General features: G+C 47.0%; 1 protein-coding gene across 1 annotated transcript; it reads left to right on the top strand.

Moving 5' to 3' along the window:
- The first annotated feature begins 35,245 nt into the window (after nucleotides 1-35,245).
- Nucleotides 35,246-59,082, top strand: VIM (vimentin). The gene is made up of 9 exons (XM_069648350.1): nucleotides 35,246-36,012; nucleotides 42,270-42,330; nucleotides 49,610-49,705; nucleotides 51,191-51,352; nucleotides 51,769-51,894; nucleotides 53,346-53,566; nucleotides 53,811-53,854; nucleotides 56,448-56,530; nucleotides 58,752-59,082. The coding sequence occupies exons 1-9, from the start codon at nucleotides 35,447-35,449 to the stop codon at nucleotides 58,797-58,799; spliced, it is 1,407 nt and encodes a 468-aa protein (XP_069504451.1). The 5' UTR covers nucleotides 35,246-35,446; the 3' UTR covers nucleotides 58,800-59,082.
- The last annotated feature ends 13,007 nt before the right edge of the window (nucleotides 59,083-72,089 follow it).

The raw sequence follows: 72,089 nt of genomic DNA, 5'->3' as shown, positions 1-72,089 counted from the left end.
TCCGTCAACAAGTATGGGCCTAGATGGTGTCCCAATCCGTGTGCCGGGTTGATTTGGTTTCAGGAGGGACACATGGAATACCGGGTGGATGTGTAGATTAGGTGGTAAATCTAGTTTCACGGCTGCTGGGTTGATAATTGCCTTAATGGTATAGTGTCCTAAGAATATGGGATGAAAGGTCAGTGTTCCCTTGATGGGTACGAATTTAGCGGCTAACCAAACTTTGTCTCCTACTTGATAATCAGGGGCCTTTTTCCGGTGTTGGTCGGCGAATCTCTTTTGTTTTTCTTTGGCATGAATAAGGTGATCCTTTGCCCTTTTGAAAGCCTGAGTAATGGTTGTGTGTAGAGTTTTTACCGCTGGCATTTCCAAGCTGGCTGGAAGGTCTAGTTCAGAGGTACGTGGATGTCTACCATAAAGGCTATAGAAGGGCGTTTGTCCCGTGCTTGAATGCAAATAATTGTTATATGCATATTTGGCTATCCATAGTAGGTCTTTCCAATTCCTTTGTTCGTGGTGCAGCATGCACCGTAAATATTGCTCGAGTGTCTGATTGGTTCTCTCGGTTTGGCCGTCCGTTTGGGGATGGTGACTTATAGATAGCCGAATGTTGATCTGCGCCACTGCACAACATTTTTTCCAGAAGTTTGAAACAAACTGGCTGCCTCGATCAGAGACCAGAACCGAAGGGAAGCCATGTAGCTTAACCTCGCTCTCCGGGAACACTTTTGCTGAAGTGGCTGCGTCTGGGAGGCATTTGAGAGGAATAAAATGGGCCATCTTCGAGAATAAGTCCACAACTACAAGGATGGTGTTGAACCCTTGGCTTGGAGGTAGATCAGTGATGAAGTCAAGGGAAAGAGTGCGCAGACACATCAGGACTGAATATACCGAATGATGTCCTTACGCCAGGTAGGCCACCAAAAGTTCTCTTTCACCTTAGCTAGGGTTTTGGCAATCCCAGGATGCCCTTCGATCAGTGAATCGTCATAGTTTGAAATAATATGCTGTTGTAATCGCTTCTTGGGTACATATAGGCGATCCCTAAAAAAGGGTAGATGGTCCTTGATGGTATATTGTTCTCCTTGAGTTTGCCATGCGAGGTAGGCATCAGGATTCATTGTCCGTTGGATTTCTTTTCGTAGTTCTGCTTGTGTTAAGGCTGTCGTTATACCCAAGAGTTTGTCTTCAGGTATAATAGGTGCTGGGTCTTGAGTTGTATATACTATTTCATCTATGCCCATGCGGGATAAGGCATCCGCCTTTCCGTTTCTGACTTCTGGTCGAAATGTGATTACATAATCATATTCGGCAAAGAAAAGGGCCCACCGTAATTGGCGCGAGGACTGGGCCTTGGCTGTTTTGAGATATTGCAGGTTTCGGTGGTATGTGATGACTGTAATGGTGTGTCTGGCCCCCAGAAGGTAGTGCCTCCAGGCTGTAAAGGCGGATTTGATAGCCAAGAGTTCCTTGTCCGTGATGGCATAATTAATCTCTGGAGGTGAGAACTTTTTCGACCAGAAGGCCACAGGATGTAGCTGGCCGGTTTCCAGGTCTCTCTGTGAAAGGACAGCCCCCATTGCGAGACTGGACGCATCAGTTTCAACGACATAAGGGAGGTCTGGATGAGGATGTAACAGAATTGTTGCAGAGGTAAACCTTTGTTTAAGTTCCTGAAAGGCTTCTTCTGCTTCTTCGGTCCAAGCAAACTTTTTATTGTTTTTTTATAATAGTACTGTGATTGAGTGCACAACCTGAGAGAAGTCTGGGATGAAACGGCGGTAGAGGTTCACAAAGCCCAGCATGCTTTGTACCCCTTTCAGAGACGTCGGTGAAGGCCATTTCAGAATGGCATCTATCTTGTGCACGTTCATTCTAATGCCTCCTGGAGTAAGGATAAAACCAAGAAATTCTACTTCGGTGACGTGAAAAAAGCATTTTTCAAGCTTTGCAAACAGCGATGTTGACGGAGCTTGGTGAGGACTGAACGAACGTGCCTGACATGATCTTATTCCGAGGCTGAGTATACTAAGATGTCGTTTATGTACACTAAGGCGCACACATCAATTAACTCCCTTAAAACGGCATTCATGAAATATTGGAATGCCGCAGGAGCGTTGCATAACCCGAAGGGCATGACTTGATATTCAAACAAGCTGTACTTAGTACGGAAGGCGGTTTTCCATTCATCTCCTTTTCTGACTCGGACCAGGTGGTACGCTCCTGGAAGGTCCAATTTGGTATACATCTGGGCATCTTTAACTTGGTCTAGCATCTCAGGTATAAGTGGCAAGGGGTAGCAGTTCTTCACGGTGATCTGGTTCAATGCACGGTAGTCAATACAGGTTCTCAAGTCTCCTTCCTTTTTCGGTACGAAGAACAAAGGACTGGCTGCGTGGCACTATGAAGGACGGATAAATCCGTTTGCAAGGTACTGGTATAAATACGATTTCAAATGAAGGTTTTCTGGTTCTGTGAGAGCGTAGATCCTGCCGCAAGGGATTTGTGCACCAGGAACAAGGTCGATCTGACAGTCATAGGGCCTGTGTGGCGGCAATGTATTGGCTTGGTCCTTTCGGAAAACATCCTGGAAATCATGGTATTCACTTGGCAAGGTATTAGTTGCTCCAAGGGTTCATACTATCACTCCGGGAGACATGGGGATATAGACGTCGGGTTTCTCCTCTTGGTAATAGCAGGCAGGGGAGCAGTCACCGGGGAAGGTTCATTTTCGTGCCCGCCAGTCTATCAAAGGGTTGTGAGCAACCAACCATGGCATCCCTTGTATTAGCCTGAACTGAGGTGCCTTGATGAGATTGAATGAAATAGACTCCCGATGCCCATCCTGGCACAGCAAGGTTACCCTGGCTGTGCACTTGGTTACTGGTCCGGAAGCGATTTCTGTCCCATCCATGGTGGTTACCTTTGTCCATAGTGGCTTAGAACACAAAGGAAGCCCCATCTCTGCTGCCAGTTCTTGATCAATATAATTTCCAACTGCTCCGCTATCGATGTATGCTTCAATGGCATGCATTTTTGACAACTGTTGGTGGTTAATTAAGATCACTGGTATTGCAAAGTGCGAGGTCAGCAACTCTTTCTTCTCACTCGACAAACTGACCTCTACGTTTGTCGAGCTTGGTAGTTTTTCGATTTCATAGCTTCATCCTTCTCTGTGGCCCCGACTGTTCTTCTTGGGGGTTTTACTGGACAGTCCTTCAGGAAATGTCCTGGTTTCCCACAATACAAACAAATCTGTTGTTGTCTTCTTTTGTCCCGCTCTTGTTTTGTTAATGGAGGCCGTATCCCTCCAATCTGCATGGGTTCTACAGCATTTCCAGGTACATGGGGTGTGTTTTCCCTTGGTCGAACATACACGGTCCGAGGGTCTGTCTTAGACCGGTCTGCCTTTCGGTCCTGCAACCGGTGGTCTAGCTGCACGACCAGATTTATGAATTCTGCACAGTCTCTGGGTGGATCAACCACCTGGGCTAAGACGTCCTTTAATTCGCCTCGTAAGCCTCGATGGAATAACGTGGTTCTTTTGTTTTCTGGCCACCTAGCTTCGGCAACCAGTCTGTTGAAGGTAGCAATGTACGTTAACAAGTCCTGATTCCCCTGTCGGAGGGACAAGAGTTCATTGTCTACTGCTTGTTCCTGGGTATGGCGAGCAAAATGTTTTTCCATTTCTCTCTGTAACCCCCCAAAGTCATGTAATAGAGGATCGTCATGGGTTACCAACGTCACTGACCAATCTGCTGCACTACCACTCAGGTATGATAAGACAAAAGCTACCCGAGCTTGGTCGTTTGGAAATGCTCCAGGCCTACAAAGAAAATGAAGGCGGCACTGATTGATGAATGCTGCATACTTCCGTGGGTCGCCTGAGAACCCTTCTGGTGGTGCCAGGGGCACTGTTCCAGGTAACGTGATCTGTACCGGAGTGGGTGGTATGGCGGGGTTTTGCATCGTTGGATTGCTTCCAGGTAGAGGCGTCTGTCCTGCCTGTGATTGCAAGTATTGCCTGCTAATCTCTTCAGTGCGTTCTTTGGTCACTATTAGGTATCTCCGGAGGGCATTAGTCTCTTGTTGGGCAGAATGAACCTCAGCACGAAACTCTCCTAGTAATTGGGCCAATTGGTCCATTTCTGATGTCTCCATGGCGCCCAGGTGGATTTGTTATGGTAGGCTTCGTGTTCTGTTACGCTCACCTGATACCCACAGTGACGCCACCCAGCCGGGTTACTCGCTGGTATGCTTCTCAGATTTGCCCTGATGTGGTCTGCGGGGAAGGTTCTGCCTTGTGGTAGAATTAGGCATGCTCTCCGTCCTGCCTTCTTTGCAGGGGCGTGTTGTCTTTCATGGGCAAGTGCGGTCCAGTTATTTCACTGACGCCGGCCCGTTTGATATTGTTCAGGTAGGTCTTATTGCTGTTCTTTAGTTTTGTTGCTATCCTGCATTCCTTTCTTTGTTTAAAATGTCTCTTTTTTCTCCCTTATGTATGCGGAGCTTCAGCGCAGCGAACTGGCTTGGTTGAGCCCCGCTGGTAAATGATGGCGCATTAAGAGCGTTATGATGCGGTAAGTAAGCACTATGCGCAGCGCTGCAAAGTCTTGCCTTTGCTAACCTGTGTTTTCCTTCCTTGTAGGTCGCAGTGTTCTTCAGCGCGAGTGGAATGTCCGGAGTGGTGCCAGCCGAGAAGCGACCAGCCAGGTAAGCCTTTTGAGCAGTTCGTAATTTGTAAATGTCTCTACTGCTTTCTTTAATGTTGCCTCTATCTTCCTCTTTCAGGTTATTCTGTCCCGGAGGCGGGCAGATTCGAGGAAGCTGTTCTCAGTAGCTGCGAGTTTTTAAAGATGAAGACTGCAGGTAAGATGCTGCTGCTAATGATGTTCTTTTTGTCTCCTTGCAGGTTCTGCTTCTCCGAGGTTCGAGGGAATAGCTGGACACGGTGAGCCTCATGTTGCAAGCTGCAAAGTAACGTGATGCGTGTTGTCTTGCTTGGGTGTGGTTTAAATAGCCCCAACAAAATAGTCCAGGTAAAGTAGTCCCTAGTCTACCACACCTAAAAGACTAGACCGCATAGCTTGGTTCTTCGGAACCAAGCTATGTGGATGCCTCCATGTTGGCTGACAATACAATAAAGTAATTCCCAAGCACATTGTTTTTCATGGTGTATGAGCCTGGCGCCATAGGTGCCAGGACTGGCACCTTGAGGGCTTTTGAAGAGGATGCCAGGCTCTAGAGGCCCGAGTCCTGACTCCATTTGGCCAATGGGTTTGCCAGAGGGGGTTTTGGGCGAGGGTCGTGACAGTGAGATTTTGTCCACAATTTCAAAAGGACCCCGCCAGCTGGGCAAAAATGTGCGCTCCTTCGCTTGGTTTCTTTGGAAATTGTACAAGTAGACCCTGTCTCCTACTTGATATTCCTTTTTGGTTGTCTTAAGGTCATAATGGCTCTTCATGCTGTCTGCAGATCTTTCTAGATTCCACTGAGCATACGCAAGAGCATGTTGAAGGTATTTTCTCAGATTCTCAACATACTCATGAGTTGTGGAGACATTTATCAATGTCGGCTCTTGGATTCTATAGAGCAGATGCTGGGGTAGCACCATCCTTCATCCAGTCATCAGCTCAAATGGGGACATTTTAGTTGCAGAAGAAGGGGTACATCTGATGGCCATCAGGACAAGGGGTAATTGAATATCCCAACTTGGCCCAGAGTCTGCCACAAACTTTTTTAATATGCTCACAATGGTTTTATTGTACCTCCCAACTCCACCACTAGAGGGGCGGTATGCAATGTGTAGTTTCCTTTTTAACCCAAGTATCTCCCACATCTTTGTCATCACCTCGCTGGTGAAGTGACTACCGTGGTCTGACTCAATCCTTTGGGGTAGTCCAAAACGCGAGAAGATGTGGTTGATCATCAGGGCAGCTGCTATTTCTGCCTTGCAATTTGGGGCCGGGAGACATTCCATCCATTTAGTAAACAAGCATGTTACGGTTAACATGTCCTTGTTCCCCCTAGAGGAGCGAATCACAGACCTGATGAAATCTACTTGTAAATCTGACCAAGGCAGTGTCATCCCCCTCTTTTGGAGGGGAGCACGGTGTGTGAGTGATGTCAGCTGAAATTGTGCACACACAAGACACCCCTTCAGGTATTGGTCGAGGATTTGCCCCAGATGCGGCCAGTATGCAACCTCTCGCAAGATTTCTAATGTAGTATGAAACCCCCGATGACCGGGTATGGCCGCATCATGGCTGTGACTTAGCATCAGGCTTCGGAATGAGGTAGAGACCACCCACTGGTCAAAGCCAGATATGGATCTCCTCAACAACAAACCATCTTGGATTTGGAACATTTTTGGCCATTTCACCAACACTCTGATGTCCTCTTTCTCAATGCAATTGGTATCCATCAGGGGAAAGTTCTCAGGTTCCTCAATGTGTTGATAAAACTTACCAATGATTGGATCCCCTTTTTGAGCCGTGATTAAATCAGCATCTGGGATCTCTTTACTTCACTGGGCAGTTGAGAGTTCATTGTGAGCATTTGTCTGGGACCTAGTGATAGCAGTGACCTGGATTTCTCCCAACAGGGACTCCATCTCAAGGAGATCCCCTTGGATGGCTCTGGTTTTGACCAGCTGATCAGCTATGTAATTTCCAGTTTTGTGTGGTCCCTCTACTTTGGAATGACCCTTGATCTTTTTCCAGTAGATGCTCATCCCACTAGAGGTGACCAGATCAATATTTTGTATTCATTTTTCATGGTTTAGTGGTTTGTTGTTAGCACATAGCATGCCTCTGGTTTTTCAATTAACCAGGTGCTCCACGAACCCGTTTCGGACATAATCTGAATCAGTGATTATGACCAGTTCGTGGAGTTGGTGTTGGACAGCAGTGAGGACGGCTTGATGATCTGCCATCAGCTCTGCCATCTGACTACTACGGGGACCGATTTTGTAACCAGGGAGGGTTCTGGGGCATCATTCACCCAGGCATTCTCCACACCGGCCACTAGTTCCTTTTCCCCATTGTTGTCAACATGGTAGGAGCACCCATCCACATAGACAGTGGGCATTCCCTCACACTTTTCTTCATAGACTTTGTGCGGGGAATTCAGGTATGTCTCCATGTTGTTGTGGATTTTAAGACTTTCGTCCTCGAGACAGTTTTCTCTGGAACAATCATGCAAGTCAGCCAGACCTTGCGCAAGAGGACTCTTCTTGTTTTGGCCATTTCAGACCTCCACATTAAAGCCTTGCATTGACAGAATCCAGGAAGTAATTCTGGAATTACTCACATTTCCGGCCCGGATTCTGTCACTTTGAAGATATTGCAGAGACTGGTGTGGAGTCTCCACTATGATATGTTTCCCCTGGATGAAGGGCGGCAATTCTTCAATGCCCACACCGTTTGCAGGAGTGCCTTCTCACAATTGTTGAATTTTTCCTCCACAGAGGATAAAGTCTTGCTTGCACAGGAGATTACTTAATTGATCTTGTCATGCTTTTGGTATAATTCTGCGGTCAAGCATGTATTTGAGAACCCTGTCTCCAAGAAGAGTTCCTTATTTTTGACAGGGTAAGCTAGACAAGGCGCTTGTGAGAGGCTTCTTTTGAGTTGCTTTACTGCCTCGGCTTGTTCTGGACCCCACTCCCACTTGACCCCCAGCCCCCCTCAACAGATGGATCAGGGGTCTTGTGATCTCTGCGTAATTTTCAATTAACTTTCTGCTATAATTAGTCAGTCAAGGAGGCTGTTTAGCTCACGCAGAGTTGTGGGGTCTTTTAGTTTCAGGCATGCTTCCACTTTCTTTTCCTGGGGACGGAGACCCTCAGGAGTTATCTCATGCCCCAAGATATTGACACGGGTCCTGCTATGTGTTCCTCCACAGTTGAGCTTTTGATCAGAACATCATCTACATAGGCCATGTTACCCCTTTCACCCAAGTTGGGCATGGCCTTTTGTAGGAAGATATTAAATTCATTGCTGGAGTTGATGTATCTGAAGCGAGTCCGGGCCCATGTGTACTGCTGCCCCCCAAAGGTAAAGGCCGGCTTGTATTGGTCCTCCCTACTGACAGGTACGGTCCAGTACCCATTGGCCAGGTCAATGGCAGTGTATACCTTTGACCCCTGGATCTGGGCCAGCCCTTGGTCAATGTAGGGAAGAGGCCATCGGGACATGTGGACCCATTTGTTTAGCTCTCTTAGGTCAGCACGGAGTCTCCACTGGCCGTTTGGTTTTAAAATCCCCAGCAGCAGATTATTAATGGTGCTATGGACTGGACCAATTGTCCCACGGGACTCAATGTTTTTATTATTTCTGTGAGGGACTCCATGGATGCGAGTGGCAAGCGATATTGCTTCACAAACATTGGAGTCATGCCACGGTCCGTGGGAATTGTTGTTGTATGGATTTCGGTGCGACCACAGTCATATGAGTCCACCGCAAAGAGATCCTGAAAATCTAAGAAAACTTGTTTCAACTTTTGCTTTTGCTCCAGAGGCTCACAGGCAACAGTTAGGTTGACTCTCTCTTCAACCATTTGCCTGAAGCCCGGAAAGACTTCTGGTTTGGCTATCTAAGCGGCCTCCTCCAGATGGGTGGAGAGGTCCCTGGTTAAAGTATTGACCTGGACTGAGGGTTTCAGGCACGGAAGGCAGTCCTTGTGGACTTGGAAGATCACCTCATCCCTCCTCAAGTCACAGGTCACCTCTTTTTATCATCAGGGCAGGAAGAGTACACGAGGAAATTCTCCCCATGCCAGGTGAAGATCCTGTCTGGTGTTGTGCCATTCTTGCTATCACTGTCGAAACAGTCATTGGAGATGGGTCTTATCAGTTCATTACCTAAATCTATGGAAAAATGTTGGTCATCAACCGCCATTCCAATAATGGTGCCTGCGCCCAGAGTGATGCTCCTAAGGTCGCTGTTATCCACCAATATTGGAATGGTGTTGTGTTCTATACTGACTAATGGTATTGGGTTTAACCCCAGCCCTTGCTGTTGGAGATGGGCGTTGAGGTGAACATATGCGTCAGGATTTTGCAGTCTCTGTCCTCTTTTCATTTTTACTTGAAGTGGGGCTAGTCGTGTCCGTCCTGGGATGGTGACTTCCTCCCCAATTTGAACTTCAACTGCATACAGCGCAATTTAGCTGACCAAAATGCTTTTTCTAAATCATCAAAATCCATGGGATTACCCCCTAATCGGGACCATGCTTTGTAGTTTATCAGGTCCAAACTAATGGCAAAGCGATTGAGAATGTCACTGACTAAATAGAATGCAGCACGGACATCTCACACGACCCAACAGTTATCTACACCTGCTAGGCAGGAGATGTTTGGAATTGGGAGTTTCCAGGTCCATTTACCATTTGTCTATCAATTTAAATGTGGGAATGGCTGGATCTTTTGGGAGTTTTTCGAAACATGGATTCGCTGATGAAGCTCTTACCGTTGTTCACGCACACTCATGCGAGAACAGGTTCCTTCCCCTCATTTAACTGAATAGGGATGTATAACTTTTCTCTAATCTTCTGAATGTTGTTCTCTAATTGGTTCTACTAGCTATAGGACCCTAGATTATTTAGTCCATTGTGACTGGGTGGGTTACACCCCTAGGCATAAATCTCCACTTTAATTAGCAGCATTCAGAATGGACACCCAGATGCGGAGTGCCCCACGATTCACTCTGCCTCCCTTCCATCAATCAGTACCTTTAGGGAAATCTGTCAATTAGTTGGCTGAGGATGACCTCGAAACTGTAGCTTTCATCAGGAAAAGTTGCCTTTTCGGCTGGTCACGTGTCTGCTCACCGTGAATCTGCTTCATTTTCCCTCTTATTTGTGTATTTGATTCTTCCATAGCCTCGCCACCTGCCTGGGGCCTCCTTATCACGACCTTCACTGGCTGGCTGGTATGCTCTGAAGTTTCGTTTCTCCAGCGTTGCCGCTCTCCTCCCTTCCTGGAGTTGACCTTGAATTCCCAGGCATTGAGCTGCTTCTTACTGAGTTTCGATTCTGCTCTTTCCTTCGGGTTTGGCTGGAATATGAATCTTGGCCTTGTCAGTACCTTGTGGCCTGGGCTTAATTCTGCCTTTACAAAATGGAGTCGCACTTGTATAGCATTCTTCATTGAGGTTGATATATATTTGGGGCATGCCGCTCTATTCTTCTACTAAGCATTGCAAGCAGTACCGTTTTTCTTAGCTTCTTGCTTTCCAAGCCTATTTACACACGTTAACTGGTTAGCTCCTTCCATCTTGCCTCATAGCAATGTTTCCAATGTTTCCTTGTCTCTTCTCCTGTATCCATTACATTTATCTTCATAGCTGCTCGCACTGGCGTGCTATCCTTGGTAGCCATTTTCATTCATCTGCGAGTCTGTTCAGGCCCTTGTGTCATTTCCACTGGCCTTCCATTAAGGCTTTTTGGGTCTCTTCGTGGACCGTCTGTAGGTACTCTTCATTTCGTCTCAGCTGCTGTTATGGTTGTCTAAAAGAGTATTGTGCAGCCCATGGCTGTCTGGTTATGGGCGCTTCAACAGGTATGGCTCTTCTGATGTACACTGGGCAGAGTCCCAGCGCAGCTCTCTGTTGGTTCATTTGCTCCACATACGTCACATACCTTGGCGAGTATGCTTCTGGCATTTCGACATGGGTGGCTGGAGTGCAGGCCATTTTTAGGACCTCCTCTACACCCCTCTGTTCAGCCAGGTCGTCCCTTTGTTTTTTCAATGCACTAGATTTCTGGCGCTCCTCATGAAATTCCTCCTGAGAGTGTAGGTCTCTAATAATAATTTATTATTTTCCTCTTTCAGGGTCTCTATGTGGTTTTGTAGGGTAACTACCTGCTCTGCGCAGGCTCTATTAAAATGTAATTGTTGCGCCAGCTTCTGCTGACTCTGTTGTAAAGAGTAAACCCTTTCCTGAAACTCCTCTTTCATTGCCTGTAATTGGGTGTCTTGCTCCGCATTCTCTTGCTATAGGAGAGCCATATCTTCTTTTGATTTTGTCAGATACTGCCTAGATTCTGTCTCTAATTCTTGGCTCTTCAGTCTCTGCAGAGTCTAGATCAGTCTGGATTTTCTCTAGTGTTTCCACTTGATTCTTTGCCAGAACTATGTTCTCAGCATGCTTTTCCTGCATTACTCCTATATGGAGGTATAGGTAAGCCGCTATATTATAAATTTTACTCTGCTCCTCTTTCGCTTTTGGGGCCATGTACAGTTCACTAAGAGCTTGGTGTAATGGGCCCTTGTCCTGCCATATATCCAGGTCCATGGCAGTGACCTGTTCATTGATTTCCTGCAGCCAGACCTGTTCATTCTATTCTGGCCACTCACCCCTGGCAAACAGTTTGTGCAGTAGGTGTTCCCTAGCCATATTGATTTCTACTGGGATCACCATTTTGGAAATATCAATTTCTTTATGAATTATTTTAGGGTTGATTTACTTTTTACTTTTACAAACAGGCCTGATTTTGGAGTATTTATTTTGAGAGGGCTTGTACAGTGTAGCACAGTACACCAACCACACAAGGTGTCTGTACTCTGCCGGTTAGTCTGCTGTGCTAGACTGTCACGGTTGGTAACTTAAACTCAGAATCACGGCACGAGCCCCTGTTAAGGATTTCAATCAGGCAATCTACCCGGGTCTCAGCCTAGCATGCAATGCACAATGAAATACTTATGTATTGTGTCTATAGGTTCAATATTCTGAGTGATATACCACTCATATCACACCCCTTCTCAAAATAAGCCCAGGTCAGAATGGACCAGGAATCAGGCTGGTTGGTAAAGGTAATATTTATTTATTTATTTATTTAAAATTCAAATCAAACATATGTTTTAATATATGGGGCAGCAATCAGCAATGTAGTGACAATACATAGAAGAAAGGTAGTAAGGCAGTTGAATTCACTTATAGCAACACAGAATATAATACACAGTTCAAAGAACAGTTTTGGCTTGTTGAAAAGATAGTACTTAAGTTAATATTTCCCCTTGCAAATTTCTCCACTCACAAATAAGCAATTGTACACAGATGTAAGTAAGCATCAGGTATTCAGCATCAAGATTTGAATACAATCTTCCCTCCCCAAACAAGAGAGAAAAACGTTTTGGAAATGTTACACTTTTAAAAAGACATTTGAAAATGGCTGAGCAAAACAATGAAAAGTGTGCAAAAATCCTTAAATTGAAATAAATCTCTATGGGAGCAACATGAAAAAGAGCCTAACAAACACAAGCTATAATATGAGCAACAGTACACACTTTGGATCATAATGGAAGTTTGGAAATACTTTGAATTGGAAATCACATGTGTAAAACCTTTGCAAAAATGTGATTTCCCGCCTAATTTTCCCGATGCAATGTTTAAGAAAAACAGGTCAAAGACACTGTTTTGGGATGCGGATGTAGCTAAGGGTCTTAGGTTTCAGTCAGAGTTGAAATTAAGTCTCTTGCAATAAAATTGAGGAAGTTATGCAAGTTTGAATGAGAGGTGTGTTGAGAAAAAATAGAACAGAGAAAAGCAGAAATTTGATTTTACAATGACAGGTTGACTTTACTTAAACTAGATTAATGGCTGAGAAAAAGAAGAATGCCACCCGTGAATCTCCACAGTTACTTTGCCACAGTAACCCTTCACGATGTGGATATCCTGATTTCTTTGTGGGAATTACTTTATTTATCCCAAATCACTAATGGCTTATGGTCTAATAAAACAAAAGGAAGATAATCAGGGCTAACACTAAGAATTACGGATAGAGTTGCAAGAATGGTTCTGACAATATTATAGGTTCTTAAATTGAAGATGGGATGGTTGAGAAATGGGGATAGGACAAGGTAAGGCAAATATACTATGGTTTACTATGATTCCTATTGATTCTTACAGTCCACTGTAAATTTAAGATTGGACCGTCAAGGGTTCTACTCATCTGGATTGGGTCTACAGACAGCAGGGCACTTCTGGTGGGATAGGTCAGCTGGACGGTTCTGGTCAACGACTGGCACCTCAAACTGGACTGCATATGATTGGCCCTTCTGGCTCTTCTGGTTGATGGACACTGTAGATCAGTGGGATGGGGAGTTTCAACCGGCAAGCATTAGTAGTAGCAAGCCAGACTGGATCAGAATTATTTCCCTCAAGTTTTGGGATGGTTTCAGGATTTGGGCCTAGCTGAAAAAGAGTTCAGCAAATGCTGAGGCCTTGGCTTGCTAAAGAAATCAGGAATCAGTAGCAAGATGAAGAATTCAGGAACAGAGCGCCACGCGGAAATCAGGATGGAGTCAGGAATCAGTGTGTGTCTGTGTTGTGAGGTTCCCTTATTTATCCTGCCAAATGACAATACTAAGTTTATGGTAGGGGCAGACTTACAACCCACACCCACAAGACTATGATTGGTCAAAGGCACAGTTTCCTCCTTGCTTTTTGCTGGTTGGATGGCAGAAAGGGTTGTCATATTTTATGATGTGACTTGGGAACCTCCCATAGTTATTAGGACCAACATTTTACTTTCCCACAAATACATATTTATATAATTATGCCGTCTAATAAAATCGGACATGTACATTACATATTTTGTGGGTTACATTTACATCCAACTCCCCAGTTGTTGGGACTTGGCTTTGTCTTTCTGTGGAATTTTGTCAATTTTAATCATAAAGGTTTGGCCTAACAATTCCTAATTCGGTACATATATGTGCAATCACCCCTACGACATGGGTACACAATATCAGATTTGTAGCATTAACAGTTTCTGCACAATTAGTCTTTTTGCATAACTTTTGTTCCTTATGCAGTAAGAACTCCTACCAAGTCTTCACATGTCGATCATAAATTCAGATTTCAATGTATGTACTTTTCATTCCTTTGCTTATTTTTGCTGCCAAGTTAATTGTCATGAGGTTCTGTGGCAAAATAAGCAATTGAAACCCAAAATCACAGGTCAGTATTTTTTCTTACTTGCCAAGTGTGAGCAAATGGCCAGTCCTTTGAAGTTCAATGAGAAGCCTCTCCTAGTATCCTGCCCCTACTCTGGGAGGATGAGTGTCCAGGCTATCTATTGTCTTTGCCTGGGGCAAAGACGAATGTCAAATGAGGTCCTTTGTTATTAGTATGCGAGGCCTCCCAGCAGCAATTAGGCCTTCCTGCCAGCAGCGAAGTGTCAACCTTTCCCAGGCTGAGGACTGTCAAGCAGAATTGTTTTTTTAAAAATAGTTAATTAACTACAAGCTGGGTTTTAACTTTAAGTTTCACCTAATCTTTCATTAAAACATATAAAATGAACACAGTTCAAAGGTGGATTTTTACATTAGCAATCCTTTGACATTTCTTAAAGAATTAGGCCTTTCAAAAAAAACATGCTTTTAAAACAGGCGATTTTGCACTTTCTTCATGGAAAAACACATTAAACTGAGTTCTTTTAAATCCGATTTTCCGATGCAGCACATGCACATTTGATTCAGCATTAGGTCTTCCCTTGAGTGCTGGGATTGTTTGCAGTCTGGATACATGTCTCCAGCCTTTGTTTAAAGTTTCTGTCTGCACAGCTGATTTTGTTACACGTTGCAATTTTAGCCGCGTTTTTCCCATGGAAATGAAAACCAATGTTCCTGGGCTGCCTTTTCCTTAGATACATTTCATAACTGCTGTCAATCAATGAGGCCTGGTTCCTCTGAGCCACACTGGATGATTCTGACATTTCATTACCCTTTTTAATCTCAATGATTCAATGGACAAAAATGAATCTAGCGCCAAAAACAGCACTTTTGAAGGTTGCAAAGCTAACATTTTAAAAGCCATTTTCGGTTTTCACACAATTCTGCTGATTTGCTCCATGTTGAAGGTGGCATAGCCCACTGGCAGGCTCATGCAGTGATAACTCTGTTTTCACCCCCTCCCCCCCTTGACTGTGTGTGGTCGGGTGTGCAGCTTTTTCTAGTTGTGACCCAGCACAGTTTTCAAGATTTTGGCGCACACTGGAGTCAGCGCATCCATTTTGGGCTGTTTCTTTCACCATTTGTAAAGTGATGCAGTGGGGCACATTGGAATGGGTCAAAATATCCCACAGTATTAGGAAAGGGATAGGTATTAAGGTAACTGAATAGAATACCCCTGCATTAGTCCCTACGTTCAGATGACCCTCCTGGAGTGGGATTGTAAAATGTATGGGAAAAAGCCTTCCACCCTGGTTATTGATCTATATTGGAATCCGATTGCTATGTCCTATCAAGCTTAAATGGGTCTGCTGAGTACAGTATTGGAAGCAGTTTTGATTCAAGTGAAGGTTGTATAGGTGTTTCTTGGAGGCAACTTAAATTGCTATTGTCTGAATGACCTAGAGGAGATGGATATCCCTGTGACCTTTAAGAAAGAGTCTATTTTAAGAGGAATGGTTTGGTACAGGTTTTTGGAGGAGTGAGACTTACACAGAATTAATGGAAATCTGGCCAGGGACATTCTGCCTAATCCTACATGGAAGAACGGAGCAGTATTCTCATATATTGATTATGCTTCTCATGCAATTGTTAAGATGTGTGAAACTTTACAGGTGCGGGAGGTGGAAACAAGTGATCATGTGTGCTTATGATTGGATTATAAGGTGTCTAAATATGACTTGGTCAAAGATGTTTTTCCATTGATTTTGAAATGCAACTCTTCCAGAAATCGGCTGTTGTGGAAGGGTTATATGGTGGGCAGATTCAATGAGTTACTAGGGGCTCATCTTCAAGGGTTAAGTTGGAGGGCTAATCTTGGAGCTTACAATATAACGAGAAGTTGGAAGGGCAATACAAATTATTGACACACCCCACCAAAACGCTTCCAGTCGTCTTCTACGTGACTCCACACAGAACCCGGAAACCAACACAGACCATCTCACAACACAGCGCGCCACAATTCGGAATATGAAACTGTACTTTAAAATCAAACAGCAACACGGTACATTTGGTAAAGTACATTTATTTGACATTAAATGTTTAGAGAATATTCAGCAATTGCCATATGAACTCCGAAAGCCATTTCTTTTCTTTTATCTGTACCTGCCATGGTACACAGGGTGTTGCTTTTCGTTAAAAGAAGCACTTTGGAAGCACGGTGAACCGCACGGCTGTTCCATCAACTAGGCACTAGTCCATCGTAAAGGTTGATATGTTGCTTCTAGCCACTAGTACAGCGTAAGGGCATGTGGGCCCTTGGCGATTGTACCATAAAATTGTCAGTGTCCTCCAGTTGTTCACACGAAGCTGCAGGTGTCTACTGTAAAAGCCATCTGCTGGTGTCTCAAACCGATGGCAGTAGCAAAAGGGGAGCAAATACCTTTTATGAAAACAAAAAAATTATAATTAGTCTCGCCAGCCGATCTTCATTAATATTACTCATTTTATTTATTACAGCCGATCAGAAACTATTTACTTGCAAGGATAGTTCAATGGAGTATGTTCGGCTCTAAAATCAATGCGAAAAGTAACGAAATAAATCGAGGCCAACACACAATGATAAACAACAGTTAGTCTACATGCATGAGGAATGATATGATATATGATATGGCATTTGTAACGCGCCTATACTCAAGTGTTTCTAGGCGTGACGAGGCAGGCGGGGAACAAGGGCAGAAAGACAACCATCCTACTAGGCCAGGTGTCTTTCTGATCGCGCATGGGGGAGGGGGGGTAAAAGTGCTGTACATGGTTAGTTGAATACAAATTAAATAATAGGGCCAGCTGGTGGCAAGTGCAAGGTAAATGCCGGGAGAAGGGGCTGAAGGATACAGAGACAGTCCCGTAGTGCAGGTAGGCAGTGCAGGGAAAAGTGGCTGGGCAAGGACCGAGATCGGTGAGACCAGTGGACCTGCATGCCCATGTGCCCACTACGAACACGTTTTCCTTGCTTTTCCTAGCTCTTCATTCATTCATTTATTCATGCATCCATTCATTAAATCTTCATTCCGTTATAAAAGCGTGTAAAGATTTACTTACATTATATTTGAAATTTCCATTGTGTCTCTTCGTAATGCAGTCTGTAAAACGGACCGTGCTCTTGACAACGATTTTTCGTATACTGAACTAAAATGAAACTCGGTCTAGTTTCTGAATTTTCTGCCTTATCGTCTCTTACGTTATTGCGCACCCCCTTCAAATGTAGTTATTTCGGCATGGTCCCTGTCTCAAGGTCAAAAAACAATAGACCCTTATACTTCCAGTGCGACTTGTGGGTCTCATCTGGGCACGAGCTGAAAATCGAAGCCGCTGTCCTTCGCATTCTTTATTTGCAACATCACGTAGTATAGGCATCTGTGAGAAATTGAAGTTTAGAATCCGTCCATGTAGTGCGCCTCAATGTGCAAATGCGAACTGGCTTCTCTCCCAAATGCCACGGCCCGCTTGGCGCGTTCTAAGTGCCCCAATTTTGTCCTCTTTGTCTGCGAGCTTTGCAGCCCAAATTGAGACATTTCATTTTTGGCGGAAGGTCAGAGAAAGTATAAAGTACCACAGGAGTTGAGTTAAAAGTGAGATTTATTGTTTGTTTGTTTGTTTTAGTATTTGCAATACGCAAGCCTCCCCTCCGTTAACAGTGCGCAGCATTTACATTTACATGAGATGAGACATGAGAATAATATATACATACACATATATGAGGTGAATAGAGAGAATTCAAAGATGACACCCAGCTTGTTCGCCACCCATGATGGTGAAGGTAGGGGTTAGGGTTACAGGTACACTGTACAATAACATTTATTTACAAAAAGACAATCGTATTGCAATTATTTAAACCGGGATTTGTACTTCACAACCAGCTGTGCTTCGGGTGGGCATGGCACAGTCGCAATGTTCGGTGGCAATGGATCACTGCTCTGCACAGAAACGTCCAAAATTCCATATCTGTGCTTCTCTAACACAGCAACAATAAGGCCTTTCACAAAGTCGAACTGCATTTCATCATAGACTGGTTTGATCACCCATTGCTTACTTCGTTTTGAAAACACCTTAGTGTAGCGAGGCATCCTTACTTTACCCCTAGTCCTAGATTGTTCACGTCCGACATTGCTGTTATGGGCCAAGACCGCTAGTAGAGTGCGATGTTTCATGCCCCGAGAGCTAAAATGCAAGCGCTTTGGCCTGTACTTTAGGCACACATTGTGGAACACCTCCAAATCTCCTGTGTGACAGAATTATGTCAGTCCTCTCAAATCTCTTGATAGAGTTTTGTCGAAAACAATCTTCTCAATGGCTTTGTGTGTCGGTGAAGATGGAATCAACCACTTCTTCTTCCGTGCCTCCTCTGGGGACAAAGGGCCATGTTCACATTGGTGGAAATGTTGATTTGCTGTCCAGCGGTGAACATTGGTACAGTGGTGCATCAGTGACCGCCATTTTTCAAGTAATATTTCCACTGACCCTTCACAAGTTTTTGAGCTCCACCAAAGATGGTTGGTGATAGAATGGGACCACTGCAAAATACTTTCAAAACCTTTTTTTTTCCCTCCAGCCGAGATTTTCTTATTGATTGATTTAGCAAGATGCCATACGTCAAATTGATGTTTAATATGTGGGAACTGCTCTCTCATGTTGTTTCGGCCTGTGACGTTGTGGAGATTTCAACACATTGGAAAGTAATATCGCTGATATCAAGTTCTGAGGCGTCTATGGATGCTGCGGCTGGTTCATTCTCTGTCATTTCGACATCTATTACTTCAACATTGATGGGAGAACACAACAATGTCGACAGGTTTTTTGGTGGCAAATTTTTGGCGGGTGTAGATTGTGTGAATTGATCTGCAACTACTTCAGAGCTATCTTCAATACATTCAATAACATCTTCTTGTGGTGGTGCGGTCGCACTGTAGCTATGGTCCAATGCAACTTTGCTGTAGCCTCCAAACACAGTTAATTCATGTTCTGGCCATTGGACATGAGCATCTCGAGCCGGAACACGCCTCGCCTCAATTAATAGTTCCTCCATAGTGTACACGGTCTGGCAAGCCACATCTCTCATTCGCTTCACTGTCTGTGTATGTATAGTTCTGACACCCACGGGTAACTGGAGGAGAGATTGGAAAAGGGATGTTCAGTTTAAACACAAGATGGAGTGTAGTAGAATTGACTGGAAAAAAACATAAAATAGTCCCCAGCACAAAAGAAATTCTAAAGTTATGAACTGTTTGTAACTAACCTTTTTTTGGTTTTTTTTCTTTGCAACTTTTTTGACTCGACCTTCAACATCTGCACGCTGTAGCTCCGATTCGTTTCTGCATGTCCTCCCTTCCTCTTGCGCTGCAACGACTATATTTTCTGTATCCGCATAGACAGCACGGAATGAGGCTCCATCGTCTCCCTGAAACGTAGTACTTTCATTACTATGTATCAAAATATTGTTAGCATAAAACACACGTGAGGACGAACACACGGGTACATCTCAATAGCCAAACACGATTTAAACATTGTGTGCAACAATCAAACGACAAGTATTCAACCAGTGATGATCTATTTCGATGGAGCTGTCAGTATCCATACCTCTGGCTCTGCATGGACTGCCATGAATGGTTGTATTGGAAAGGAGGCATCTGCATCTCCCTGAAACACAGTACTTGCATTAGTATGCTTTTCAATATTGGAAACATTGCACACACTTGGGGTCGACGGCACAGGTACATATAAAGAGATAACCACAAATGATGCATTGTCTAAAACAATCAAGGAAAATTTAAGTATGCAGATTTCATCGACTTATTTCTCCAATTCCTTTACATCTGCATCATCTAAATGAAATGTTGTGATTGTAGTAGAAGCTCTGTCGTCTCCCTGAAACACAGTACTTGGATTAGTATGGCTTTCAATATTGGAAACATAACACACACTTGGGGTCGAACGCACAAGTACATATAAAGAGATAACCACAAATGATGAATTGTCCAAAAGAATCAAGGAAAATCTAAATATGATCACATTTCATCGACTTATTTCTCTGATTTATTTACATCTGCATCATCTAAATTGGATGTTGTGATTGTAGTAGAAGCTTCGTCGTCTCCCTGAAACACAGCACTTGCGTTAATAGGGAAGAAAGTATAGCAAATGGAATCACGTTATATGATCACGCATGATGGAGCTGTCAGTATCCATACCTCGTGAGCTGAAGAATATCTATGGATGTTGCAAATGTAATGCGCACTTCCGAAAGCTGTTGCGCCGATTTGTATACGCATGGTTTCCACTTCCCCTGGAATTACTTGAATGTCAGGCTCTGCATCAAGTGCAGGGGTTGACGCTCCATCAACTGCCTGAAACATAGTACTTGCATTAGTGAGGATTACAATAGTGAAAACATAACACACACCTGGGGTCGACAGCACAGGTACATATCAATGGCTAACCACAAATGAAACATTGTGTAGAACAATCAAACGACAAGAATTCCAGCTCTGATGATGACGCTCGATGGAGCTGTCAATATCCAGACCTCCTGCTGGTGAAGAACATCTAGAAATGTTGTAGATGTGGCAGATGCTTCAGCATCTCCCTGAAAGACAGTACTTGCATTAGTATGGATAACACTAATTATAACTGAAAACAAACACCAGTGGACGATAACTAAGGTGTATATCAATTGGAAAGCACTAACCAAACATTCGGTAAAATAATTACACGATATAATAAAACTATTACTTGACATGCATAAAACAAGTCTGTAGCGGATTAGCCTATTAAGATTACCTGATACGCGCTAGAAGTGGTTGATAACTCCGACCACTTCAAGGATGTAGAATGTTCTTGCTTCAGATTCAAGGGATAGTCAAGAAATTGTAAAGGTAAATTAATGATTGATAATGAAATGCCAATATTAAAAATAGCCATGTAAGGCGACAGAATACTTGAAAAATGCTCAATACAGCACAGTTCCCTGTTCCCATATATATACATTGCGTTTGTGGGTTATAAAATCAAAAAAGAATATATTGATAAATGTCATTATTCAAAAAACTATACACTCATATCAATATCGAAATTATTACAAGGGATAGAACACCTACAATATCAATTAATCCGTTCGGCTACCTACACACTACCACAAGGCCTAAAGCTAAATCCGGACACTTGACTCACCGGTGGTGGTGTCACGATGCCTGCCCCCGGAAAGCCAGACCAGGCCCAGCAACCCCAGAAGCAGGCATCATGCCACTTGAAGCATGCCCAAAAACCCCAGTTAGGGGCTATTTGGCTACAGTCCTGGCGCCTATGGCGCCAGGCTCATAAGAATAAAGTCAGTCCTGGCGCCATGGGCGCCAGGCTCATTACAGAAAACTTACCTGATGCAGACCATGCTGCATACCTACCTGATGCAGACCATGCTGCACGAAGCCACAAGCCAAATGAGGCTTAGAGGGACTATTTTACCTCAGGGACTCCTTTCCTCTCGGGTGGGGCTGTGGAAGAATACTTACCTGGGACTTCTTTCAAGGCTATTTAAGTCACACCCGGACAGCCAGACGTGCTTCGCGTTATTCTGCTTGCTGCAGCGTAACGCTCACCGTGTCTTCAGAAGCTCCAGTCTTCAGCCCCGCCCGCTTCAGCCCTGGGACACCTGGAACAAGAAAAGGAGAAGGAGAAGAGGTCAGAACAAAACCCTTACCTGAATCCTTGATCCAGCACATCGTCGATCTGGAAGAGAGAAGCCTTCACAGGTGCGTTGCCACGCACCTCGCAGCGCCGCGCTAAACTCACCATCCGGGGCTGCATTCCTTTACTCCATCGGAAACCCAGCATCTCCAGGCCATTCTTCAACACCTGGGGGAGACAAGAACAAATAGGTGAGCAAGGGCAATACAAACCACCCCCGAAGACTTACCTGATTACCACAGGGGGGTACTCACCTCATCTCGGGTCGGCGCAGTCAATTCTGCATCACCGCCACACCCCGGCCCCTAAGGGGAAAACAAGGACAATACAACCTACCCCCAAAGACTTACCTGATTACCACAGGGGGGTACTCACCTCATCTCGGGTCGGCGCAGTCAATTCTGCATCACCACCGCACCCCGGCCCCTAAGGGGAAAACAAGGACAATACAACCTAACCCCAAAGACTTACCTGATTTACCACAGGGGGTACTCACCTCATTTCGGGTCGGCGCAGTTAATTCTGCATCATCGCTGTACCCCAAAGGGGAGAACCAAAGGGGAGAACCACAATAGACTTACCAGGATCTTACCTATTGCCACTTGGAACTCTTCTAGTGGTTTAAATCTGAAACCTGCAAGGAATCTGGCAGAGTGAAGATCAGACTTTTGAACTCTTACGAACAATTGGACTTTAGAGTCAATACTGGAACTCACCAATTCCTCCACGCCAGTGAAGTAACTGGTCGTCTAGGCGCCCCTACGCTCGACGCAGGATGGAGAGCTCATCTTTCCAAATCTTCAGGTGAGATTAAGAGGGGACTTCAGGAGTGTTCTGTGGGCAGACAGGGGGAGTGGGAAGGCGGGTTAACGCTCAGATTATGGGAGGTTAATTCCCTTTCTCCATTGCAGAAAGATATTCGTACGAGCCCAACAAATGAAGCTAAGTGGGTCTGTTCAGTCTGTCATCTCGGCTCTGCGTGTTACTCTGGTGGAAGCAACAGCGGGCCAGTCCAGATCGACGCCCCCGTGGGAATCAGGTGAGCGTAACAGAACGCGAAGCCTACCCACAAATACCCACCTGGGCGTCATGGAGACCTCAGAAACCGATCAGTTGGCCCAATTATTAGGGGAACTAAGGGCCGAAGTGCATTCCGCCCGCCAGGAAACTAATGCCCTCAGGAGGGAATTGATAGTATCAAAAGAACGAACTGATGATTTGGCCAGACAGCTATTACAAAGCCAGGCTGGGCAAACACCTCTACCTGGACTCGGGGCCAGCCCAGCTCCGGTGCCACCGAGTAACCCGGTGCAGATAAACCTTCCTGGAGCCGTTCCCTTGGCTCCGCCTGAACGCTTTGCTGGAGACCCAAAAAGGTGTGCCATATTCATGAATCAATGTCACTTACACTTTTTATGTAGACCTGGAGCTTTCCCAAACGATCAAGCCAAGGTAGCTTTTGCACTGTCATATCTCAGCGGCAGTGCAGCGGACTGGTCCATTCCGCTAGTAAATCAGGATGACCCGATTCTTCGAGATTTCCAGGGTTTTCGAACTAGCATGGAAAGACTGTTCGCCCGACATTCCCAAGGACAGGCTTTGGATAACGAACTTTTATCCTTACGGTAAGGTAATCAGGATCTTTTATCTTACATTGCAACTTTCAATAGATTAGTTGTGGAAACCGAATGGCCTGAAGCCAAGCGAATTACATTATTCCATAGAGGGCTTCGGGGAGAACTCAAGGATGTTTTGGCCCAAGTCGTGAACCCGCCTCTAGACTGTGCTGAATATATAGATTTTGTGGTCCAGTTAGATCACAGACTTCAAACCAGAAAGGCTGATCGAACCAAGTTTGAAAACAGGGTTTTGGTTAAAACCTACGTAAACTCTAAGGGGGTAGATGCCTCAGAACCCATGCAAATCGGGGGGGTTAGAGGACCCTTAACACAGAAGGAAAGGGAAAGAAGACGGCAACAGCAGTTGTGTCTATATTGCAGAGCTACTGGTCATTTCCTTCGGAACTGCCCTGTAAAACCACCCAAGAAAACTATAGGAGCAGCAGACGAAAACCACTTGAAACCTGACTCGGGAAACGATCACGCCCGGCAAGCATAGAGGTCAACTTGCCGAGCTTAAAGAAGGACACTCTGACCTCGCATTTCACCATACCCATGGTCCTTATAGATCCAGAGCAGCCATCACGCATGCACGCGGTAAAGGCGTACGTAGATAGTGGAGCCATAGGAAACTATTTGGACTACGGATTGGCTTCCAGGATAAATCTATCTCTCACCCAAAAGACTACTGCCGATGTCGTCACCACTGTTGATGGAACTGAAATTGCCTCTGGGCCCGTAACTCATTCCACTGCAGAGATGACATTGCTGGGTCAGGATGGACACCGAGATGGACACCGAGAGGTTATGGTGTTTGATTTAATCAAAGCTCCACAGTTTCAACTGATACTGGGAATCCCTTGGTTGGAAAAACACAATCCCTGTATTGATTGGCGAGAGAAGAGGCTAACCTTCCCAGAATGTGTTAACACCTGTTACCCAAAGAGAACTCTAAATTCAGTACTGGCCCCAATAATCCCAGCTGCCATACAGTTACCTGCTGAATACCAAGACTTTCAGGATGTCTTTCAAAAGGAACAGGCAAACACCTTACCACCGCACAGATCGTATGATTGTCAAATAGATCTCATACCAGGAGCACAACCACCTTGCAGCAGAATCTATGCCCTCACGGAACCTGAAAATCTCCACTTGCGCCAGTACCTAGACCAGTATCTTGCTAATGGCTTCATCCGCCTGTCCATGTCCCCTGCATCTTCCGCTTTGTTCTTCGTGCCAAAAAAGGAAGGCGACCTTAGAACATGCATTGACTACCGCGCGCTGAATCAGATAACTATCAAGAATCGATACCCATTGCCTTTGATCCCTGAATTACTAGAGCAGGTAAAGAACGCTTATATATACACAAAACTAGACCTTCGGGGGGCATATCATCTGATACGCGTCAAAGAGGGTGACGAATGGAAGACTGCTTTTCGCACCAAGTACGGATTATTTGAGTACCAGGGGATGCCTTTCGGACTGTGTAACGCACCAGCAGCCTTCCAGTTCTTCATGAACGATGTCTTCCGAGAGCTCATCGATGTTTGTGTAGTCGTTTACATCGACGATATCTTAGTATACTCCCTATCAGAATCCGATCATGTAAAGCACGTCCGAGCAGTCCTAGAAAAGTTACGCCAGTGTAAGTTATATGCTAAACTGGAAAAGTGCATCTTTCACACTATGGAAGTAGAGTTTCTTGGATTTATTCTGACCCTGAAAGGAATCTGGATGGATACACGTAAGGTGGACGCAATTCTTAATTGGCCTTCGCCAAGCTCAGTCAAAGGAGTTCAAAGCATGCTCGGCTTTGCCAATTTCTACCGCAGGTTTATCCCGGACTTCTCACACATTGTACATCCCATTACAACACTATTGCGAAAGAATAAACGCTTTACATGGACAGAAGAAGCCGAGAACGCCTTCCAAGAGTTAAAATTCACGTCCGCTCCTGTATTACGACACCCGCGCCCAGAGCTTCCCTACATAGTGGAAACAGATGCATCCAGTTCAGCTATGGGAGCAGTGCTCTCCCAAAAGGATCCTGAAACTAACTAGCTGCACCCAGTGGCGTTTTGGTCAAGAAAGTTTTCGGCTCCCGAATTAATTTATGCTATAACCGACAAGGAGCTGTTGGCCATCAAGTCCGCCTTCAAGGCTTGGCGGCACTACCTGCTGGGCGCCAGGCATACCATTACGGTCATCACTGATCACCGCAACTTACAATACCTAAAGGTAGCCAAGGCCCAATCTTCACGCCAACTCCGTTGGGCATTGTTCTTCGCCGAGGTTGATTTTGTAATAACCTATCGACCAGGTTGTAAAAATGGAAAAGCTGACGCCCTGTCCCGAATAGGAATGGGAGAAACAGAAAGAGTTTTAGAACCTGTACCCATAATTCCCGAACAGAGGATCCTTGGTCTGACATCCATACACTCTCTGGAGGACATTCAAGAAAAGGTCCATCAACTCTTTGATTACGATGCCTTACAGGGCTGGGAAAGGAAAGGTCCAGAGTATTCTGTCACCAACAATCTACCTTATTACCAAGGCTGGCTATTTCTGCCACTAGAGGAACTACAGAAACTTGTCATTTCTCATTACCACGACACTTTGATGGAAGGGCATACTGGCATTGCAAAAACTGAAGCCAAAATCAAGAAACAGATTTGGTGGCCCACCTGGCGAAAAGATGTCAAGTTGTTTGTCATGTCTTGTGGCATTTGCGCTCAAAATAAAGGGGAAAAGAAAAAACCCGCTGGATTATTACAACCATTAGACATAACACCTACTCCTTGGCATACCTTGTCATTAGACTTTATCACGGATTTACCCCCGTGCAATGGTTATAACACCATTCTAGTTATTGTAGATCTTTTTTCTAAAATGGCCCATTTCATTCCTTTAAAAGGAGTACCTTCAGCTTCAATCCTGGCCAAGGAGTTCCTTGAAAATGTTGTCCGCCTACATGGCTTTCCTTCCGTGTTAATTTCGGACCGGGGAAGTCAATTTATTTCACATTTTTGGAGGAAGTGCTGCCAGCTGGCACAAATTGATGTTAGGCTTTCAACCAGCCACCATCCCCAGACCGATGGTCAAACAGAGAGAACCAACCAGACTCTTGAGCAATACCTACGTTGTATGCTACATCAATCTGACGGGGGTTGGAAAGACATTCTTTGGATCGCCGGGTATGCATACAATAATTCTGTACACTCAGGAACTAAACAAAGCCCTTTTTTTACCATATATGGTCACCATCCTCGAACCTCAGACTTAGATTATCCCCAGCATTTAGAGATGCCCGCGGTGGCCCATCTCCACGCTGTTATCACACAAGCCTTTAAAGAGGCGACTGCACATTTACAAAAGGCTATGGATAAATACAAGAAGGATGCTGATCAACACAGGAGTGAAGCACCGCAATACCAAGTAGGGGACCAAGTATGCTTAGCCACCAAGTACTTACCACTCAAGGGAACACAGACTTTTAACCCCAGGTATTTGGGACCTTATTCTATTACGGCTATAATTAACCCAGTGGCCGTCAAGTTGAACCTGCCTGGTCATATGCGTGTTCATCCTGTTTTTCACGTGTCTCTTTTGAAGCCTGTGCAACCAGGAACTAGGCTAACCACCCCACCTGAACCTATCCTCATAGTCGGGGAACCCGAATTCGAAGTCAAGAATATCTTGGACTCTAAAAGGGTGAGATCAAAACTCTTCTATCTCATTGATTGGAAAGGTTATGGTCCACAAGAAAGATCTTGGGAGCCTAGTGACCATGTGCATGCACCTCAATTAGTGAAAAGGTTCCACCAAGAATTTCCAGACAAACCAAGGCCGAGAGGGAGAACAGCTTTAGGAGGGGCCTTGAGGGGGAGTGCTGTCACGATGCCTGCCCCCGGAAAGCCAGACCAGGCCCAGCAACCGCGGAAGCAGGCATCATGCCACTTGAAGCATGCCCAAAAACCACAGTTAGGGGCTATTTGGCGCCAGGCTCATAAGAATAAAGTCAGTCCTGGTGCCATGGGCGCCAGGCTCATTACAGAAAACTTACCTGATGCAGACCATGCTGCATACCTACCTGATGCAGACCATGCTGCACGAAGCCACAAGCCAAATGAGGCTTAGAGGGACTATTTTACCTCAGGGACTCCTTTCCTCTCGGGTGGGGCTGTGGAAGAATACTTACCTGGGACTTCTTCCAAGGCTATTTAAGCCACACCCGGACAGCCACACGTGCTTCGCGTTATTCTGCTTGCTGCAGCGTAACGCTCACTGTGTCTTCAGCAGCTCCAGTCTTCAGCCACGCCTGCTTCAGCCCTGGAACACCTGGAACAAGAAAAGGAGAAGGAGAAGAGGTCAGAACAAAACCCTTACCTGAATCCTTGATCCAGCACATCGTCGATCTGGAAGAGAGAAGCCTTCACAGGTGCGTTGCCACGCACCTCGCAGCGCCGCGCTGAACTCACCATCCTGGGCTGCATTCCTTTACTCCATAGCGAACCCAGCATCTCCAGGCCATTCTTCAACACCTGGGGAGACAAGAACAAATAGGTGAGCAAGGGCAATACAAACCACCCCCGAAGACTTACCTGATTACCACAGGGGGGTACTCACCTCATCTCGGGTCGGCGCAGTCAATTCTGCATCACCGCCGCACCCCGGTCCCTAAGGGGAAAACAAGGACAATACAACCTACCCCCAAAGACTTACCTGATTACCACAGGGGGGTACTCACCTCATCTCGGGTCGGCGCAGTCAATTCTGCATCACCGCCGCACCCCGGCCCCTAAGGGGAAAACAAGGACAATACAAACTACCCCCAAAGACTTACCTGATTACCACAGGGGGGTACTCACCTCATCTCGGGTCGGCGCAGTCAATTCTGCATCACCGCCGCTCCCCGGCCCCTAAGGGGAAAACAAGGACAATACAACCTAATAGCAATGAGACCAATGAACATAGCACTATTGTGTACTCTACTCGCAAATAGATAGAAATTTAAAAATCTGCGAAATATGACTAGGATACATGGCCTTACCTTGACCAACAAACAGTTGGATTCAGCAAGCAGAGCAGTATGTTGCAGGAGAATAGGTGGGTGGCCACAGGTAGCACACTGATGGGTTTGCTCTAAGCGGTCACAGAAGTTCACGGATAGCACGACGACGAGCAGATTAGCATAGATCTCAGTGGTTGCCAGGTAACACGTTCAGGAGTTGACTTGCAAAGCACAAAGATGTTCTCATGATACATATCAAGTAGTTTATAAAGTATTAGAAACAGGGGTGTGTTTGTGAATGAATTACGTATGTATGTCGTGGTTTTAGGGGGGCAGCCTGCTTCAAGGGGAGGCATGGCTGGGGACACGGGGTCTGAGGAGGCCATGTGACCAATGGCCCCTTGGCGTGGGATACCTTTTGAAGTGTACATGCTGTTTGGCACATTGGTCGTTTGCGCCCGTCACAGCCCCCATGCCAGCGCTCATCCCTGGGTGCGAACCGCCTTTGATAGAGGGGGGTGGGATGGATGGGCCTGGGGCGTGCAGATAAGGCACAGGAAGACTGCTGAATGGAGACACACTTATGGGGATTGCAGGGGGGCGGCCTGCTTCAAGGGGAGGCCTGGCTGGAGACACTGGGTCTGAGGAGGCCATGTGAGCAATGGCCCCTTGGCGTGGGATACCTTTTGAAGTGTACATGCAGTTTGGCACCTTGGCCTTTTGCGCCCCTGACAGCCCCCCATGCCAGCGCTCATCCCCGGGTGTGAACCGCCTTTGATAGAGGGGGGTGGGATGGATGGGTCTGGGGCATGCAGATAAGGCACAGGAAGACTGCTGAATGGAGACACACTTATGTGGATTGCAGGGGGGCGGCCTGCTTCAAGGGGAGGCCTGGCTGGAGACACAGGGTCTGAGGAGGCCATGTGACCAATGGCCCCTTGGCGTGGGATACCTTTTGAAGTGTACATGCAGTTTGGCACCTTGGCCTTTCGCGCCCCTGACAGCCCCCCATGCCAGCGCTCATCCACTGGCGCGAACCGCCTTTGATAGTATATCGTTGCTTTTCAATAACAAATGCCACATACCGGAGATTCTTGTCAGCACAGACCCACACTTCAACCGGTGTATTATAGTGGTCAAGACCCTAAGGCCTGTATAATCCAATGGTAATTGTTAGTATAGATATATGTGTGACTTTTATAGAGACATAACCTACTGAAAGACTTTGAACAAGTGTTATTTAGTGCATGCATTATCGAGAATATGTTATGTTAGCTTAGATAGATAGTGACCACCCTGCTTCACAGCGACCAGACCTTCACCCATTTGGAGCACAGATGTCTGACGTCCATCCTTGAATGGAGACACACTTGATTCATTTAAAAAATCGAAACAACCGTTGTTAAAATATATGTGGTGTTTTATTTTGTATCTTATTTTCATGACACAAAAATACAAGACTTTAAAGATTATACAGGTCAGGTTGCAGCACAGCGAGAGAAAATCCCCTGTACTGACCGCTGTCACTCGGGAACGTTTCGGTAATGGCACGAACGGCACAGGCGGGTATCACTCTTTGAACGCGGTGTCCAAGCCTCCCGTGGAGCCACCATGTAAAGGAACGATAGGCCACCAGCCGGTACCACCTGTGAAAAGGAATGAAACAAACTGTTTTTAAATGACAAGATAAGTTTAATAAACGTTTGTTGTCAATGACAATTCTTGTAACTAATGGCATTCTGCACGGACAAATGCTATCTAGACAATGCACACTATTGAACGACTTACATGCGTTACAATGATATGTAGATGTAATTTTGGATATAGTAGAAGAACATGAAATAGGAGTGGCATGACAAGCAGAGTATACTTACTCGTTACTCGGATTACGAGGACGAACAGTTGCGCGAAGTTCGTGCATAAGCACCATCATTTTTCTCAACACGGCCTGTGTGAGGCAGGCTGCCCTGAAGTCTGGCAGCTCGGTGATGCATTGCGGTCGTGGCTCGCCTTCCGAAATGTAGGCCAGGCATCCCGAGTTTTCTCGGCAGCAGCAGTTCTCGTCCTCGGTTGGCATTAGCTCGCACCGATTGCATGTGCACCAGGTGGAGACGCCGTCCATGCGACTAGGCCAGGCTCTTCATCTGTTGATTCGTCCTGCCAACTGCCGTCCGAATCCCCATCGTTTTGGCATGCTTCCCTTTCCAGTAGTTCCTCCTCGGTATACTCAGGCTCGTACATGTAGGGCATTATTGTAGCCATTGTGTGGTAAACAAAGTAAAATAATTTACCGAGATGGTACAGGTGTTCACACGCGCTACAAGCGGCGAAGGTAGCTGACCAGAGCACAGAAACGAGTCACAGAATACTCTAAGTAACACAGAGAGAGGAATGGAATCGAAAATCTGCTGCTGTGTGTTGTGAAACGGTCTGTTTATACTTATTGAGGAAAGAGGCGCCCTGCCATTTCCATGGCGACACATCATTAGCTGAAGCGCAGCGAATGTTGACACAAGACGTGCTTTGGCGTCGGGAAATGGGCGGTACGAGTCTGCTGATGACAGGCTCAGGGGCGGGGGATATGATTTAGTGCCGCAAAAGCAGGTCAGCCAGGGCGATGGGGGAAATGGTAGGATTATCACAAAATGGCAGCTCCCTGGTGCTTGTTTTTGCGTGTCTTAAATGGATGAAAACTCGGATAAGGTCCATAGGAAAGTTTTCTAAAATCGAGCCACTTAGGCTTAAAAAAACATGGCCGACCCGTAGCGACAATAAACATTTTTACTAGACCATGCCTTTAAGATGCGAAAAGAGAACTGTGCAGGAAATTGCACATATTACAGTGAAAGCGCCCCCTAAACTTAATCAAATTGAGAAGTAGTGCACGTAACAAGTTCAGGAATTGGTTGCGACAACATTGTAGCATCATGGCACAATGAGACGCTAGAAAGAATGCTGCTTATCCCGAAGGATCAAAATTCTGCTCAATTTTGGGAGTGTGATTAATAATCAGTTCAATCTGCAAACTCAGCCCCTGCTGCACCCTATCTCTGAAGATGTATGTGTGGAATGTTACTCTAAAGTATACAAGAAAAAGAGGATGAAATTAAACCTTTGATCATGATTGATAGGGTTGCTTGGGATTTGACATTTTTTTTGGAAGATATTTTGGGAATCAGATTGAGAATTAGGATTTCGAGAGCCCCCAGCCCCGACCGCCTAGCAAATGTGACTCTAAAAGCTTCTCCCATATTATGGGCTAGAATATCATCAGAACTCTTTAATAGAGTATTAGTTCTAAGAGTAATTCCCTGTCTTGAAAAGCCTCGATAATTGTTAGGATCTATAAAAAAGGGGATTGTTTGGATCCAAGAAATTAGTGGCCGATAGACCCTCTTGATGTGCCTGAAAAAAGTTTTTGCACAATATTTGAATCTGAACTTCGAAGATTAGCTGAGGGTGCAGGTATCCTGGACCCGTGGCAATCTGGATTGTATGAGGGGTAAGAACTACACATAATGTTTTTTTACTAAATGCCGTCCAATCCAAATCTGCTGCCAATAAAACACTTGTCTATTAATATTTTATTGATTTTAGTATGGCATTCGACTCTGTTACCCAGTCCTATCTTTTGGTTAAAACTAACAAATTGGGGCTGCTCTTCACATCTAATGGATATTGTGCAAGAGATATTCTATGGAACATCCATTAGAATTAGGTTGTATGAGGATGGTCTGCTTTCTGATCCAATAAATACAACCAAAGGCAGTAAGCAAGGTTGTGTCCTCGTCCCTTTGGTTTCTGATGTATTTATTGCGGATGTAGAACTTGCTTTAAGGAGTGCTCGTTCTTTTCCCCCTAAGCTTAACACCTTAGGTATAAATTGGCTGTGATACCCAGATGATCTGGTGCTGTGTGACCAAACCCCTATTAGCCTACAGCGTCAGATCTCTGCAATATTGCAGTATACTAGAATTAACAAACTGGTAATCAATGTGAACAAATTTACGATTCTGATTTTAAAACCCTCTAAAAGGAAAGAAATGGTTGGTTTTATTTGGTTGCTGTGTAAGGAGCCCCTTGAAGTGGTGAAGTATTGGTTGCACTTGGGTTTCATTATATTTGAAATAGATAAACCCACGATCCACCATCTCTACCTAAGGAAAAAATTAAGTACACTGATTTCCCATGCGAAAATTAATAATCGTCGATATGGTCCATTTGCTGGTGTTCCTTTAATGCAGTTTTATAAAATGAAAGTTTGACCAATTATGACTGTGATCCTGATGAAAGGGGGGCTGGACACAATCAAATATTTTGGTATCTTATTTTCTGGTTTGGGAAAAATATGTGTGGGCCAAATCCCTTACATTGGCCATGATCATAGTGTCTCCTCTGCCTCGCGTGGCTTAAGGGGGCGCAGTGCTCCATGTGCAGCCCCGGGTGCAATCCTGCCGCGCATGCGCACTGCAACCCCGTGGCTTTCGGCCCCTTCCCGCAGAAGTGCAGTTCGCGGACGGTTCGTCCCTCCAGTGCCACAGCAGCATGTTCATGATATCTAGGCGTGCTGGCGGTCGTGACGAATCAGGAAATTGTGTGTTTCCAGGCAAGGAGGCGGGTAGCTAAATCTCCTCGAGACACTGCGAAGGGGGAGGATGCACGGGCCCGGCAGCTGTCGTACTATTGTGCCGGATAGCCTGCTAGAGCCTGACCGAAGGGGTCCCCCAAACTCCTCGGCTAACGCTGCTGCGTGTGCGAAAAGCCCACGCCCCCTCACGACACTCTCCAGAGAGGCCAAGTAACGGAAAGCACGGCCATTAACTGGACCAGTCCAGCCACACCCGTTACTTCGCACCAAGCACGGCGGGTGTTTTAGAAGATGTAAAAAAAACAATACGAAGAAATGTCGGAACCTGAAGTTTTTAGCGTCACCTCTCGGTTGCTCGGGAGCTTCCGATATTTTTGAAGTGGGAAAATAAATACTTTCCGTATTTCATTTCTCGGTGTGTGTAAAAGTTCAGATTCAACCAAGCTGTCGGGGACTGGCTGTAGCTCTGAAAAATAAACTTCCTCAGCTCAGAATGTGACATCAAACTCCAATCGGTCTGCGAAAAAAGGGTCGGGTGTAACGGGGTTCGCATTTCTGCGCGTGACGCTCGGCACTCGCCCCCCGGCTTCAATCTAGCAGAAGGGGGCGGGGGTGAAAGTTACTAGAATTGCTGTTCTTTGTGCGCGATGTGGGGCGCTTCGCCCCTCCCCCATGCTGAAAAGAGAATGCGGGGCGGCCCCCGCCCGAAAGAAGGGGCCGCCTCAGACGCTGGACCCGTTCCCACATTTTCCCGCGCTCGGCAGCAGGCCTGCCCACCCCTATAGTGACCGCAGTGGGGAATCCTCCGGCCAAGCCCGGGACCCATTGGACACGCATACCCGGGTCCCTACTGTTCACGAGCCATTAACTAAACTCTCGTGGGATTGTTACAAAAAAACTCAACGAGTTCATGCGGGTGCTTCATGTATATGCCATCTTCTTTAAGCCACACTCGCTGCCAGTGGATGGTAAATGACGCCTCGTGAAAGGTGTTGAATTTCAAGTAAAACAGATGTGCGCCACAGGGCATCACTCGGCAGAAGATTATGTGACCGAAAGGCCAATGGGTGTTTTTGTATTTTGACCTGCATTGGAGTTGGAGTTTTTTTTAGGGCAATAAGGATACATCGATGGCCCATACCATTAAAAAACGTTTGGCTACGCGATGCCCCCCCTCCCCCACCAAAGGTCGGCAGGTGGTATGCGCGCGTACTTCCAGCAGGGTTTGGGGTAGGGGGGCAACGGGGTCCGGCCATTGTTTTCCTTCTGACAGGGCAGTGGGTGATGTACAGCAGGACAACACAAGGAATGGACGAAATGTAGCGTGGAAATGTCCGCTTGCTGGACCGTGGACTAAAGAGCTTCCAGTTACATTGGGGGGGGGGCGGGGGGCACCGCTGAATCTAAACCAGGCTCTGCTATCAGAGTTGCGTTCACATGAAATAGCGCACCCGTTTGAGGAACACGAAATGCTTCACAACAACCAGCAACAGAAAGAGATACAAAATGAGCTGAGTGCTGTCCGAGCTCTTCGGGGCGTGGGGTGGGGCACATTAACGGGCCATTGTTCTTCATTAATTGCCCCGATGCTCCGCTCACCCGCTGCTCTTGCGATTAAACGCTGATGACGAATCGCACAGGGACCTCTGTTTATGAGCCCTGCCTCTGCTAGAGACCCGTCTCACTTTCTCACTTAGACGCCCCCATCCCCCCCACGCCCCGTCCCAATATCGTGTTATCCTTTGTGCCCTGTGCGCGCACACGCTGAGTGACAGGGGCTGAGCATTCCAACACACCATTTGGCGTGTTGGCGGTTGGTACAAGAGAACAAAAGGGAATGGGGTACGCTTTCGATGGACATCGAGTACGTGTGGGTCTTAAATAAAAGAGGGCAGCAGACATCACTATTTGCTGAATTGGAGAGACTGGAAATAAAGATGGCACATGCCATGCGCCGCGGAAGTCCCTGACATATCTATGGAGTACCGTAGTAGACTTAGAAAACTTCAGTGAAGTCAATACAACGCACCGCACACTGGAGACGGGGGTGTTTAGACCGCGGAGACACACTTTTGTAGGCACATCTGTGATGATGCGATTCGCGCTGCCGGCGGGTCCCTGCTGCAGTGCCATCTTTTCTTCACTATGCAGAGAACCCTTTTCACTCTGAACAATACCCCAGCTCCACTGCAGTGCCCCCCAACTGTGCGTCCTCCGTTTCAGAAAGCCCTTTCCTTTAATTCTGAGTTGTTCTCGAGCCTTCTGCCGTGGGGGGTTCTGCACCCCCCCCCCCCCACCCTCCACCCTCCGCTTTGCAGAGGACTTCCTCGGCCTCCGCCCGCGCGCCCTCTCTTGGGGCACTGCGTGAGTGACTCAGTCCAGTAGCCTCAGCCAGGATGCTGAGGGATGCCCCTGTCCCTGCCCTTCCGCTGATTGGCCGAGCGGCGCGGCCAGGCCTCTCATTGGTGGAGGGCCGCCCGTCCGGGAGGGTCCCGTTATGTGGGTATTAAAGAGCGCCCCGGACCTCGCCTGAGCCCTGCAGGAGCGCGCTAGACACAAGTACAGGGGAGCAGCAGGAACAGCACAGCGGCACCATGAGCACCTCCACCAAGAGCTCGTCCTACCGCAGGATGTTCGGCGGCAGCAGCGGCGGCGGGGCCAGGCCGCTCTCCTCCTCCTCGTCCGCTCGCTATGTCACCTCGTCCAGCCGCTACAACCTGGGCAGCTCCATCCGGCCAAGCAGCAGCCGGATGACCTTCTCCAGCGCCTCCTCCCCGGCCATCTACACCAAGTCCTCGGCCGGCCGGCTGCGCAGCAGCATGCCCCCAGCCCGGCTCTCCGACAACGTGGACTTCTCCCTGGCCGATGCCATCAACCTGGAGTTCAAGGCCAACCGCACCAACGAGAAGGCCGAGATGCAGGAGCTCAACGACCGCTTCGCCAACTTCATCGACAAGGTGCGCTTCCTGGAGCAGCAGAACAAGATCCTGCTGGCCGAGCTGGACCAGCTCAAGGGCAAGGGCACGTCCCGGGTGGGCGACCTGTACGAGGAGGAGCTGCGGGAGCTGCGCCGCCAGGTGGACCAGCTCACCAACGAGAAGGCACGCGTGGAGGTGGACCGCGACAACATGGGCGACGACATCCAGCGCCTGCGCGAAAAGTAAGGCGCCTCACGCGCACAGTGGAGTAGGCTGGGTGGGCGTAACAGACCCCTGCAAACTAGCCTGGCATGGGTGTCAATAAGGGCCCGGCCAACCTGTGAGGGGTAATGTAATACACCATACCCCTGCAAACTAGCCTGGCATGGGTGTCAGCAAGGGCCCGGCCAACCTGTGAGGGGTAATGTAATATACCATACCCCTGCAAACTAGCCTGGCATGGGTGTCAATAAAGTGTAATACACCATACCCCTGCAAACTAGCCTGGCATGGGTGTCAGCAAGGGACCGGCATGCCTGTGAGGGGTAGTGTAATAAATCAGACCCCGGAAAACTAGGCTTGCATGGGCATCAGTAAGGACCTGGAAATCCTCAGAGGGCTAGTGTATGAAATCAGACCCCAGCACAAACTAGGGTGTCATGGGCATCACGGGCGTTGAGTGTACCGTCTAGGGCCAGATGCCAGTCCATCACGAACTCGACTTACATGACCACCAGTAAGGGCCGGGCCAAACTCTGACAGGACAGCATATGGAACCATTCCATTATAAGGACCCAAGCCAGCCCCTACAGGGCTAACCTGTGGACCACTTCCAGTAACACGCTTCTTTGTCATCTATTCACTTTTAAATCAATAAACACTGCCTGCCTTCGGTCACCCGGCGGTTCAAAGTGCACGCCCTTACATTTGAGGTACAAAAGTGGAGTTATTGAACCCAAATCTTGCACACATTGGTTCCTGCTGGCAGGGACGGACTGGGCCATACAATTGTCTCTGGAACCAATGACAAAGTGTCCCACAGTTGCAAATGGCTATTATTTCCTTTTCTGACAGACTTTTTGAATAGTACCCAAGGGGGAGTTTTTTGATAAAATGTGATGCAAATTGGGTATTTTAAAGAATATTTATTCAGCGACACTGGTCAAAACTATAAACCGCAGAGTGAAGCAACTCTTTAAACTGGCCCAAAAAAGTGGCCCACTTTGACCAAAAGCTTATTGCCTTGTATCCCAGCGCGAGCGTGCCTGCTGGCACAGCTTACGAACTGTGGCCAGCAGCACCTCGGCAAAGCTCGGTAGCCATTCCACCCAACACAGCCCAAGAGCTCACTTTAAATAGTCACCGGGGTTCGCAGGAGAGCAATTAAAGTAATAACCATCACTCGGATGTACTTTCCACGTACAAGAGTTACGCTGACTGTTACCCGTCCCCTGTCACAGCGTGCAGTCCCACAAGCACGCGACTGCTGCCGAGTGGCTTGCAAAGTAAGGTATTAAGTTAACTTGGGATCGTGCCAAAAATAAAGAATGAAATCATTTCGAATAACGAATTTCGAAAACCCCATTTTTTTCTGCGTATATATATGGGGGGGGGGGGTGGGTTACGGTTAACAAAAAAAGGTGGCGGGGTCTCCCCCAGCATATATAAGGGGTAAAAAACAAAATAAATTCGGTCTTTTATTTTCGCAATAATCACACAGATCGATTTAAAGTCAGTCCCCACGTGCCCGAACCACGCAGGTGATTGCCTATACTTTCCCAGACCCTATTCCTTACTGTGATGTTTACTGCTCGTGTGGCACATTTTCAAGATGCCAAGAAGTAGCAAACAGTCCTTGAAGTCACTTTTCATAAGAACTGAACAGGTGTTCGCTTAATCCCATCAAGTAATCGCTTGGCATCGAATACATTTACCACATAGCCTTTGTTACCCCGCTGTTACAAACGCATTTAATTAATTGGGGTTGGGCTTGTGAAGTGTGTGTGTGTGTGGGGGGGAGAAACACGTGCACGAATTAATCAGCATTGAATATGTGCAAAGCTTTTCTGCTAGAAACCCTATTCGTTCTATTTTCTGAATTCCATATTTAGTAGTTTGCGTTCTGTACTGGTAATTTCTGGAAAGGATCATACGGTCGGGCCGTTCTCATCGTCAGGCCCGCGGTGCATTCAATCTGCAGTGACCCATGTCTTCACTCCCCCGTTTTGAAAGTAAAGTGCAGCCTTCCCTGGTAATTGATTTTGGCAAAAGTCCTGTTCGGTCCATTTGCGGCCCTGGTGTTATTTTCTCCTCCCGTTGGTAGGATTTTGGTTTCCGTGCGGAGACTCGTCCTTTGAGCTGGCTCCCTCCCTCACCCCTCCCTCCGCCACGGGACCCTTTCCAGTGTCCCATATGGTCCTTTGTCCTGTGGAAGGCCGAGCGGAGCTGGAAGCACATCTGCTTCAGATTGGCTGCGCTCGGGTTACACTCGCCACAATGTACGTGGACGTCTCTGCAGAACGCCCCCTAGCGGCGGACATCATTCGCGACCTATTGGCAACAGATTAGCAGAGCAAAAATCTAGGTCAGTCGTCGCCCCAGCTCATTAACTGAAGTCGCTGCGGGTTGTTGGCACCGTGCTCCCGTTCTTTCAAAGTGCTGCGGCAGCAGGAAAATATAAAAACGTCCAATCATGCAAAGAGGGCCCTGATCCAAGCCCCCCCCCACACCCTCGCTTTATGCTCCCATGGTCCCAATGTCTGTACTGCAGAGTTATGGGGCTGCAGACGTGGAGTGAAGGCTGCTCTGGCAGAGCTCCCCTCGCCTCTCACTGTCCTCTCGGTCTGGGCACTGGTCTCGCATTGTATCCCCTGCCTGGAGCCCAGGGGCGTTGCTAGGGGGGGAGGGCTAAGGGGGCTATAGCCCCTGATCTTTTGGTTGTAGCCCCGGATAGAATCTCAGGAGCTACAGCCAAAGGACTAGCTAGCCCCCAGTCCCAATAGTTCTGACATCAGCTTAGCCCCAGGTCTTTTCCAGACCTAGCAACTCCCCTGCTGGAGCCCAGTGTCTTTTTATATTACCATGGGTTCTATCGTTGGGTCTAGCCACGCTGGGCTTGCACAGGCAAGGAACTGCTGTGGGCGGAGAGGAAAGGGCGTGGCAGCAGCCACCTCACCTCTCACACTCAGACAGTCCTCTAGGTCTGGGCTCGTATTATGACTTCCCGGGGTGTCTTTTCATGCCCACGTGGGCTCTGTAGCCTTTAGACTAGACTGCCTCATAGCCCCTGGGTTCTGTGTCCATTGTGCAGAGGCCCGGGACACTGGAGAGGTGGCTGGCTGCACCCGTGGCCCTCCCCATTCTGAAACTTCTCTGGGGCTGAGCTGACTTAATATTCTCCCGGGCTCAGTCTCCAGGGATGGCCTTAACCAGTGGCCCTCCCCACTCAGAAACTTGTCTGGCAATGAGCTGACTTAATATTCTCCTGGGCTCACTGTCCAGGAATGGCCTTAATCAGTTGCCCTCCCCACTCTGAAACTTCTCTGGGGCGGAGCTGACTTTATATTCTCCTGGGCCCAGTGTCCAGGGATGGCCTTAACCAGTGGCCCTCCTCACTCTGAAACTTATCTGGGGCTGAGCTGACTTTATAGTGTCCGGGGATGGCCTTACCGTACACCCCGCACCCACGTGGTTCAGTCTTCATTGTGCAGAGGAACGGGGCTGTCGTCAATGTGGAGGGAATGGTATGGCAGCAGATGTCTCACCCCTCACAATGAGACTGCTTTCTAAATACAGGCTTGCATTATGTTCTCCTGGGTTGGATTATGTTAATGTTAAGGGATATTTGTACTACGCACTGTCACCACCAGAGTGGTGGCCTGGCGCTCTCAGTGTCCAATGGGCTGGACTCGGTCTAAACCCCCTGGGTTTGGGGCCCTGGGCCAACGTTTGCGAGCCACTGCTACTTGAGGGAAGGGTGTGGCAGCCCCGACACGCTATTCTCTACATATGGGCTTTGTATGATAATGTCCTGGGTTTTATGTCCATTGGGCTGGACTCACTCTAACCCCCCCCCCGTGCCCTGGGCATGGGGCCCCGGGCCAACGTTTGCGAGCCACTGCTACTTGAGGGAAGGGTGTGGCAGCCCCGACACGCTATTCTCTACATATGGGCTTTGTATGATCATCTCCTGGGTTTGGTGTCCATTGGGCTCAGCTCACTCGAACCCCCCCTGGCCACCCGTGGGCTTGGGGCCCCGGGCCAATGTATGCAAGCCACTGCTGCTTGATGGGGAGGGAAGGGTGTGGCAGCCCCGTCACGCTATTCTCTACATATGGGCTTTGTATGATCATCTCCTGGGTTTGGTGTCCATTGGGCTGGACTCACTCTAAACCCCCCCCACCGTCCCCTGGGCTTGGGGCCCCGGGCCAACGTATGCGAGCCACTGCTGCTTGATGGGGAGGGAAGGGTGTGGCAGCCCTGTCACGCTATTCTCTACATATGGGCTTTGTATGATCATCTCCTGGGTTTGGTGTCCATTGGGCTGGACTCACTCTAAACCCCCCCCACCGTCCCCTGGGCTTGGGGCCCCGGGCCAACGTATGCGGGCCACTGCTGCTTGATGGGGAGGGAAGGGTGTGGCAGCAGCCCTGACACGCTATTCTCTACACATGGGCTTTGTATGCTCATCTCCTGGCTTTGGTGTCCCTTGGGCTGGACTCATACGCCACTCTTTCGAGATCACTCTCCATTGCTGAGGTACAGGACTCCTGCGGATGCGGCGACAAGCGTGTGGGCAGCATGCCGCCTTTCGTTCTCTGACTGTCCCTAGGGCTGGACCTGTATTATCTCCTCATCGGCTCAGTGTTTTTTTCTGCATCTCTGGGTTCAGTATCTCCTTATATCCGCTGTGGCTCAGCACCCTTTTAAATTCCACCACATATGGAGGGGAGCAACCCGCCCTTTACTTCTTGACTTTCTTCTAGGGCTGTGCTCACAGTTTATCCCTGTACTCAGTGGCCTTCCATTTAGAATGCGTTATGCTGCCCCAGGGCTTAGTGCCCAGAGTGCAGTGATATGGGATGGATGCGGCTGTGGAGGAAAGGCAGTGTCCAAATACATCCTCTTGGGCTAAGTCTCCTATCATAGTCCCCTCGGCTCCATGCTTCTTGACATCCCTTTGATTCAATATCCATTACATCCCCCAGGGTATAGTGTTGCATATTATCACCCAGGCATCATTGTCGATGTATTTCCCCTTGGGCTCACTGGCCCTCTATAATCCACTAGGGTTAGGATCCCTTAACATCTCACTGGGGCACAATGCCTTTTATTTCCTCCTTGGTTTAGCACCCCTTTATATGCCCCTGCCTGCATTCAGTGTCCACTTGGCTGGGCGCAATTTACATCCCCCCAATCAGGTTAATGACCCTTTTACATCAGTTGGTCTCAGTGTCTGTAAATCCCCCTGCGTTTAGTGCCAGTTATCTGCCCGCCCGCCCCGGGCTCAGTGTCCTTTGGTCTGGACCTTTTTGTCCCTTTGGCCTTAGTGTCTATTGGGTTGGACACCTATAGCCGCTTGCGCACAATATCCTTTGGGGTGAACTCATATATCACCTTGGCCTAAGTGTTCATTAGGCCATGCTATTATAGACATGGGATTACTGTCCATTTGCCTGAACTTTTATTCCCTCTGGGATGAGTCTCCATTGGGGTGGCCCCTTATGCACACTGGACCCCTTGCTATTGGGCTGGACTTTTATATCTGCTGGGCTGAGTGACAGCTGTGCTGGATTGGTATACTCCTATAGACTCCATATTCATTGGACTAATCTCGCTTTATTTCATCTTCTGCCCCAATGCCAACTGTGCAGTGAGTTGTACAGTGGTTGCATGGGTGAAATGATGGGGTGGGAAGAGAAGCCCCACCTCTTGCTCCCTGGCTTGTCATTTAGGCCTGATTTGTGGCACTGAGAAGTAAAATCCACCCAGGTTTTCAGGACATTCACAATGAGTATGTGTACGAACAGTCTACATTTAATACATTTTAGTGGTGTATTTTTGAATGTTTGAGGTAATTTAGAAAAATCAAAGAAATAGTCAAATCTAATTTACCGAATAATTTCTAATCATATGGATGCGTGTTCCCTGTCCCTCAGTAACTCCTCTGTTTAAGAGGGATCGGCCGCTCCGGTATGAGACAATGTTCCCCTGTTAATGTCCGTCATCATGAGACCTATTAAATGATGTCACCCCAACACACCCATTGTTAGAATCCCACTAAACACCAACAGGGCTGCTTAATTGCCCAAAGGCGACATGTTCCACACATTACAAAATAAGTAGATTACAAAAATTGCACTAGAAGTAATTAGCATATTTTGGGTCATTCTGAAAACCTGACTGAATTTGACTATTTTTCAATTTGGAGGAGGAGCCAGTCCTGGTTTTACCTCTCCCCTGTTACTCCACTTCTGATTTTTGTGTGTTGCTATTTCAGGTTTCAGGATGAAATGATCCAGCGAGAGGAAGCGGAAAACACTCTCCAGTCTTTCAGACAGGTTCGTCATGTTTCAATTTCCTTCAAAGCTAAGCTTCAATGACTCTGTTGCTCTTCACCTTGTTTAGGGGTTCTCCTCCACTGAAAAGGGGCTACTGCCAGCTTCAGCAGGCTCAGACTGGGGCATAACATCTGCCCAGGCTCCAAGGAAATAGTGGCACACATCACACATTACAATTAATTACTATCCAGAACAGACTGTTTGAGTGGGGGGTGTTTTGTTGACATGTGCTTCAAATAATGCAGATGAAAACATATTTTCTTAGTAACATTGGTTAAAACTAGTGTAGTAACTTATGAAGCTGGCCCACTCTTGCTAAAAAAAGGTCCATTCTGTTAGAAAATGTCCCGCCCTAGAATCAGGGACTGGTACTTCGGGCATTGCCAGTCGGAGCCCGAGCTTCAGTGATGGGTACCTCCTGATGCCAAGAACACATTTGCAGTACATTTGCACTGTTACTGGTTTTCTGAGCCAAAAGAGGGCAGGGCTGAATACGAGCAACTCATTTCCTAGGTTCCAGTTACAAAGCATTTTAATGTATTTTTAAATCTTCCATTTTGATTCCTTGCTTTAAAAAATGTTTTTAAGCAATACCCATGCCGCAGTTTTGAGGCAACGAAAACGCAATATAATCAATTAGCGAGATTTCGTAAGATAAACACACGAAGGATCCAACATGCTGGGGGGCGGGGGGAGGGTGCGGGCTCTGATGGTCTCCTCGCGTTCCTCCCCCTGGCAGCCTGGCAGGGAAAGATGCCAGCACTCCTTGTGGCGATGCTGAGAAATACAAGAGGCCAACACACGGATGCCACTCACTGCACGCAATCGGCTTCGTAATCACGAGGAGGGCGCAGAGGGGCCATCTGTGGCCTTGTGCGGGTAGATTTCCTGGTTGCTCTGGAGTCCCCGCGGAATGCGGCTCTCAGCGGGAGAACTGGCCGGGGTGGGTGAGGGGGATGAGGGGGATAGCAGCCGCCTTTGTGCGCGGGATAGGAGGTGCAGGGGGCTGCATTCCCGGGGAGTGGGAGGAGGGCATTTCTTTTCTCTTCAGCACTTCTAGTTTACACGCGTCCAGTTCCAGTCTTACATGAAATAAGGCAGGTACAGGCTCGGACTGGCCTACAGGGCAATGCCTGAACCAAAAACGCAAAAGGCCAGTGTGGGCCAGTTACTTCACCGCGCAGCTAGTAGTTTTGCCCAGCACTGAATGACTATTCTTTAAAATGCCTAATTTGCATCACATTTTTATCAAACCCCGCCCTTTGGTTACTACTCAGACGACCTGTCACAAAAGCAATGAATTGCCATTTGCGATGGTGGGCCACTTTTTCATTGGTGCCCGAGATCATTTTATGCTCCAGGCCGTCCCTCGGCAAGGAAATCGGTGGGTTTGTTTTTGTAATCAGCCCATCTGTATTCTTAAGCTAATATTTCATGCTTTTATGGGTTTTGTTAGTGAACATAACACAGCCCAGGGGCAGTTGGACAACGGTATTAAAGTGGACCATTTCACGATGCAGTCCTCCTAAAATAATTGGTGTTCTCGTTTTTTAAGCGTTCCCTTTTAAACGTCAAGGTTTCTAAAGGAAATGCAGTGATGCAGTTACAGTAGATGGTGCATTTAAAACTGTCCATGAGCACGTACTCTACCATCTTGTTAGTTCACTGTAATGGTGAGTAGGTACACGAGAACTTGCTTATGTTGCATTTCTTGGTATCAAACATCCTTTGTTCTGGAATGTAAGATGTATTTGCAATATTAGGTTGGGCAACCTATCAAAATAATAAGGGGGGGTAGTTTTGCCAGAAACACACTAACCATTCGTCCCAGGGATGCTGGTTTGGCAATCAGAGATTTTGGGGGCAGCCGAGAACCTCTGAGCCTTAACCGTACTTACGTTACCTGCTTCTAGGAACTCAATCTTGTTAGTTCATTTATCTTGTGCTTCCACCAGGCTTTTTTATGATGGGCACATAGGGGAAACTACTTAAGCGCAGGCCGTGTCCAGTGGACGGGTGAGGTCATGTATGGTGAAGTGGGTCACATCATTATGTTCTATTCACAGGGTAATCTCGGCCCAGGTAGTGCCAAGATGCCCACTACGCCTATGAATTAGTGCTTTATAAAACCCTGAGCCAATACCAACCAATAGCAATACATTCTGAAGTATATTTAGTGGCATCGCAGTTGCAGGAAATAGGCCAGTGTGTGTGGTTGTCTCTAGGAGTTCCAGTCCCAGTTGGGTCGAGGCTAATGAGGCAGCTTCAGTAATGCATCGCCATCCATCTGTTGTCATGGTTCTGCAAAAGTCGATTTAGGAAGTCAACAGAAAACTTGGGAGCAGGCCATTGCGGTGCAGACCTGGCATGGGGTTTAAAATTGGGCTAACCCGCTGAACTGAGGTTGCTTTCCTGAGGCTTCAACTCACCTGTTCCCTCCTAGGCTCAACTTTACTTGCATCAATTTCTTTGTCGGTGGGGTCCAGCGGAGGGGCCTAACACTTCTCAGCAGGACTTACCAATCTTTAGATCCATGCAGGCTATTTACTGAACATCTCTTCGGGCTCCATCTCCTTCCTGGAGATCAAGCTCTTTCTGGGGCCCAAGATGGAGCCCGGATTACAAGCTTGGTGCTATTTCCTATGGAAATACCGTCAACGGAATGATCGTCAATGCAAGCGGTAACTTGGAGAGTCTGGGATGTTTCTGAGTCATGCAAACCCTCCAGTTACTCCCCATTTTGGAGTCCCATAACAACTGCTGCACAAAAGCAGGCAGAAATGTAGTGTTTCTGGATTGAATCTCCTTTTGGCGGAGTCGTAAAACATGCATCTTTTCCAGATATGTACGTTTTACCTTTCAGGGAAACTCATGGTTATGCTCAGAATTTTAACTGTTTGGGTGTCTGGCGAACGTAAAAGAATGGCTTCCTGCATGCCTTTTGTACTATGCATGCCCACATTTGTAGAGCAGCACCTATGCACCTTGATCACATCCACAAATAATACACGCCTGCATCCTATCCAGCCCCGTAGGTGTCAAGGGTAGCTTTGATGAATTCTTTTGCCAGAAATTTGCACTGGCTACAGATTGGGATGCACCACAGGGAATTCATGGGAAGTCGGCCCACCATGGCCATATTCTGGACCAGCAGGCCAGGAGGGGGTCCCCTGTGCTACACCACAGGAGGGCAATCATGAACCAGCTCTAGAAGGAATGGAGGGTTTGGGGTAGGTAGATACCACACAAATATGAACCGTAAGGTGGGCAGCCCTTGGTAAAGACACCTTCTTTAAAAAATGATCAGTAAGCGGTCACTGTCTAGGTAGACTCGCCACCCAACCCCCCTAGAAGCTCAAGCCGCAGGCCTCCTGTGGCGATTAGTTGGAGCATAGACTGTTGATGCTGCTGACCTTTTTATCACAGCTGCAAGAACCGACATTAGAAGCCAAATATCTGAGCAGGCACCCTAACAACAAAGCACCATCGATGGCAGCAAAGAATGTGTTTAACACACCACTCCACTGGCCGCAGGCATGGCTATCCACATGCATCAGTATGCAGCAAGGTCTACGACAACAATTCAGTCATGCTGTTCACATAAACTCTCCGCCCATTTAGACCAGACTATGCCTCAATACATCTGACACTAGAATGCAGCGTAGACCTACAACAAAGCCGGGCACGCTGATCACATAGCGAGTCTCCAGCACGGACGCCACCCCTACTCCTCTGTACCCATCCACATGCCTGACTGCATGTGGTGCTTCTCTTTCGGAGCCTGGCCAGCCCTGCTAAGTCTTCTTTGGTCACATGCACACACGCATCCTAATCATGCTCCATGACTTCCAACAGTCTGGACTTTGGTCCTCCGAGGGTGTTCCCACTAACATTGCATTGAGACTAAATAATGGTAACATTGGTGCTATACAAATGACAAGTACAATACAATACAGTAACAGGTACTTTGGAATCTATCAAAAAGTAATGGAGCAAAAAGTGATGCCATGTTGTCAGTCTTTGAAACAGTGATGTAATCTGTGATGTAATTTGTGGATTTCTCTACATTGTACGAGTTATGGATTAACGGGATGTTTTAGGATTTAGCAATGCAACTTAATATCTCCTCAACTAGAGTTTTTGAGAATTGGCTGTTAGGTTTTGCACGTTTTTAGTATCTTACAACTGCTGCAAAACTACCTTTAACTTCCCATCAATTAAGGCATTTACAGAAAATGCATTTCCTTTGTAATGCCGCATAGACCTTGACAGTGAATAATGATACAGCATTCATGTGCTCCTCACCCATTGTTTGCTATTGCTATACATGGCGGCTGGGCATGTTCGTCAGATTGTGACGAATCAAGGGAATTTGTCCCTTCTCCCCAAAGGGGCACCCCTTCCTGTGAGCTAGGCAAGGGAGCCCACTCCACAATACCCTCCCTGGGGGTAGACGCAAATAGAAACTCACGGGAGAGTCTCCCCCTTTGGGGACAAGGTCTCCCGTTTCAATGCAAAACTCCCTCGGGCTGGACATAGCATGGTCTACATGGGATGTGTTAGATCTGAATTGTGAAGACTGCGATGAAGAAACTCCAAAGAGATATCGTTACCTTGGGAGAAACTGTTGTTTCCCTTTAAATCAGGAAGTACACTTCACTGGGGAAAGGGTGTTAAATGACGTCCTGCCAAGGAGTAAGAGTGAAGCAGGAGATGCGAGAGAGGAACATAAGTGTAGGCTGCAGAAGGCCCCAAGCTACTCTACTCCAGTCGAGAGTGAAGAGCGAGAGACCCGTGAGTTTCAGAAACACTTGCAAGAGTTGTTCAGGAACCAGAGTCACAGCATTCCTGAGACCTGAGAAGTCAAGAGGGCAGGAGCCCAAACTGAAACCGAGGTGGTAGTGAGACCACAGGAGCAAATCTGTGGTGGACCCTTGGTCCGAGGAACATCGTTGAGATCGCCAACCACAGAGAAGAATGGGTCTATTAGTGCAGTCCAGGATGGTGGTGCCATGGAAAAGGTATAGAGAGCATGAACACGAACGCCGGAGAGAAGATGGCACCCACGACACCCAGTAAGAAGGAGAAACCCAGAGAGCAAAACCCTCTGATGACATTCTGCACCAGGAAAGAAGGTAACCGGCTGAACGGGAGGTACAAGAAGACTCTGGTGAATGAATATGCCATACAGCCTAATTGTCAGAGATGGAAGAGAGTTAACTTTGAACATAAATGGATACAAAGACTGTGATTCAAGAGAGAATTATTGTAATACACAGCTATCTTGTCACAGTAGAAGATATGAAGTCGATTTTACTGTGAGAACAATTGAACACAAAGAGTGTAAATCAAGAGAGAATCCTTATAACCTAGAGTTAACTCATCACACTAGAAGATTTGAAACAGAGTTAGCCTCACAAAAAAGTAAGAACGAATACCACAAGTTAAGAGAAAACATGAATGAGAAACTGAATAATAAGAGAGAACCAGTGGGGGAAAATACTCAAGGAAAGGGGGGAAAACAAAAGGCTACCCTGAACCAGAACAAAATACTATTAATGAGAATGAGAGAGGGGGCTCTGAGCAGACAGATATTTAACAAATACAAACCAGAGGGATCCACAAAAACTATATTCCCTCATAGGGATACCAGGCGGTTTCTGACCAAAAGCCTAAACCAACCAAGAAAGAACCAAAAGGGAACCATGGTGATGAAAGGAAGTGCAACATCCCATTAGAGGGATTAAAGGGACTAATATCAGAAGTCACAAGAGGACTATTTGCGAATTTCATACTAGAGACTGGTACTAGCAGTACCCTCAGGAGAATGAACTCATTCTCCTGATCTAAGTTAGTTTTCTTAGTGGTAGGGTCAGTTTGGCTAGTTTTGGACAGCAGACTTGTTTCCTTTGGACATTCATGACTGACAGACAAGCACCGTAGTTAGTAAAATAGCCAGAGTCCACCCATAGTTATAGGTAAAGGTAGGCCTTCTATTTAATTTCAATAAACAAAAGCTTATCATGTCCTCTGAGAGCCTGTGTCCTTCTTCTGACTCGCCACAAGAACCACCCACCAAACACAAATTGATGTGGTGCATGTTGGCCAAATCCGTTTGATGAACACTCGCCTGGCAAAGTACAGTGCAGGCAATCGCCTGTACCTGGAAGGACTTTCTCTGTCACAGAATGAGGATCATATATTCTGCTGGATGGTTCCTCATTCCTCAGCATTCATAAAATGGCATGGGTAGTCTGACATCAGGAGGGGGTGCCACACTTCCCACCGGCTCCACCAGTAACAGATCTGGGGCTATACCTTCTGGGTGCCAGTGCAACCATTGGTGCTCATAGACTAGGTCAGGGCAGTGTAGCGGTTGGGAACATCGGTTACGTTACTCACTCTGCTGACAACAACATTCCAGGTTGAAAGTGGAGGGATGACAGAACTAATTAGCCTCTGCCACCCAGAGTGTAAACTGCGTTTACACTCAGCCAAATCCTATGCTTCAAACACAGAATAGCAGGTCTGACAGCTCGCCAATTGATATGCAGTGTCTGCAGAGTTGGCGTCCTTGGAACCACTTAGCTTATGTTTGATGGGTTTGCAGGTTCTGAGAACCCATGTTGATAGTATTCAGGCAATTCCATAGCCCCGAACCCATGCACATTGCAGAGCATTTTCCTAACTATGTGATTAATAAAAATACAAATACAAATTAAACCAACAGTGATCATTTCCCCCAAACAATCTCAAGTAAATTCCATATTGGTGAACTTTGGTGAACTTTGGTTCAACAGTACTCGAGGCAACACAAGCCGGTGTCGGACCGAAGTATTGTTTAATGGTAGAGCACAGTTGTGTGCTCCAACCCCTAAAACCTTTCCCCTTTAATATTGCCTACGTTTTGCAACAGTTCACAGAGGCCACACCATTTATCGCAAATCTGTGTAGAGTGATGCAAAGCAATCCACTTTCTCCGTCGCAAAGTCTCAAAAAGGCCTTGCACAGAGGTGTTTCCCTTTAACGTCAACTAAGGAATCAGGATATCCCTGTGTTGGTTTTGTACCCACGCACTCTTCCATACATAACTAATCACATTAAGGGTAGACCTTTGTGTGAATAGGTTTTCCGAGCACCTTAGAAGATAGATTTTCATTTAAATGCCACTTAAGTTGGAAGTGCCCTAGTAAATGGGTATCTCTCTTGCTGATGATGACACAATTAAGACTCATTAAGTCTCATTTGATATTTGTGGATTGTTTTCCTTTTATATCAGGATGTCGACAACGCCTCATTGGCACGCCTTGATCTGGAGCGCAAAGTCGAGTCCCTGCAAGAAGAAATAGTCTTTTTGAAGAAACTACACGACGAAGTATGTTTATTATGATGTTTTATATTCATGTAAATGAGATGTTAATATTAATATTACATTCCAAAATTACAATAATAGAAGCAAGAAAACACATATTTCCAACTGCTACATGTAATTCACTTATAATACAGGGCAGCCTGCGATATCTGTATAAAGGCCTTGAAATAATGTTCTTATTACAGGCTAGTTGTGACATCACAACTGACCTCTAATAAGAAAATGACATCACGACTGCTCTGTAACCAGTTATTACACTTCAGTTGTGTTATTACAATGCCTCCTGTGTTAGACAGCAGAGAGAATTCCAGCTGTCACTGCAGCACTCAATTAAAGGTGTGAAAAGCATTTCAAATTACTTGCTTGAAGAATAGTTTCCTGTCACTTTACAGCCACTCATTTATCATGGCCAGTTAATGGTAGCATGTTTCATGTGTGCACTGCTGCATTTTAACTTATGTGAGCGCGAAGTTTTGTTATACGTTTTGTTTAACTGCTTGAACAATTTTTCTGCAACACAGTAGGAGCTACATTTTTGCTTTTTGAAATCCAAACAGGTTCTATATTGGTTATATGGAGCAGGAAATGGAAGATCTCTTACATTACATAATGCAAGAAACATGGGGCTTCATTACAAGGCTGGAGGTAGCCTTGCTGGTAAAACCGGCAAGGCTACCTCCAAACTTGCAAGAAAGTCCGGCACCCGTGAATGGGCAATTACTGGGGTATTCCGGCCCAGCCGGACCCGGTAATTGCCCTTTCGAGGGTGCCGGTTCCAGTATATCCCCATTCCCATTTGAGCCCCATAGGTCTCAACGGGAATGGGGATGCCTGTAGCATGCTGTGCTTGCGGGTGTCTTTCATTCCGCCAGGTCAGACCTGGCAGAATGTAAGGCACCTTCGAGCACAACTCAAAGTTTGCCGGTCCGAATACAGCGGTATTACGCTTACCGGTACCGCTATATCCGGACCGGCAAACTCTTAATGAGACCCATGGTGTTAAAGGGAATAACAGTGTTTGGCCATGTATTATAAGGAATAAAATACCTCCTAACACACATGGAAATAATATTGCAAGTCACCTTAGAGTTCTGTGGCATTTTACAGGAACTCAGCCTTCTGCCTCATTCCTCTATTTGGTCACATAATTCCTCAGTGGCTTGCAATATCCTTATAACGTATGCTAAGGGGTACTTTATCGCATATATGAATCCTCCTAAACTTGACAACATTTAAATAAAACCTGCAGTCATCCAAACTGTCTTCAAAGCAGAATTCCTGATTTGGTTGGTTTCGCATGCATCCTCCCCTATACTTGATGAGACAAAAAAGGGGCCGGAAGTACCTGCTCATGGCAGTAAAATAGCCATGGTCTTCTTCCTGTGCTTGTTTATGAATACTATGAGGCGCCGGCACAGAGCCGGGTGGTGCCCCTGGTGTTGTTTGTGCTCTTGAACACATCTTCACCCTTCTTTCCTGTGCTCCTAGGAAATCCGCGAACTGCAGGCCCAGATCCAGGAGCACCACGTCCAGATTGACATGGATGTTATTAAACCAGACCTAACTGCTGCCCTGCGCGATGTCCGCCAACAGTACGAAAGCGTTGCAAGCAAAAACCTTGCAGAGACCGAAGAATGGTACAAGTCAAAGGTATGTATACACTAGAGGACTCATCAGTGAAAATAAAAAAGAGAATGGCAGTTGTAATCCAGTTTAAGTTTGCCAAATGCTTGCCACTCATCTCATGCATGTTGGTTTTCGCTGTACTTATAAGTGTAATGGTAGGAGGGAGCACGCCTTCTTCTGTCACATATCTTGCAAGGTTCAGAGAGACTGGGCAGTTTCCAAGCCCATGTCTTTGATCAACAGTGTAAAGCACTTAAACACAGCCGTACGGTGTGTGAGCGAAATTGGGTTCTTTTTTGCTTTTGCACAACTAGTCTGGCCGGCGGCATTGGTGTGGTATTTGTCTTGTTGTGCTTGTAGCTTCCCGTGCCAGTCTAGCCTGGCTGCTGGCATTTATAGATATTTTGGGTTCACAAGTTGCCATGTTCTTCCCCCCACAGTTCGCTGATCTTTCTGAAGCTGCGAATCGCAACAATGATGCCCTGCGGCAAGCCAAACAGGACGCCAACGACTACCGCAGGCAGCTGCAGACCCTCACATGCGAAGTGGATGCCCTGAAAGGAACTGTGAGTAGAATAGCGCTGGCACGCATGGCACACATTCAGATTTCATGAGTCCAAACGGAGGCTCGCTGTAGCAAATCGTATAGGCAGAAACGCAGAGGAAATCCAAAATGGAGACTATAATATCCGTTGATTGGGCACACTGCCCTAGTCATGTCTTGTGAGACATCCGTTTTTATCTCTGGCAGTAATACCAAGGTTTGGTTCTCTAGGGCAGCATGGCGACCTTATTTATTTCTCCTGCTTGACCACCAGTCAGAGTTAGGGAATTTTGAAATCATTGGATTCAAAACGAACAGTCTTAAAAAGTGGAGCTTTGGAAAATAAGTAACGAAAATAAGAATACAGTGGGCCTAATTATAAGCATGGCGGTCCGGGAACTACGGTACCGGTAAGCATGCCGGTATGGCAATTCCCGTACCGCCATACTACGAGCTGTGCTCGCGGGTGCCTGTCAGCTAGCAGGGCGGTACCCGTGAGCGCAGCACTTCGCATGCATCGGCACTGTTCTGAATGGTGCCGGTGCATCCGACATCCCATTCCCATTCAGCCCTATGGAGCCAAATGGGGATGGGGTGTCCCTTATTGCCGGCAACCGCAAATGGGCGATCAATGAGTCTGCCGAACTTGGCATGACCCGGTTCTTGCCCATTCGCGGGTTCCGGTAAAAATACAACTCAGGCGACAGCCGTGCCAGTTTTGCCGGCACGGCTACCTCCGGAGTTGTAATGAGGCCCAATGTGCTGCTAGTTCCTATTTTTAACAGTTTTTTCCCCATTAACTGTGATTTTGTCTTGAAAAAACACCAATGTGCGCCTCTTATGGAGGCATGTTCACTCTTTACTTATTTTATCTCGACTATGGGAGTCACAGCGCTATACGGGTTGTGTTTCCGTCTCACAATTATATTGCCGCCCTTCTGCATATGGGAGGAAAGTGGCGATCGGTTTTACTAAAAAGGAAATCGAAACAATCAGCTTCAAGGCAGGCTCCTCCCCCACCTACCTAGTCTCTGTCTCAGGCGTGCCGCACGCAGCGCTGTGTGACCGGCTGAATCCTTTTCATTGAAAAAAACTGCACAGTGTGACGAGGTGCTGCTTTGGGGCACACCCCAGAAGTAGACTTCACATGTCTTACGGCTGCTTACTTCTGCAATGTGTAATCTGGGCATGACCCAAATCTGGCTTTTAGATTTTTGAGGGAATGCTTAAGTTTTTCATCTCAGGCTCAGAGCTGGGAACTTGGATCACCCTCCTCAAATGAACGTGTTGCATTAGCCCAGAAAGAGCCCAAACCTGACCAAAAACCGATTATGGCACCTTTCCTGTATTTTGCAATTGTTGCACCTATTTTTCAGAACCTCTAAGCTGTTGGCATGGCCACTATAATGGTGAGAAGTCATGGTGGTTAAGAAATATATGCGCTCTAACTGTTGTACCTTGTACCCCTTCCAGAATGAGTCGTTGGAGCGCCAGATGCGCGAGCTGGAAGAGAGCTTTGGCATGGATGCTGCTAACTACCAAGACAACATTAACCGCCTTCAGGACGAAATCCAGAACATGAAGGAAGAAATGGCGCGCCACCTGCGCGAGTACCAGGACCTGCTGAACGTAAAGATGGCCCTTGACATTGAGATTGCAACCTACAGGAAACTGTTGGAGGGCGAGGAGTGCAGGTAGGTTGGAACCACTGTGCTCACTGCATGACGGGGGTCTGCAACCTGTGGCCCTACAGGGGTTTTGGACTATGACTCCCAAGATCCCTCACCAATGCCTATGATGGCTAGGGCTGAAGGGGAGTTATAGTCCAGATCATCTGGAGAGCCAATGGTCACAGACCCCTGCTGTATGATGCAATAGTAGTAAGGCTTGTAGTTATCAAGAGGCTGTTAAATAATGCACCCATCCATATTTTTGCAGGATCACTGCGCCAGTCCACTCTTTCTCTGCTATGAACATGAGAGGTAAGTAGCAATGCACATTGGTTTTCATTCACACCACTAGTATATCTGCAGTACTTAAGATCCAGGGCACATCCTTTGGTATAACATCCCTGGGACGAATGCCCATGGCATTCATGTTACCTTTGCATCCACAACAAAGTTATATCAACACAAAAGAACCAGAAGACGGCCCTCACACCGCCTCTTTTCTGAAATAAATGTTCTCGAGCTTGATTGGGCTATCCCTTTCTGAGTGCGGCATGTATGGTGACAGCGTCCAACCCCCTCCATCTGAAATCGGGAGGAGTTGGTTTACCCCACACTAGGATGTGTACATTCGTGTACCGGACTCCAGTCCCCCGTATCTCTGGCACTTTTGTCACTGACCGATAGTTAATTTTACTACTCTCAGTGATTTTTGACTATTGGTCTGTGAGGCAAAAGCAGGTTGGACTCTTTTCACGGCTCTCATGCCATGCTCATGCAGTACACACTAGGCACAAGAAATTGGACACTTTCCCTATGCTTGGCGCACAACTGCTGGCTCTATTGCATTTTTCACTTCCAGAGAAAACGGGTAAAATGTGACAATTCATGATATCAGGGGAAAATGTATTATATCAATGTATGAATGTTCTTTGGGGGACCTGGCACACTTTACCTTTTTTGGGCTAAAGGTATGGAGAGACGGTGGGCACATACTCCATGTGCAGCAAATTAAAGTTAAGGGGTGATGAACTGGGCAAAGGTAACTGGTCCCTTCTTCTGCACATTTATTTGCAATAAAAGTGTGTCCTCCAGACGACCAAAAGGAGCAAAGCGGTTTTGGAAAACGATTTTCTTAGTGTGAAAGTTACCCACAGCATTGGCCAACCGGGCGGGGCGCAGGAAGGAAGTAGGGAGAAGGGGGCGTGCTCTTTGGCTGGCTCTCTCTTACCCTTAGAAAAAGGGAACACATCTGTGGTTAGACTTCAGGCTGCAGAAACATATGCGACCCACAACAAACCCGGATTAGAGGAAGTGGGTCCTAGAGTGAGAGACCCTCCGTATCTTCTCTGGGTTTATGTTACGAAAATATCCTGAGAGTAGAATAGGCCATTTCACTTACCAAGCCAGATATGCCAAAAAACCACAACATATGCGACCCACAACAAACCCGTATTAGAGGAAGTGGGTCCTAGAGTGAGAGACCCTCCGTATCTTCTCTGGGTTTATGTTACAAAAATATCCTGAGAGTAGAATAGGCCATTTCACTTACAAAGCCAGATATGCCAAAAAAACACAACATATGCGACCCACAACAAACCCGTATTAGAGGAAGTGGGTCCTAGAGTGAGAGACCCTACGTATCTTCTCTGGGTTTATGTTACAAAAATATCCTGAGAGTAGAATAGGCCATTTCACTTACCAAGCCAGATATGCCAAAAAAACACAACATATGCGACCCACAACAAACCCGTATTAGAGGAAGTGGGTCCTAGAGTGAGAGACCCTCCGTATCTTCTCTGGGTTTATGTTACAAAAATATCCTGAGAGTAGAATAGGCCATTTCACTTACCAAGCCAGATATGCCAAAAAAACACAACATATGCGACCCACAACAAACCCGTATTAGAGGAAGTGGGTCCTAGAGTGAGAGACCCTACGTATCTTCTCTGGGTTTATGTTACAAAAATATCCTGAGAGTAGAATAGGCCATTTCACTTACCAAGCCAGATATGCCAAAAAACCACTTAGCAGCCATAGCTGGGAAGATGGCCTCCAGTGCTGAGCCACAAAGCAATGCACTAGGGGAATGCAACTGGCTTACAGCGTGTGCTTTGGAGCGCTACGTGAAATAATTATCATTGCCACATAGGAAAGCCTTATTTTATACCCAGCTTTATCAGCCCAAGACGGGCATCGCTCAAGGCTGGCGCAGTTGTTCATCCTTGTGCTTAGAGCACGGGGGCATGATTTTCTTGCACATTGTTTTATGATTATTTGATCACAAATGATTTACTGCAGCAGGTTTTCCCTTGATTATGACAGAGCGCTACATATGTTAGCACCAAATCGTAATGCATTCGGATAAATCTTCTGGTAACATTATGGCACATGCATTGAGAGACTACGGGGTTGGATTTGCTTCCTGACGAGTAAACGCATGTGAGGTTTCACTCCACGCCACGCTATCTATTCTATGTTCCCATGTTGCAAGCGCTATGTGCTTTCATTCCATATATTTAGGCTTTTTGCATGATTTAACAAATGGACCTCATTACAAGTTCAGCGGTAGGGGAAAAAATTGTGGGAAAATAGCGGTAACAGAATTACTGGCACTTTACTGAAAGCCAAATCCTGACTTTGTAGAAGTGCAGGATTTCCCTCCAGCATACATCCTCCATAAATCATGGAATATGCTGCATCAGAAATACCGCTCGCGGTAAATCCGATGTTTTCCACATGGAGTCCTATGAACTCCAAACATAGGGCATTACCCCGGTGTGAGGCCGCAGTGTCAGTAGCAGTACCTGGGAATTATCGCTAAACTTGTAATGAGGCCCATCACACAATGCTTTTTGTAACGTTGAGCCTTTTATTCAAAAACGCATGTCTAACTTTTGCTTTCCAGAAACCAACCTTGAATCCCGCCCAAATGACATCCAATCAAAGAGGACACTTCTGATCAAGACTGTTGAGACCAGAGATGGACAGGTGCGTTTCTAGCCGTGGTAGAGTCTCTCAGAAAAGGGACAGAGTGTATGGAAACGCAAGCACTGTCAGCCCTACAGTGCTCACTATGTAGACTGAAGTTCTGCCAACAAGTTCAATCGTCTCCAAATATGAAGGCCCCTTTTTGTGACCCACAGTCGCCCGTTCAAGCTGATTCTGAGCCCAGTCTTCTAAATTAAAAAAATGCTGTCTGGTACAAAGCCGGGGTCCCAAGTATACGGGGTAATTATTGATACACAACGGGTATGCTCTGAACTTCGCAAACATTTCATTTATTACCGGGGACAATATAATTTGTGTGGCATAGCTGATTGATACTTGTAGATTCAAAAGATCTGATTTAATCTTTTGTAGTAGAAAAAACGGTGTCCATCCTTATCTGCGGACACCATTCGCCCCTTCTCCTCCCCCGACCGTCGCACACAGAACAGACTGTTAGCAAGGGTTTCCACCCCAGAACGAAAAATCCGCATTCTGTCCATATGTTTAATTTTACACTAAAAAGTACATACGTTGTTGGGTCATTGGTGCCAAGCAAACGGTCAGAACAGTTTCATAATCTGGGGGGGTGACTTTGAACATGGTCTCTGCGAGGCAAATAGTAGTGACGCAGAAGAGATGCCAAGGTCACGCGGGTGGAAATAGTGAGACATGATCGTCCTCTGTCCCAATACACATCTCCCATAGTTTTTCAGACTCCGAAACGCATTGGGTTCTGGATGGTGCATTGTTTGGGTGCCTTATCATTTGCAAGTTCTCGATTCCCATTGTCTCTTTCTGAATCATACATTGCTTGCTAGGAGTGGTAGGAAGCGTGCCCACCTTGCTAAAAGACACCATTTTCAAACAGAGTGTGGGAACCTGGCGGCGGGTGAAGGTATGAGGAGGGGAGCGGTTGATGTGAGGTTGCCTTTGAGTGTGGATGAGGTGAAGGCTGTGGTGGTGAGACGGGTCATGGATGAGTGGCAGGAGAGGTGGGGGAGTGGGGTGAAGGGCAGGTGGATGTTTGGTGTCCGTGGGAAAGTGTCGGTGAAGGTGGATGCGGGGAGTCTGGAATGGAGGAGGCGGGAGGAGGTGATGCTGAATCGGTTGAGAATGGGACATGTGGGGCTGAATGACTGTCTATATCGAGTGGGGAAGCGTGAGTCGAGGGACTGTGCAGTATGTGGGGTGCCTGAGACTGGGACATTTTCTGCTTAGGTGTGAGAGACATGTTGAGGAGAGAGAATTGAGGAGAGTTCGGATGTCTGCGCTGGGTGTGGCTGAGCTGAGTGGGAAGGCTTTGCTGGGAGGTGACGGGGTGAGAGGCAGGAGGAGGAGCAGTGTGTTGTTGGATTTTGTGAGGCAGACGGGGCGGTGGGAGGAGTTATGAGATTGTGAGGGCAATGTGTATGAATGGTGGGGGTAGGTGCACAACATCCTATTGGATGGAGAAGCGCCTGCGTGGGTCCGCCCCCGCATTCAGTAATTTAGAAGAAGTGTGGGAACCGAGCAAACACTTGAGCACACTCATATGAGTCACCATTGGTCCCGGGGTGGGTGGGGCTCTCTCTTAGCCTTCGAATAGGAGAACACATTTTATTGCTACACTTTTTTTGCTCCATAGATAGACACTTGGCACACGTGTTTAGATGAGCAACGGGGCCCTAGGGGACGGTGCAGGCATCTATGAAGGGTCTTGTATGCATGTAGGGCATGATAAAACTCCCCATATATAAATAAATAAAATAAGCATTTTAGCGAGTGCAGATCATGCGATTCAGAGAGTCAAGTTAAATGTAAGTGCATCAAGGAGTTTAATCAAGGAGTCATCGGTTATGAAAGGAGATTGGTTATTGCTAGAGAGGGGATGAGTGTTGGCGAGCGAGTGGTTGAGTGATGGCGAGTGAAGGGGACTGACTGAATTCACTGAAGCATATCAAGATGGTTAGCAATTGCATTTTGTTCCATGCAGTGTTATGGGTATACCTCACACTAGATGGGATTGCCTGCCCCCAGGCCCTGCAGTTCTGCCAGTTAAGCACTGATTTAACACTTGAACACGTTCGTCAAGCCACCCAATCACCTGGTGCTGGGTACAATTCCGCAATGATTCACTTGAGTGCCCATAAAGGCCTCAGACGCAGTTGCAACCCTCTGTGATAACTGTTTGGCCCTGTCAATATGTGTTTTGCTAAAGCCGGTCATTTTCTCCTTTCACCAGGTCGTCAACGAAAGGGATCACGATGAATTGGAATTGGACATGGAGTGAAGAGGTAGACCCCTGAGAGCCCAGCATGCCTTTTCATTGAAAGAGAACCTTCACCAGCAAGATGAACCCGCGCTCAGCTTGCAAGTGCCTTTTTGCGGTTAATTCCAGAGCGCAAGATAGCCACGATAGTCTGTAGGTCTGGCAGGCAGAATCCTCTTTCTGGAGGATAGAAAAAAAGAGTTTACAACAGAGTCTAGTTTACAGAAAAACAAATAGCAATATCTTGTGCTGCAATACTGTTTTTTTTTAAATATCATTCCAATAAAAAGCTTTTTTTTCCATACAGTGTATGACACACCTCTTAATGCTTTAACACATCGTTTGAAATGGATGGTGTAATGGGAGGTTATGCATCTGTTCTAATTTTACTGTGCTTTTTAGGGGGTTGAGAAAACAAAAGGTAAGGAGGCACTTTCATATTGGTCCAACTGCGCCTAAATGAGATTGATATCTTTGAGTGTTCTTTGAGTGTGCCGCGTGTGCCAAGGGTGTGCGGCGAGGAAACACACGATATGCCAGCCCATTAGCCCAACTGGGCCAGAATGAACACAGCCACACGTTATTATTGATAACCTCAACATTGAGGATTTCGTGAGACTCCCACATATACCGTGAAGTAGCTTCCCATTTTCAGATTGAAAAAAGGCCAGATTGCTTCACCTAAAGAACGGACTTATAGCAATACAGATCCTTGATGTCATCTTCGCAAAGCGTAGTGACACCGTTCTTCAAAGAGAAGTGACCGACATTTTGGAATCAAAAAAGACCCCAAAGGGTCGAGACACAAGTTGGCTGTTTCATAGATAACAGGAAAATAATGAATTGTCTTTTGATTACCATAGGATTTGAGGGCATACATTACTTTTGCTAATATATGCGATTGGGTAATTGTAATTGTTTATTTATAAAACGCTTAATACCCAGAGGTTTCTAAGCACGGACCGGGAATCTAACCTGCATTGCTCCGCATCGTCTTGCTTCAAAGGCGAGCTCATTGCACATGAGCTATCCTCCCGGCCCTGTAAACAAATGAGACACGTGTTATTTAACAATTGCTGTTTAGATTATTTATGCGTGATCGTCCTGAAGTGAAACTACTGTTTAGTTTGTGTATGCGCGTTTGTACTCTTTTTTGCAGTTATTTATCAGCACTCTATCTAACTAGCCAACTGTGGGAACACTGCAACCGCAGATTAAAAATATGGTTCAAAGTATTTGCAGAATAATCACCAGGCCATTATTAAATGTTTGATTCTGCAAGTGTTAAGAATTATGTGTCTGGCGTCATCAAAGGGAGAACTGCTCAGGCAGTCCTACTTTCATGTGTATACTAACGACCAAGCTCCCCCAGTCTGTTCATGACACCATACACCGTTCCTGTAATTGTTTATTTGTAGAGCGCTTATACACAAGTGAAGTGCTTCAAAGCGCTTCAAGGCGGGAAGGGAACATGAGAATACAGTCGTCATTCTTAGGCCTTGACCATTCCGAATGATCTAACAACAATAACTAGCATACTAGACCGGGAGCATATCTGCTAGTGCAGTGTGTGACAAAAAGGTAAGGGAAGAAGAGGTTGGGGGGTGGGGAAACATACACATCAAAAAGCTACAGCTCTGGTCTGGAGACAATTCAGATTGCTTGGTGGTTGGTGATCCAATGCGCCTATGCGTGCATATTTCAAGCATGACCAAGCCAGGAGGGGCAAACAGAGGGAGGACACAGAGAGACAGACTTGCTACAGGTTGTGCAAGCGCGCAGAACAGGAAGGGAGAGGGAGGGTGAAGGGCGCCCAGTCCAGCAAGTGCATGGGTTAAGTGCGAGTGGTTGTCCCTCTCATGGAGCATTTTGCAGAAGTGCTATGCAGAGTGCAGAGGCCCGTGGGCAAGCCCAGGACTGGCGGGGGAGCCTGGGGCATGTGAGGCTCTGGAGGTGCACCAGGCGACCAGTCAGCTAACTGAGCAGATTGGTGAGGAGAAGGAATGAGGGGAAGAGAGCAGAGAAAGGAGGTTAGCATGGGAGAGGGAGAGGTGCATTCTCATTGTGAGTTTCACGCTTTAGCAATGCTTATACCGCCAAACGGATTTACGCTTACAGCCGTTGATAATAGTGTTAAATCTGCCATATTATACATGTAAGCTATTTCCCATTTGTAAATCCTGTAGGACTTCATTGGAGCTGGAGGAATTATCCTCACTGGTTATTCGAGCATTATTTTAAAAGGAAGTACCTCATTGCAAGTGATTGAGGTATTTCTACCAGATGGGTTTCCACTGAATACATTGGTGGACAGGAGAAACAGCCATTAGTTATGGTACCACCTGCTTTACCAGATGCTGGCCAGAGCCGGGAGTTTGTTTGTTCCTTGATTTCACTGCACCATGGTTCTGCTCTGTTTGATCTAGAATCCCTGTGCTACTTTTGACTCAGATTCACTTTATCCCATTTATCTCTCATTCCATTCATACATGTTCTTATGTTTGTGCTGAGAGAGCCACTCTCCAGAATCATCTCATTAGCTCCCTCTTGAGCAGTTCCCTCTTACTCGGAGTACCAGCGTTTAAAATAGCTGTGGTATTCTTTAGTCAAGGAGCCTAGTAACGCAGGTCTACCTCTGCACCTTACATCAGTTATGAATTCACATACTCTGAGGTCTCTACATTGTATTATTCGGCGAAAAGCCACTAGAACATGGATCAAATAAAAAATATTACAAAAGCATCAATAGCTATACGTACTGTCACCCAATGGACGCTACCAAACACAGAAAAAAGTGTAGCAAACCACTAGCCAGCAGAAACACGATAGAAGGCTGCGAGAGATGTTTCCACAGCCCGTCATAGAAAGTCTATTACAGTACATTTTTTTGTTTAAATTTTTGAGGTGATACAAATATTATTTCAAACGTAAAAGATTATTCCGTCTGAACAATCATAAAGTCGAGTTCACACTTGCCACTAAAAAAGTTATAATCACCATAAACAACAAGAATTACTGGAGGAATACAATAGTTATGTCAACCAAAAATAGAAGAAGTAAACACAATGATATTTGAAGACAAAGCCACAAGCTTCATCATAGGTGTTGCACTCATTTGCCTGCCCAGTAAAACTACATTTCATGTCAATATAGCCGATGATATAACACAGGCAGACATCAGAAATGAAGACATTTTTTACTTGAAAAACCTTCCAATGACGGTTCTGGTCAACCTCTTTTCTACTGTGGATGACTGACTAGGAAACTCAAGCTCTGCCATCTTTGAGCAGAAAAGGATGTACTGTGTATGGTGTACAGCATTTAAATGGCGAACTACCATGGGAACGTGCAGGACCCAGACAATCTTAGCAATCTTGGCAAGAGGCAGTAAGTGAGGGATTGAGGGTTTAGTTGCCTTGTGAGGAAGAAATGACAACAGCATGACCCTCACTTTCAGATGACATAGTTATGTTGTGTGATATTTGTATATACTTAACTGCAATTGACATGACTGCAAAGCACTTAAGGTTATCTGGGAGTTCTGCATACCACAGTCTGAACAAACATGATGAACAGGAAATCACGTGATATGTTTGCTATTGCAGAAAACGTGTACTGTAATGCTATACATTTAGCAGTTTTATGTGCTGGGTGTGGGGTGCTGTGTGATTTGCTGTTCCAGTGAATATGTGAATGCTGACATGGGCTGCATTTGTCACGGGGGCTCATCTAACTAATATGGCGATGCTGCCCAAAAGAAATGGTGTATAAACAGAAATGTATAACCCTCGAGGAACTGATTGCAGTTGTTGGCTCCATAATACTACACAGGCACATTAGATGCACATTACATGTACATATATTTTGACAATATGTTTGGTAACATATTTCGTCAACATTATATGTTGCCACGGTCTGAACATACATGATACAAGTAACATAGCATTGCAGAAAACTGACATTTCATGATATTGTGGATCCACTATTTTATTTATTTATTTATTTATATACACGAGGAACAATGCTCTTTTTATCACAAAAGAACATACAATAGATAAGAAATCAGATTTGATGGGAAGCAGTGAGCTTCTTGCAATGGGGTGAGTTTGAGGGACATTCTTAACAGGTTGTGGAGGGGAGTAAATGTAACAGTCACCGGGGACAATACATAATTGGACATACATAGATTAAGGACAACCAACATTGGACATTTGTAAGTGCAGGTAGGCGGTACAGCCACCTTGAATGTGACCATGATGGGTGAAATGCTAGAGTGGAGGCAGAGGAAGTGAGGGGCAGAAGCATGTTAGAGACGAGGGAAAAATGTTAGCTAGCAGGTAGACGAGGGGTAGGTTAAGAGGGTAACTCAGAGGCAAGGAGGTAAGGTTTTAGTTTGGTTGTGAACAAATCCATGTGGACTGTTTCTCGGATGTCTCGGGGAAGGGAATTTCATGCAAGTGGAGCAAGAAGAGAGAAGGAGCGTGACAGGAAGCACAGGGAGGCCAACGAGCCACAAGGGTAGTCGAGGAGGCAGAGCGAAGACTATGAGAAGGCTTGTAGAATTGGATAGAGGAGAATAGATACAGTGATATGATATGATAGGGTATTTATAACGCGCTTAATACCCAGAGGTTTCTAAGCGCGGACTTGGGGATCAAACCTGTGTTGCTCTGTGTCGTCTTGCTTCCAAGGTGAGCACGTTGCTGCTGAGCTATCCTCCCGAGACTAAGCTACCCTCCCAAGAGTGGTGCCCTACCACGGATAGATTTGTGAACCAGGAGAAGACACTTAAATCTGGCCCGGTTTTGCATCATTAGCCATTGGTGACAGTATGAAGAAGTAGGTGTAAAGTGAGGGAGTTCAAAGTGAGTCCTGGTAGCAAAGTTAATGATCTTGCCGAGAGGACAGAAAGAATAATTGGGGAGACCAAAGAGAATGCTGGCACAGTAGTGCAGTTTAGAGAAAACAAGGGTTGTTAAGAGATGCTTGGAGATGTTGAAAGGAAGGCGGAGCCTGAATTTCCTAATCTTTAGGATGTTGAGTTGAGCTAGTGCTGCAGTTTTGGAGATGAAAGTAGAGCGAAGGGTCATGCATGACGTCGAGGTTTCTAGCTGAAAAGAGTAGGGAATAGTGTCAGGTGGGAACTGGATAGACAGAGGAAGAGATGAGAGAGCTTGTTGCAGGGAAGATTTGGTAGAGTTTAACATCAGAGAGTGAAAAGCCATCCCATATTTAATGGCAGAGACAGTTTGAAAGTTTGATAGAGATCAGAGGAGAGTTTAGGAAAAGAGTAGAAGATTTGGGTGTCATCTGCGAAGAGTTGGTATGAGAACTTAAAGGAGGAGATTAGATTTCATGCAAATGACAATTTTGGCAGAACTGACAAGTACATGCAATGTTTATGTAAGTGTTAGGTACAGGGTGCTGTGTGATTTGCTGTGTGAAATATTAGTTCCAAATGTATATGGGGATGTTGTTAAGGGCTCAGCAACACTTTACATGCACACTAAATGCACATTTGGTGATAATTTCATGCATGATAACTGTACAATGCATAGCAAGATAATACAGAATTAGCACAGGTTATGCTTCCCTCAAATACTCAGTAGGATCATAGCAACATTTGCAGCACACTAAAGTAGCACCATCACACTGCCCGTTGCATAGAGTCCACACAGCACATGCAAGGCTCAGCTGACCCATGACTCATGAATCAGTAGCCCTTGATACCCACCAGGAACGGAAAGAAATTAACAGGTCTCACAAAAATGCATGCCAATTTTTAACTAAATGTTTAGTTCTATTCTAGATGGTAATATGTCCTAGAAAATACATACGACTGCACCAACAAACAAAAAGAGCATGTTAGAGGTGTGCTGGGAGCACGAACGCATATGCAACAATGGTATGCCACGAAAGCAACAAAACAACACTGTATTATGGGCACCCCTGATTCTTTATTGTGGGGTGCTTTTTGGGACTGGATCCATGCCCAAAAATTATCAGTGTAGAACAAAGGTTTAAAAAAGAATAATGCTCTTTGTCTGAAGCACCACAAGCTATATTTGCTACGCTGCTTGTGTAATAGTAGGAATCAGCAGGTTCATATAAAACTGGTGAACACAGGACTAGCGAGAAGGACCAGGACACAGGGTCTTACAATGCGCAGGGGCCCAGTATTATAAAATGGTTTAATATGAGAAAAACTTCACATAGCCTCCCTGAAATTGCAGTTGGCGCCTCTGGAGGACTATACAGGGGGCTTGAAGGGTGCCACACAGGGTGGTGCAGAGTCAATTCAGTATGCTGCTGCAGCAAGCAAAACAGTGTGAATGGAAAGGCGATGGACGTCCTTCTTGATGGCTCGGCCTGTAGAGCTATGCAGCCAGCCATAAGACTCTCCTGGTGGGACAGTTCGGGGTGGTGGGTGTTGGGAGGCAGGAAGTGGTATCAGTTAGAGAGTAGGAGATCGGAGCAAGTAGGAGAGAGCGGCAAAGACAGTGAGAGCAGGAAAGCAGTGTGAGAAGGAGAGAATGGTAGTTTCAGGGAGAGCAGGAGAGCATAGTGAGCCTGAGAGAATGGCAGAGGTGGGAGAACAGGAAAGCAGTGCAAGAAGGAGTGTATGACAGCAGCAGTGAGAGTGAGCTCACTGGAGGATGCAGAAAGGGGACGGAAGGCCCCCATTGACCTGATGACGGTAAGAGCGAGACTAGCTGGTCAGAACATTATGGATTGGAGAAGAAAGGGTAAGAAAGGGAGAGACAGTTTGCAGGGGAATTGGGATTTGGAGACGGGAGAAAAGGCATGAAGGTGAAGCAGTGGCAAATAGAGATAGAATAAGGAAGGTGGCACCAAGGCGAGAGACCCAGACGAAGGTACAGAACAGGATATAGGGAGTACAAGCCAGAAAGACCATAAGGAAGACCTAAGCATATAGAAGCCGATAATCCAGAGGGATGAAAATCCAGACTGGCCCGGAGGGGAAGTAAATCAGGACAGAACATTATGGAGTATAGAGGACAAAGCGAAAATAGGAGGTAGTGGAAAAAGAGAAGGGGTGCAGGAATTTGAGAACTTGAGTAGAAAATGTCTGGACTGGCAACGGCTTTTGTACAGTTATTTGAATGTATTTTGGGCGCACCCCCAAAGCGTCCTGGGCATGGTGTGAGCTGGAGGAATGTAACTGAATTGTTGCAAGATCTTAAAGAAATCTGGTTTCTATTGGTCTCCCAGCTGGGCCTGAGCACCCAAAGAGAGCTCACCAGCCTGACTATCACAGCGGGCAGTAGAACGCTGTCTACAGCGATGTCCCATAAAGAGAGCTCAGCACCCTGTCTACAAAGACAACAACAGAAAGACCCAAAACAACAGTGAAAAAAGTGCATAGGACACTTAAACTCTCATTGACTGAGTGAATTTTGTTTAATTTCCAGCGTGTGGCTCCCCGGGGAAGTGGGCTGGACAGATGGGCCAGGTCCTCAAGCAGTCAGGAACTGCTGCTTTTTGGCTTGTTTTGATAGTTCCCCATCCTTTTGACCAGCCCACCCTAAGCCCTGGGTTAATTTGTGCTGTAAAATAAACTTGTTCAAACCCTGATTCTTGAGTCCCGAATGGACTGCTTCACCCATGGCCGTGACAACATTATCCCATCGGTCCTGTGAACTGTTGGGTCATTGAATCTGTCACAAGACTTACTCATTGCTGTGGTCAGTATAAATCTGAAATGGTAAAGAAAACCACAACAAAAATGGTCTCAACTCACAGCAGGCCACTTTCAAAGACGTACCTTCTTGCTAAAAAACAAACATTTCTTCCAAATGGAGATAATATACTGGATAAGAGAAACATCTGATTCTGCAGTATGAGGCCTTGCATGGATTCAAATGCTCATGAATATTCCCTGTTGTCAGGCTGGGAATCCTTGGTAAAGAAAAAATCAGTTTCTCTTTCACTTCTGAACTGTCTTTCTCCTAACAACCAATCACTGGTCTCTGGGTCATACTGCCCCCAGCCAATGATTGCCTTCTACCTAAGCCCCTCCTCTGGCAGCCATATTCAGATATTTACCACACGTTCAAGTGTTGGGAGTCCTTGGGCTATAGCTCTCGAGCATTTACTGCGTTTTACGATTTATCTAAGAGTTTTGCTCTATTCCTTGAGTCAACCGAGGCTCAAGCTCCATCGATCCACCTTCCGATTAATGGGTAAATTTCGTTGAGTTTCTTCTTATAGGACTGCAGAAGCTTCTTCAAGGCCTACGCCGTGTGGACATGGTGGATGAGAAGAAGGACTCAGCGCCTCTCTTCAAGGTTTGCCCCAGCTGCAACCTACAGAATGTCTTTTTGGACAACGGACATTCCGTGTGCCTTTACTGCCTACACTCGGACCCAACGCACGTGGAGGATGACTGTGCGACTTGTCAGGAGATGGTACCCCGCACGCTGAACGACTAACGTAGGTGTCTCAATGAGTGGCTGCAGGCCAAGGCCCCTGTTCTGGGTGAGTCACGGAAGCATGCCTCCCCTGCCAAGAAGAAGATTGACCGGTCTTCTAAGACCTTTGAGGGCGCCCCTCCCGCTGGGGCCCAACATAAGGCTAAGCACTGCAAGTCCACTGCCACCAGGAGCGCTGTTGGCGACGGGCTCCGCGGCAGCCAGGGCGAGTACAGTGTCTCCGGCGCCTTCGACCACGAACCAACGCTCAAGTTCTTCTAAGAAGAGGAAGACGGACCATCCGGGCAAGCTCCTGGAGAAGACCCAGGCAGGCCCTACCTTGCGAAGGCTGCCGAAGCGGATCCGCAGGGCACGGCCCCAAAGGCAAGAGTATCCCTGCCTGCCAGGAGGTCCGGTTACCCCTAAGTCTCCAGGAGGGAGTCCTCTTTTCAACCCATTGAAAAGACACCGAGGAAGATGATGCCTATAATTTCCCCAAACCCATCTCCCTTGGTCGCAGAGAAGGGGTTGGGCACGGTAGCCCTTCAGGTCTCGGATATCTGCTCTGAGGGACCATCGGAGGAACCACCATCCAAAGAGAGGAGAGTTCACCCTCCCACTGTTCCCCTCCCTCCCGAAAGATGATACAGATCCGGACACGGCGACGACGGGCACGGATGACGACAGCGGATTGGGGGATTACCCGTCTCCGCCACCCAGATATTCACTGCCCGACGAGATAGACTTGTTCCACGGCATGATCTCGCGGGCCTCGGAGCTGTTCTAGCTTGTCCCTGAGGAGAAGAAGAAAGAGGGTTTCCTTTATCAGTGCTACAAGGCGAAGAGGAAGACCGTACTTTCGACCCCGCTCTTGGATGACATTTGGGACGAAGGGTTGTCCCTTATTAAGAACCCTTCCTCTGCCCCAGCGAAGAGGGACTGTTATGAGAAGAAATACAAGGTGCCGGACTCTGCGCCCAAGTGCTTACAGTCCCAGTTGTCCCCGGACTCTGTGGTTTCAGGGGCCTCCACCCCCCCAGACAGTGAGGGGAAGAAGTTGGATGCCATGGGGCGAAGAGTTATCACATCGGCAGCAATGACAATCAAGGCCGCAAATGCTCTTGCCATCGTGGCGTGTTATGACAGGGAGCTTTGGTTGAAGATCGCTCCCCTCCTGGACTTCCTTCCCGGCGACAAGAGGTGACAAGAGGGCGGAAGCTTTGGAGATCCTACAGGAAGGCGAGGTGGCATCGGACCACACCATTACTTTGGCTCGGACATCACCGACACGGGTTTCCGCCAAATGGGCAACAGCGTTTGCCTTCGTCGGCGGGGTTGGCCTTGGGCCACTAATTTCCACCAGGTCATTCAGTCGAAGGTGTTGGACAGGGACAATTTGTTTGGGAAGACTGTGGACGAGTCTCTTCAGGCCATCAAGGCGGACACTGAGATGGCTTGTGTCTTGGGCATGCTTCAGCAACGACAGCCGTCCTTTCGGACCTCTCAAGGAAAATCCCAGGGTTCTTCCAAAGGATTTCGGGAGGTGCTTTGTCTTACCATCAACCCTCCCACACGTTGTCCCAGGAGACCTACAGGCTGCGCTTTGACATCAAAACTGGATTGAACTGGCCATGGCGTCGGGCCCGAGCACCCTGGTGGGAGGCCGCATGGCGAACTTCGTCAGCGTGTGGAAGACCATCTCCACCAACTGTTGGGTGCTGGACACCCACGGACACACCCTAGAATTCCAACAGAAGTGTCCCCCTATACCACCAGTGGCCCGGAAGGAAAACCACGCCCCTCAGCTTCTGCCGGAGGTGCGAGTCATGCTAAAAAAGTGTGTGATAGAGCTCATCCCAAAGAGGCTCTGGGGCTCCAGAGTGTACTCTCATTACGTCCTCGTCAAAAAGAAGACCGGCGGTTGGAGGCCCATCCTGGACCTCCACGATCTGAACAAGTACATCAAGTCTCAAAAGTTTCGGATGGTGACTCTTCAGCACGTGCTAGGACAGCTGGAACAGGGGGATTTTCCATTGTCGTTGGACTTGGAAGATGCCTATTTTCACATCCCCCATACACAAGGACCACAGAAAGTTCCTACGCTTCGTGGTTCAAGGGCAACATTACCAGTTCAAGGCCCTTCCCTTCGGATTGAAGTAGGCACCAAGGGTTTTCACCAAGTGCCTGGCACCAGTGGTGGCACAGCTGCGTCTACGAGGGATCCATGTCTACCCTTAGCTGGACGACTGGCTCATCCCGGAAAGCTCAAAGAACATCGCTGTCCAACGCACGGCGAGGACCATCCAACTACTGACTGATCTTGGGTTCTCGGTGAACTATGCAAAGTCCTGCTTGATTCCATCTCAGGATGTGTGGTTTCTGGGAGCCCGACTCAACACAGAGTCGTGTCTGGCGTCTCAGTCGGAGGAAAGGATAGCGACCATCTTGGACAAGGTGCAACAATGAGGTCCATCAAGTCCCTGCTCGGCACGATGTCGTCATGCATATACCTAATTCGTCTGTGCAGGCTATGGATGCGTCCACTGCATGAGTTCCTCAACGCCCGTTGGATACAAGTGTCGGGAAGATTTGAGAACAAGGTCACACTCGTTGAGAGTTTCCATCGAGCGATATGGTAGTGGGCAGTGCACGCACATCTGTCCGCAGGCGTGGATTTCCAGACCCCACCTCATCAGGAGACGGTCGCGATGGATGCCTCCCTGGAAGTATGGGGAGCGCACACTGGGAGTTTTCACGCAAGCGGCTTGTGGCTACCGTTTACACATTAACGTGTTGGAGCTGCTAGCAGTGTTTTGGGCCCTCAAGTCCTTCCTTCCGTCCCTCAAAGGCAAGGTGGTATTAGTCTTCACGGACAACACCACCACGATGTTCTACATCAGGAAGCGGGGGAACGAGATCCCCGGTGCTCTCCAAAGAGGCGCAGGACCTTTGGCACTGGGCCGTAGCCCAGGGGATGTTCCGCATCCCGTTTCATTTGCCAGGAGTAAAGAACACTGTCATTGACTCTCTCAGGAGGGAGCTGCGCTCTTGCCACGAGTGGGAACTTCAGCAGGACCAAGTGGATCACCTGTTCCGCAGATGGGGCAATCCCCAGATCGATCTGTTTGTGACAGTGATGAACACCAAGTGCCGGAGGTTGGCCAGCAGGTTTCCCCAGCCGGGGGGTAGGAGAACGCGTTCTCTTTATCTGGGATGGCCTGTTTCTGTATGCGTTCCCTCTGTTGCTGTTGCTTCTTTGATTGGTCAATCAACTCAGACTGTCCCGATGCAGGATGATCCTTGTCACACCGCCGTGGCCGAGACAGATATTGTACCCGGACCTTCTGGACATGTCAGCGTCCCCTCCAGTCAAGCTTCTGGCAGTCGCAGAACTTCTCGCCAGGGAGGGAGGCGTGATTATGCACCACAACCCAGGATCACTGAACCTGAAGGCCTGGCTCCTGCAGCGCTAGAGTTTGGGAGCTACGATCTCCCAGCGGATTGTAAGGAGGTGCTCGCAAAGGCCAGAGTTTCATCTACTCTCAAATGCTACGGGCAGAAGTGCAAGAGGTTCGCCGTTTGGTGCCGTACTCAGAAGATCGACCCTCTACGAGTCACTGCTCCGAAGGTGTTTCCGTATTTGTTGTCGTTGGCCAAGGCAGGACTGGCCCACGCTTCCATCAAAGTTGAACTGGCGGCTATCTCCGACTACACCAGATCTCCTGGACGATCATCCTTATGGTCACATCGATTGGTCAAGGAGTTTGTCAAAGGACTATTTCGCTCGTTCCCGCTGGTGAAGGCACCGGCCCCGGCGTGGGGGTTCAATGTGGTGCTGACTAGGCTCATGAGTACTCCGTTTGAGCCTATGTATTCGGCGCCACTGAAATGTTTGTCGTAGCAAACAGCTTTTCTGGTGGCCATCACCCCCGCACGACGAGTGGGAGAGATCTAGGCCCTCTCTTGTAAACCACCTTATTTGACATTCCACAAGGCGAGGGTAGTTCTACGGATGCACCCCTCCTTCATGCCCAAGGTGCTGTCAGACTTTCATCTAAACAAGCCCTTGGTGTTACCTCTATTCTTCCCGACACCTTCGTCGCCGGCTGAGAGGACATTGCACACGCTGGATGTGGCAAGAGCGCTGAAGTTCTATGTGGACCGCACAAAGAGTTTCCGGAAGACATCGCAACTTTTTGTGAACTTTGGCCCTGTAAACCATGGGAAGGCCCTCTCCAAGGCTTCTATTTCCAGGTGGCTCTCTGGCTGCATCACCCATTGTCACTGGTTGGCAAAACCGACCATTGCCTGGCCGTCCGAGAGCCCACTCGACCAGAGCGGTCACTGCAACTACGTGTTCCTGTCTGGTGTGCCCCTGCTTGACATCTGCAGGGCTGCTACGTGGAGGTCGACGCACACCTTCACGAAGTTCTACTGCGTCAACAGTTATTCCAGGGAGGAGACCAGAGTCAGCCAAGCTGTGCTGTGCAGCCTGTTTGCTTGAAGGTGAGCCTGGTTAACAGGTAAGAGATGCTTAATGTTGAGATGCTTAATGTTGAGCCTTGCCACCTCCCGTGGTTGTGCATGTGTGTACTGCTATGTATTCTTTATTCATGAGCATGTGAATCCATGCCAGACCACATGCTGGAGAAGGAACAAGTTACTTACCTGTAACTGTTGTTCTCCAGCATAGGTCTGGCATGGATTCACATGTGAAGAGGGCAGTCATTGGCTGGGGGCAGTATGACCCAGAGACCAGTGATTGGTTGTTAGGAGAAAGACAGTTCAGAAGTGAAACTGAAAGTGATATTTTCTTTACCGAAGATTCCCAGCCTGACGACGAGGAATATTCATGAGCATGTGAAACCATGCTAGACCC

Source organism: Ambystoma mexicanum, chromosome 2q (assembly GCF_040938575.1).
Source record: "Ambystoma mexicanum isolate Mex_15411 chromosome 2q, UKY_AmexF1_1, whole genome shotgun sequence".
Lineage (NCBI taxonomy): Eukaryota > Metazoa > Chordata > Amphibia > Caudata > Ambystomatidae > Ambystoma > Ambystoma mexicanum.
This window is presented reverse-complemented; position numbering and strand designations above follow the sequence as displayed.

Excerpts from the sequence above, each read along its gene's own strand:
- VIM (XM_069648350.1), top strand. The coding sequence starts at position 35,447 with ATGAGCACCTCCACCAAGAGCTCGTCCTACCGCAGGATGTTCGGCGGC. Across the intron at positions 51,353-51,768 it reads AAGAATGGTACAAGTCAAAG|TTCGCTGATCTTTCTGAAGC; the intron begins GTATGTATACAC and ends TTCCCCCCACAG. Across the intron at positions 53,855-56,447 it reads CTCTGCTATGAACATGAGAG|AAACCAACCTTGAATCCCGC; the intron begins GTAAGTAGCAAT and ends TTTGCTTTCCAG.